Raw genomic sequence first — 65,210 nt, forward strand, 5'->3', positions numbered from 1 at the left:
CAGTCATATGGAATTCACATAGGACCGCATGTTTTTATTTTTTGGTAAGATACATAGGACCACATGATCAAAATAGAAGAAAGTGTAATGTACTTGGGAAAGGGAAGGGATGGGAGGCCAACAGGCCACCCGTATTTGCAATTTGTTTTCTCGTGACTAATATCTTCTTCTGAGTTAAAAAAGAAGATGTTGATGATAATCTTTCAATTTAGTAGTAACACACCGTGATACCAGGCCCACTGTTTATCTAATGGTCTTGTGGTTCTAGTAGTAATTATTCCAATCTAATTGTAATTAAGGCCAGGTCCCTAGGAATTATCAATATCGATGAAGAGCGATAAATTCTTCAGTACACCCTCTTCACGCTGCCTATCTTGCGTGCTACGCAAGCATAGGGCTGCGTGCAATGATCGCCTTACCCTTACTTGGGCAAGGTGCTCAGGCAAGGGTAAGGTAGTCATTGCGCGTGGCCCTGTGTCTGCACAGTTAACTATTAAGTAATAATCAAACCCATAACAACCAAGAATCTTTTTTCCGCCTACTATGGAACCCCAACAATATCCTCTCGAGTTCGGGTTCCCAGGCCTTGGCTTTCCCCCAAGTTTGGCTTGCCACAACCTTGGCTCTACTTGTTAGAGACTTGGGTGGAACCCATCCTTAAAAGCTAATAAAGAGGGTGCTCAAGTACTTATTAACCCACCCACATCATCATTCATATCCGATGTGGGATTATTTTTTTCGCCTACCGTTGTACCGCATGGAACCCCAACACATTTCACTCACCCCTTGTCAGGGTACAGAAGTGGTGTCTGGCACGATCAAGTGGCGTTCTTTCTCACAAACTACAAATAGACAAGATTGAAGATAAATAATTACCTCCTACTACATTGGGGGCATTCATTTAGTGGGCCGAAGGAGATTCTATTACTGAAAGATGCATTGGATCTTTAATAGCATTTGGAATGAAATTAGGGATGTATGCTCTTATTTCTTTCACTTTGTTTTTCAATTGCGTGAAGATACAAACAATGTAAGTAATAATTCATTTATTTTCTGGTTTTACTTTTAAATTGTAATAGAGCCAAGTCCAGCCCAGGGTTGAGATATCCCAGCCTATCTCCTCAGCCCCAGCCTAATTATCTCGGGCCAGGACGGGACTAGACTAATCATTAGGGACCACAGGCTGATCTAACGCGACATGGTGTGTAGCGTCCATCCGATGGCCTGCAACATATGGGTATACAATCCAACAACCCCCTTGTGTGTTGGGCAACGTGCCTGAGCATGTAGGGCGGTTAGATGGTGCGCTACACACCATGTCGTGCTACGGAGGACCTAAATCCGCCTGGTTGCACTCTTGATCGGAATTGGGCAGATCGATGGAATCCTCACCTGGCTATATATGTGCTATCCTGGAAGAAGGTTTTTGGCCTTTTGGGACATGAACCCGGTTGGCCCAGCCGCCTTTTGACCAGCCTAGGCTACATCTTGGGGGCCAGGCATCAGCCTATCCTCTAAGAACACTATGGTCTATTTATGTTTACTCTGAATTTAGCTTTGGGTAAGGTTTAGACATTGGAAGAAGGTATTTGACCTTGTTCTCACTATATCTCTGTTCTAATCTATTATAGCTGTGAGTGATGTAGTAAATTGCTAGACCAACAAACTTTTAATGAAGGTCCAAAACCACCTTTTCTTGGTCAGAACTCTATAATTCCCTTCTTACTAGTGCATCTTCCCTTTTGAGAGCTGGATATACCAGAAATAGACCGCTGAGCACTCTTTGAGTAGAAGGAGACGTATTGTGGTGTTCCTTCAGTATTCCTCCTATTAAGGGTGGAACTGTTCTGGTTCTTAATAGGTCCTAGGCATTGTTCCAATATATATCTAAAATTCCCAAATTCATTCCTAAAAAGAAATCTATTCCTTGGCATATAAATAAAGCTATGATCTAAATACTAATTAAACACAGAAATCTCCTTTCCTAACCTCATAAATAATCCAAATTTTCAAAATCCATATCACCAAATAAACACCATAATCGGTTCCTACTCAGTCATTCAGTTCCTATTTAGTTATTTGATTCTGGAACCGGTGGTGTCCCAATTATTAATTGGGTGACAGTTCCAGTTTACTTTGGTTTGATTCCAAGAGTCCCGAGGGATGTGATCCCAAATTGACACCCTTTATGTGGCAAAATTTTGAAAAAAGTAAAAAGAAATAAGGGTTAATTTCAGAGACACCCCCTGTATGTATATGAAATATCACGGACATATCAAACTTCGGAAAAATATCAACCTTCCCTCTAACGATAAGTACAGTTAGCACTCAAAATTGAAATGTCCATTTTAACCCCAAAGTAGTTCTTTAAATAAAAGGTAAAATACACGTACTCCCCCTTAGAATGCACCCAATATTCCTCGTACCCCCTAAGCGGCTCAATATTCCACGTAGCACCCTTGCTTAACATCCCAAATGCCATTTAAGTCCACACCAGGTATTAAATGCTATAAAATGATCAAGCTACCTTTTCTTCTATCTTTTCTAAAATTTGAAAAGACCTAATTACCTTGAGTTATTTGCTAAAATTTAAAAAAACTAAAATGCCCTCATCTTCCCCAAATCACCATCTTCTTTTACATACCCACCACCACCACCACCATCACCACCACCACCACCAAATCATCATCTTTAGATAACGAGCTGATGATACTGAATCAGTTTGACAAGGACGACGACACGTCCGAGTTTTATCTCCGCTCCCATGACTCGGCCAAATTGGTAAACGCAGTCTTTGACGATCCACCTTCAGCCCATGAAGCCAAGGCCTTCTCCCTCATTTCCCTACACCGCTCTCTCATCTCTGTTCCCTCCTCCGAGTCCATCAACGCTCTGACTCGCTTCTCAACCTCGGCAGCCACCACAATCCCATCCTCCTCCGCCACCTCCATTGGCATAGCTAACTTCATCTCCTCCAACAAAACCACCTTATTCACTTCCTGTTCTGCATAGAGCGGCCAAGCCAGCAATGGCACCCCAGCGCACACCGCTTCTAAAACCAAGTTCCACCCACAGTGAGTCACGAATCCACCCACCGATTCTCGACTCAACACCTCAACCTGCGGCGCCCACGACTTCACCGCCAGTCCCCTGTCTCTGGTCCGATCAAGAAACCCCTCCGGCATCACAGCGTTAAGATCGAAATCATCCGTGGCCGATAACAAAGACCGTCTGTCACTATTGGAGGACTTCGCACCACCCACAAGAACCTCTGGCCACTCCTCTCAAGCCCCGCGGCGATCTCTGCAATCTGTTTCGCCGGGAAAACGCCGCGGCTTACGAAGCTCAAGAACACAATGCTTCGACTCGGTTGCACGTCAAGCCACTTCAAGCAATCTGACTCACTAGATTGATCTATGGGTTGTACAACTAATGGTCCAATACAGAAAAAAGCCGGCATTTGTTCTCTGACCGCCTCGATTACTCTAGGCTCTAGTGCTTCAAAGCTGTTTGATATAATTCCCCTTGATTTGGTGAGATGGTTTGACAAGTCCAACATATCATCGTAGAACTCATTGTTCCGATCAAGTAAAACTTGCGGCATCTGTGCAGCACGAATTGGGGGCAAGCCTGGGATGTCGAGATTTGTGTTGCCAAGCTCCCTGAGGCTCTTGTCAGTCTGGTTATGAATCGTTGTAAGGTAAAGGAAGACGGAGAGACCAGAGGCACCGCTCGGCACGTAGTTGTAAAGAGGGATGTTTAGGTCGGCGGCAATAGGGAAGGCAGAGTTGCAGAAGAAATCGATCACAAGGGCTGCAATGGAGGAAGAGTTGGAGATGGTTTGGAGGGTGTGGAGGAGGTTTGGATTGTTGCGGTGGATGATTTGGAAGATGGTGGGGGATGAAGATTCAATTTTGGGAAGAGCAGGGAAGCGGTGGAAGACGATTGATGGGTCTGTTTGGGAGACATGATCGATGTAAGAATCTACAGCCGGGATGTTGAATGAGTCGCCTGACATGAGGAGGACTGTGACGGAGAAGCGGTGGCGTTGGTGGTGGTGTCGGTGGTGGTGGTGGTGGTGGGTATGCAAAAGAAGATGATGATTAGGGAAAGATGAGGGTACTTTAATCTTTTCAAATTTTAGCAAATAGGTCAGGGCAATTAGGTCTTTTCAAATTTTAGAAAAGATAGAAGAAAGGATAGTTTGATCATTTTATAACATTTAATACCTGATGTGGTAGGGGTGTCAATAATACCGGCTGGCCCGAACCGCCCGAACCCCCCGAGCGGCCCGAACCCGACCCCGATCTGCAGAAGGGCGGGTCGAGGTTGAGATTTTGGCTGACCCTCGGCGAGGGTCGGGTCGGGTCGGGTCGGGCTCAACATGGCGGGCCTAGCCGGCCCCCCCTGACCCACTGAATTCTTTATAAGCCTTTATATGGCTGAAAATACCAAAATACCCCTAAGAGTGATAAATAACCCTAATCCCATATGGCCATATTCCTTTTTGTTTTCACTTTTCACATTTTCGGTCTTCCCATTCTTCTTCTTCATCCACGAGAAGCGAGAAAGCCGCCGCTCGACGACTAGCCCCTTCTTCTTCCTCGGTTCCTCCTTCCCAAATTCGCATCAAGGAGTCAAGGACTCAAGGTATGTTCTAATATTCAGCACTTCATTCTTATTTGGGTCTTTCCCCATCCTCGCAAGCAGTCTTGCTAGTACTCAAAATCAATTTATTGTCTGAACTACTCAAAATCAATTTATTGTCTTCAATGAATCATGATTGAGAAAGAAAGTAGACCTGAAGATGTAGATTGTAAAACACTACGCCCTGATGAAGCAGAGGCTGAAACATTAGACACTTCAAGGCCCTCTTCTTCCAAATTAAGCAAAACCTCTGGACAGTGAACTTCTCATGTTCGACTCCCACATATCTGAATCATTACTTCTCTTTCTTCAATTTGACTCACGAAACACTTGGTAATGATCTTCGAACAATCCCATTACTTTGATTAGTATCGATGTGGATTTGATCTCCTTTCTTGTGAATACTTGATAGGATGTCCTGTTTTCTCTGTTTCAGCTTCTCAACTTGTTTTTGCAGCTCGGGTATGTATTTTAAAACCCGAGAAATCGTCGCGAATGCTTAGTTTCTCTGCAATTTTACCCAATTGAAAAATATACCATTAGAACTTTGGGAACTAAAGCATAACCAAAGGCAATTAGATTAAGAAAAGTTTTAATTTTTTTTTAAAGTACCGTTTGATCAGCCCACGGAAGTATTGATCTAAGAGAAGCATAGAGAGTGTTTAATTTCTTGCGGCGATCACGTTCGCTGGCATTATGATTCAGCTTCTTGATTAAGGATGGATCAATATTGGTAATGGCACTAGGCTTAGGTACCCTTTGTAAATGGGAAGGATGCAAGAACATTTGAAGTATTTATTTGGATCCCTTGCATAGCAGCTCACGAAATGGAAAGAGCTTTGAATGCATAAAAAATAAATGAAAACTCATCAACTTTCTTTTTGTGTCCCTTCTCTCTTCTAGCTAACTGCCTCTTCTTGTAATGTTATGAGCTTCCTTTCTATGTATAGGTTGAAGATTGAAGGTAAACCTCTCTTTGGAGGTTGCAAACATTGCCACTCCTATGAATGGGGCTTAAGCCAAACAATATGACTTATTCTAAGAAAATGAGTATTCTTTTGCGATAATATAATTTGGGTTTTGGTTTAATGATTTCACTTATGAACCAGACAAAAAACAAAAAAAAACAAAACTTATGTGTTCAGGAAAAGACTGTTTTGGGGCATAATATGTTGGTGTTTTAAAGTTTCAAAACATCTTCTCCCCCTTGTGCTCACTTATTTCGTGTCTTTAGTTCTCTTGTGCTACTTTTTGAATAGTCCCACATTGAAAACTTGAGAAAGTTTGATGGGGGTATATATGTAGGAATTAATCTTAATTGGACATAGGGTTTTGGAGGCCGGGAAGTCTCCCTCCTCTCTTGAGTTGGGTTTGGGGTACTTTTTAAATTGCAAACCGAGCTCGGTCAGGCCAAGGCCAAATCAAGGTCAAGTGTGGGCGTGGATTAGGGGTGTCAATGATACCCGGCTGTCCATGAATTCTGCTGGCCTTGAATTCTGCTGGCCTTCTTGGCTCATCTTTTTTTCTTCCAAAGGCCAGTAGCCATAGGTAGTTGGATACAAAGAAGAAGTAGAAGAAGAAAGGGCCAACATGATTGTTTAATCTGTTGTTGTATGGGTAATTGATAGGATTGAAACTTTTGTTTTAGGGGTAATTAAAGAGGTTAGAAGATGCTTTGGAACTCCTCTGGGAAGTAAGATGAGCCAATATGGAATTCATATTTATACCCTATGATTATCATATCTTGACTTGTAATGAAATGGGAAATATATTAAAATAAATGATAGTTTCTTTTATTTATTTTTTAAATTTAATAGTTGAAAATCTATACATTGAATGTAAGCAATCTGATAATTGGTTTTTCTTCTTGTTTAATAGTTGGTGAGGCCATGGACCCCACTCCCATAACCTCTGTTCGGAATATGTTGTCTCGAAAATTAACAATAAATAAATAAAATAAAAGGTGTTTCATTGCATAAGCGTATATATGTATATACAATGTGAATTGAATTAATAAACTTGTCTATTATATTATTTGAAACAAGTATCCCGTGCTTGATACGTAAATAATCCAAGTGTTCAAGTACGTTAGGTGGTTTCCTACAATTTCTTCAAGTAAACCAGGGTCTGTAGGATAGATTTCTTCTAACAGAAATCATAAATGATGGAGTTAAGGGAAGCAGCAAAAGGAGAAGTTAGAATGAAAGGGTACCCCGAATTTATCATCTTGGCTTAGGACTTCATTAAAATCACCAATAATCATAAAAGGGTAGGTTAGATTTACAAGAAACTATGATGAGATCACTTTTAATTTTTTTAAAGGATTTGTTTTGTTATACTCTTAGATGATAGATATAGAGTCAAAGTATCGAGACTTTGGCACCACTTTCTAGTGTTTAGTAGTAAATTTACACTAGTAAATTAATTTAACTTAGGGAAAATTACATCCCCTCCCCTGTACTTTGTCTTAATTACACGTTCTTCCCTTTGATGTATCAATGAGTGGGAGCAAGTCTCCTTCTTCTTCATTAATGTATCAATCGAGTGGGAGCTCATCACTCACACCATGTATCAATCATATAGAGCAAGTCTCCTTCTTCTTCACTATTTTCTTCAACTTATTGTTTCAAAGATCTTACACATGTCTGAATTTTTGAATTTGTACAGATCTCAATGGAGGAAAACTCAAATCCAAGGCAGCCAAACTCAAGTTCAAATCATCCAAATTCAAATCCAGTTGAATCAAGCTCTAAGGATCCTGTGACAAGCTCTACAAAGGCACAACCAAACTCTAATGCGTCCGAGGTATCTTCTAATCCCCTCACTATAGGGTCATCTAGTGTTTGGAATCACTTCACTAAAGTTATACCTCCTAGTGGTTCAAAAGCTACTAAGTGTACATGCAAGTATTGCCACAAGGAATTTGGTTGTGCAAGTGAACATGGTACTAGTTCACTAAAACGACATTTGGATAGATGTCTTACGTGTCCAAGTAGTGAAAAAATAAGAAGCAAAAACTTTTGGATTTTAAAGTTGACACGAGTGATGGTAAGAGTACAATCACTAGTATCTTAGCTTGGAAATTTGATTATGAATTGTGTAGAAAGGCGCTTGCTCGCATGATTATTATGGATGAATTACCATTTATATTTGTAGAGCGGGACGGGTTTAGAGATTTTTGTAAGGCTTTACAGCCTAGGTTTAATACTTTGACCCGTATCTCGTGGCACAAGATTGCTTGCAATTGTATCGGGGAGAAAAAGAAGTTGCAAGATTTGTTTAAGAGAAGCGCTCAACGGGTGTCCCTCACCACGAGATATGTGGACTTCTATCCAAAATCTTGGTTATTTGTGCCTCACGCACATTACATTGACCAAAATTGGAAATTGCAAAAGAAAATCATTAACTTTTGCGTAGTCCCATCACCACATCTTGGTGAAGCAATTAGTAATGCCCTTGAGCTGTGTTTGATTGATTGGGGTTGGATAAAGCGTGTAGTATTATGTGGACAATGCAAGCGATAATGATGTTGCAATTCGAAATTTAAAGAGAAGATTTAATAAGAAAAATGGGTTATTGTTGGGTGGTGAGTTTTTTCATATGAGATGTGCTGCCCATATTTTGAATTTGATTGTCAAGAAAGGTCTTGAGGATTGTGGAGATGTTGTAAGTAGAGTTCGTTTGTAGTGAAGTATGTAAGGAGTTCACCATCAAGGTCACTGCAGTTTAGATTGTGTTATAAGCAAGAAAAGATTGAGTGTAAGAAAGCTTTGAGTTTAGATGTTTCTACTCGTTGGAACTCTACATATCTTATGTTGCAAACTGCTTTGGAGTTTCAAAAGCTTTTGAATGTGTAGAAGATAGAGACCCAAACTTTACTATGGAGTGCAAGGATGGGGTCCCAACTACTCAAGATTGGGAGAGAGCTAAAGTTTTATGCAAGATGTTGGAGTTTTTTACAATGCAACTACAAGATTGTGCAGGTCTCTTTTACTACTTCAAATCTTTACTTCAAAGAGATTAGTGTGATTGAATCACGAGTTGAACAAGTGGTCAAGAAGTGAAGATGACATGATTCGGGATATGTCATTGGCAATGAAAGAAAAATTTGACAAATATTGGGGTGGTAGTGGCTGACAAAATGAATATTATGTTGGTTGTTGCTCGTGTTCTTGATCCACGATTTAAGTTGAGATATGTGAAATATTGCTATTCAAAATTATATTCTCAACATGAGGTGGAAGAGAAAATTGAGAGGATTAAAAATGTCATGGATCGTCTCTTGAGACATTACCAAATGCGGGGGTCGACAAGTAGTACAGGAGAGTTGATTCATCTACAACCTCTTTTGATGGTTCATCAATAGATGATGATGACAAGTGAATTTTCAGAAAGGGGTTTTCATAATGCATTAGAAGAGGAGGAGCGTTTCCATGTGACATCGACTTAGACAAATATTTGTTGGAAGGTATTGAGAAGGAGGATAAACTCAATTCTTTTGACATCTTGAATTGGTGGAAGGTCAATAGTACACGATTTGTGGTTCTAAATAAGATGGCAAGGGATGTTTTGGCGATTCTGTCTCAAGTGTTGCTTGAGTGTGCTTTTAGCACCGGTGGTAGGATTTTAGACCCATTCCGTAGCTCTTTGACACCTACGATGGTAGAGGCATTGGTATGTACACAAGATTGGCTACGACAGACCCGGTTTCAATTGATGTTGAAGAGAACTTAATTGACCTTGAGATGATCGAATCAGGTAACAACCTTTTAAATTCCCTTATATCATTTAATTACAATAATAATAATAACATTATGAATGATGATTAAGTTTATTGATTTGTTCATTTGTTAAATGTGTTTTTTTCAGCTACTAACAATGATTGTGGTGATGCAACTATAACTTTGACTTGATGGATGATAATGCATACTTATTTGGCGTGAATCGTAAGGACTTGTATCCAAACAATAGTTCTTATTAGCTAATATTTTCTTTGACATCTGTTTGTATTAATAGAGTTTTTCCCTCATTTTGGGCATTTTTTTTCCGGAATCCCATTCAAGCATATCATGGAGATGGATCATGGATCTTTTTGTGATTGATGGTTGATTGTGGCAGTATTTTTATTCATGGATGATTGTACATGAGTATTTTTATGGATGTTTGTAGCGTATTTATATGGATATTTGTGGTAGATTATTATGGATGATTGTGGTGAGTATTTTTATGATGTTTGTGGAAGTATTTTATTTATGGATGTTTGTGAGAGTATTTTTATTTATGGATGTTTATGGTAATATTTTTATTTATGGATTTTTATAGATGTTTATGAATTATTTTTATTTAAATTTACAAGTCCCTCTCTCCCTCCCTCTCCTTCCCATCTTATTCTTATTATTTGAATTTTTCGGTTTTTTTAGATATATTCTTTGATATATATCAATCGGGTCAAGACGGGGTTAAAACAGGGTCAAGACAGGTCAATCGGGGCCGACCCGACCCTGCCCGACCTATCGAGGTAGTCGGTCGGGCCGGGCCGGGCGAGAAAACCCCAGCGGGTCGGGTCGGGTTGAGGGTTTCTTGGCCCGCCAGGGTGGGTCGGGTCGGGGTCGTGGTTTAGACCTCTAGGGTCGGGTCGGGTTTTGGTAGGCCCGGCCCAACCCGACCCATTGACACCCTATGATGTGGACTTAAATGGCATTTGGAGTGTAAAACAAGGGTGGTACGTGAAATATTGAAGCCGCTTAGGGGTACGAGGAATATTTGGTGCATTCTAGGGATACTTGTACTTTACCCTTAAATAAATTAATTAAAGAATGAAATCCCATCCTCCCATCTTCTTCAACTTTCTTTCTTTTTTTTTTGGGTTTTTAACCATTACCACCCCCAAAACTTTAGTATCTACCATTACCCACCCAAAAACTTTGAAACAACTGTTACCACCCGTGCTGCATACTAATAACCAACTAGCCCCCACCGTTATAGACCTGTAACGGTGGGGGTTAGTCGTGAGGGTTTGCCGTTGTCACGATTTTATTAGGACCAAAATACCCTTAGTAGTGAAATAAACCATTGTCACAGATTTGTGAGGACTAAAATGCCCTTAGTAGTGAAATAAGCCCTAGTTCAAAGAATATCTTCACTTTCTCTTCACTTCATCCTCTTCGATTCAACTGTTGCAGCAAACCAAAGGAAGAAGAAGAACTTCGGCTCAGCCCTCTTCTCAGGCCACCATTTCTTCCACCGTATAGAGAGGTGCCACCGTTAAAGCTCTCGAAGCAGGACAGAAGGAAAAAATACAGTTTAGCGCAGAGAGAACCGAGAAAGGGTACAAAGGTATATTTTTCGGCTCAAACTCGCTAAGAACTAAGGTTTTTCGACTCAAATTTCTCTTCATTTTGAATTTTTTGAAAAGATTCTGTCAATTTATTGCTACCATGTCTCTGCATCATAAGCCGCGTCATAGGCAAAAGGAGGAGGAGGAGGAGGAGGAGGAGGAGGAGGGTAATGGGGATTGGGAGATGGGTATGGATAGGGAAACGATTTACTGTCAATTTGTTGTAGATAGAGATCCTAAGTCATACCTTGTTTGTCAACATCTTAACCTTCGATTCTCAACTAAAACCATTTGCCTAAAATGTAGTGTCTTCAGTGAAAGATTAAAGAGGGTTCAACTACATTAAGAGAAGCTGATGGTATATACAATATGCAAAGAATACAAATTTCTATTTCCTTCCCTCCCCCCCCCCCTCCCCCTCCCCCTCTTGCCCTCCTCCATTTCCAATGAACCGGATATATATCCACCTGACTGAACATTTAGAAAGCCGCATTTTCCTCTTCAGCCAGCTTCCCACAAATACAATGAACATTTACAAACATTAAATCAAAAAAAAAAAAAAAAAAATAGGGCAACAACGACAAAATTGAGAGCCAACAGACAACTAATACACATTGTACATTGGTGTGATTAGATTCAATTGTTAAGCTCCATTAAGCTTTGCTTGAAACTGGTTGAGATTGTATTCCTCGTTGTGTGATTGATCCCAAAGCTCCTCTAGTCCACCAAGTATAGCTTTCAACCCCTTCCCACCACCAACTGATTTTGGGTCTCCGTCAAAGCTACCGTCCGAGCTCTTTGAAACAGTAGCACCCTGATTGATCCAATAATGTCCAAAATTTTGGCAAGGTGAGAGTGAGAATTAGCAACATCTCAACTGTGGCTAAAGAATTCAATATCTAGTCTTCCTCACCAAGTGGGAGAGATTTGCATTTGTGCTTTAAATCCATAAAAGAATCATGGGTATATTCAGGTTTTAATTATGCCTCATCCGAAAAAACCAAAGTAACTTATTTTTCCGGTGCAGTTATGTAACAATTTTCTTCATTTATTAAAATGTAATATAAAATGTAGAGAGTGGTCAAGATTATATTTCTGCTGGTTTGGGCTGATGTGAATAGATCAAGCAACTGGTCTGTATTCATTGTCTCTAAATTGGTGTTCTCTGCATTAATAACTGCATTAGCAACTGAAACTTTGAACTTTTGGAGGCTCATAACTTTCTCTTCCAGAGTTCCATAGTAATTCTATCAAAGTGTTGGGGTTTGTCTTGTTTTAGGGATGGCTGTGGGGTATGCAATAGCTATAGTAACCTTCAATTAAAGCACAAGGATGGATGGTTTCCTTTTCATGTGGTTCCAAGGGGAACAAACCCAACAGAATCTTATGGGGCAGTCCTTGACTCTTTATAGGTGGACCATCTACATCACCTTCTGATTGCCTTCTCCCGTTATCTTACTTGCAAAACCTTTATCTTTTATTTTCCATGCATATGTGGCCCATAGAGGGCTTGGTTGGTTGGTTGCCTTTGAGATCTCATATTTTCCCTATTAATGTGTCATTCCCAAAGCATGAGCCATTCTTTCATGCATGTTCAATATAATCACTCATGAAAGTACTCCAATTTCTACAAGAAACCTTGCAGCATATCTTTCACTCATAATAGTTCATCAAATGGAAGTCCAACCATGTTACCTCATCTTTTTAATATTTTCTTTTTTGGTCCCCAGTTATTAAAAGATGTCACATTAATAAGCTTTACATCATGTGACTGATTTTTCTGTTAAGTTTTATATTAATACTTGGATGTAATTTGTCAAACTTGAATTTTAATGAATGTTCTTGACTAATGTGATGTTTCTCCCACTTTTCTATAAAATCCATAACCATGCAGCCAAACAGTCTATAATCTTCAAGATGACAACAACTAAAGTATAGTACCACTATCTTCAAGGGACATTTACAAATATTATTGATGTTGAACGATTATGGTTACCTAGATATGATATCTGACATATATAATTCACTTTTGAGTACTGTTCCCAAAGGGAGATCTATGGACTTCAATGTCAAATATGTGACAGTTGACAAGATGAAAGATATGGTAGTGAAGACAGATAAAGATGTGATGGAAATGGTAGACATACTTGGTACTCAAGTGGATTGTATCCACATGTATGTCTATAATGTCCAAGTTGGTAACAACACTGATACTGTTACCATCAATGGACACTATGTCAAGTTTTTGGGTGATATTGCAAAAAATAGACCAGAGATTGGAGCACCATATCCAGCTATTCCCCTTATTGATATGTCTACAAGTACTAGGCCAAAAGCTAATATAAGAAGGGGTGGCCTCAGTAATCCTCAAAGAGATGGTGGCAGAAATATTCAAAGGGATGGTGACATGAATGTTCAGAAGGGTGTGCTATTTTGATGCATAATAGCAGTTAGACTGCTGTTCTTGGGTCAACTAGTGCATCTCATAACCGAGTCACATTTGACAATAGGAGTTCTGCAGTTATGCATGATAGTGGGGTTGCTTTTACTGAAGTTGGTATGTCTAGTAGGTGTAGGAGTGCTAGTATTGTGAGATCTACTACAACTACTACTACCACTATAGATTTGGGAAGTAATGATGCAATCATTCCATCATCTGATCCAACCAATCCATCAGCTAGCAGGGTACTTGAGGGTGAGGTACAGGAAGTGAACAATGACACATCAGATTCTGATTATGTAGCTGGAGAATCTGATGATTTAAGTGATAGTTCAGAGAGTTGTGATGAAGACTATGAAGAATTTGGAAGTGATGTAGAAAAGGAAGAGAACAGTAAAGAGGGATCAAATGGTAAGGAAGAGGATTATGACACTCAGTTTGATATACTGAGGGATCCAAGCAATATGATCCATTTGACAGTTGGACAATTGTTCAGGAATGGACAGCACTTCAAAGAAGTTCTGAAGGATTATGAAGTGCAAGAATGTTTTAAGACATTGAAGATAAAAAATGAGGGCAAAAAGGTGAGTGCAATTTGTACAGGAAAATGGTGTCCATGGAAGATATATGCTTCACATTTAAAAGATGGCATTACATTTGCTATCAAGACATTTACTCCCACTCACATGTGTATGAAATTGGTTAGAAATGAGGGAGTAAGTGCACGTTGGATAGCAGGAAAGATTGGGTCCAAAATTATATTGGACCCAGATATGAGTCTGAAAACCATGGAACAACTGTTGAGTGATCAGTATTCATTGGACACCTGCAATATGCAATTGTATAGGGCTAAATGGATTGCCCTAGGGGAAGATAGTTCAAGTCATAAAAAAGCATTTAGGAGACTGGAAAGTTATGCAGACGGGATAATGAGAGCAAATGTTGGGAATCAAGTAGCGATAGAATATCAGAATGGATTCCAACATGGACTAGTAGAGAGTGAATTCTTCAGAGATGAATACAGAGTAGATCGTCAATTCAGGAGTTCATTTGTATGTTTTAATGCTTGTGTTCTAGGTTTTTTAAAGGGATGCAGGCCATTCTTGGGCCTTGATGGATGTCATTTGAAGGGAATATATGGGAAAGTTCTTGTATCTGCTGTTTCAATGGATGGAAACAATGGCATGTATCCAGTTGCTTATGGTGTGCTTGAGAATGAATCCACTGACAGTTGGTTATTCTTTCTCAGTTGCTTACGTGATGCCATAGGTCCAGTCACACTTACAGGACTTCCATATACATTTATGACAGATAAACAGAAGGTATGACTAATATCATTGACATTATATTTGTGATTTTATGACATGATGTTTAGGTTTTTGACTGGTGAATATTCTTTTCATATATAGAGTCTTATTGAAGCTATTGCAAAATTATTCCCTGAGGCACACCATAGGCATTGCTGCAGACACCTATACAATAACTTCAAGTCACGATGGGGTAGTGGCATTCAACTGAGGAGTTAGTTCTGGGCTGCATGCAAATTATATAATGCCTATGGATTCTAAAAGGCTATGAATGAAATGAAGGAAGATAATGAAGGGGCATATGATTGATTGATGAAGACACCAGTACCGATGTGGGCAAGACATGCTTTTGATCATAGAGCCAAAAGTGACCACATCACCAACAACTGTACTGAGTCATTCAATCACACAAGGACCCTTGAGGTCCAATGCCTAATTCGGTGATGATCTTAGAGTGAAGATGATGAAAAGGTTACATAAAGGTTGAGAGTGGTTTGAGGCAAGGTGTACCAACAATTTGTGAGAAATCGAGGCAAGTAGAGGAGAGTGTTTGAGATACAAGATGGATCTGGCCTAAGATATGTTGTTAACATGACTGAGTCAACTTGTGAGTGTGGGGTGTGGGTAGCAACGGGGTTACCTTGTAAACATGTTGGAGTTTGCATTCCAAATTATAGGGGAACTTTAGAGGACTATTGTGATCCAGCTTACACCACAGAAAGATATTTAATGACCTATCAAAAAATCATTTACCCAATGAGTGATCTTAGTACACTGCAAGAGACTGACTTGCTTCCTCCAATATTAAAGAGAGGGATTGATAGACCTAGTATGATTAGGAGAAGAGAACCAGATGAGGCAGCCCCATGCAATTCAAGGAAGAAGAGAAGGAGTATCAAATGTCAACTCTGTGGAGATACTGATCATAACAAGAGGACTTGCAAGTATAAAGACAAGAGACCATCCACTTCTTGCAGTGCTCCTAAGATATGGCATGATAACATACTCAATGTCATATTTAGTTTTACATGATAAAACTATGTAGAATGTAATGTTTTTGTTTTTGTCTTTTTTTAGAGAAAGAGAAACAACAGGGATGATGATGCTACCTCTACACAGAGGGTAACCAGGTCCTCACAGCAATCTACTACAACTTCAGACATTGTGTGTGCACAAGAGAAGGTGAAGGGAAAAATGGCTGCCAAGTCTGCAAAGGTTATAGCATTCAGAAGAGTAAACCCTCAACAATAATGGTATGAGTCCTACTAATTATCAATGGGGTGTAAAACTTGATTAATTTGATTTGTTTAAAACAAACATTTAACATTTACTTAAGTATAGTTGGTCACTTGGAATTTGTTTCATCACTTGTAGGTATGGTGAGGTGATCTTGAGCTGAGGAGCCAACTTCAATGAGATGCTGCAATCATGTCTTTCAAATTTACAATTATGTCTTGGGGTTGGGCTGGTATTAAGGTGCAGGGTCATAGGTTGTTTGTAACATTTTTAAGTACAATGGGTCTTTGTAATTTCATTGTGACTTTTTTAGAGAGACTATTTACATGTACTCCTACTGGGGTTCTTGACTTATTTGGGGCTTGACTGCTATCCTGCCCTTAGGACTTGATTTTTAGTAACTTTATTTGTGAATCTCTGTGTTTGAGGTTCTCTGTGCTGTTTTTTATTTGCTGTTCAAGGACAATCATGAATTGAGCTGTTGATTTTCAAGTTTTTTTAGAGAGACTATTTACTTGTTTTTTTAACCCTCTTGCAGAACATTTTTCTGCCTTTACACTTTTTTTTCTGTTAGATCTATTGTTTTGTCAAAACTAAAACAAGGGAAGCTGCACATATGACCAATATAGACTACAGCTCCTTCTGATAAGGAACCTTCAAAGCAAAAGGTCTTGCTTGTATATGGGTACTACCCATCTACATATGGACAGATTTGGATTAATTGCAAGAAGAAAAATCTGCCAGAAAATTTTCAGACAGATTTGAGGGAACTGCAGACATGAGATTTCACATCTTTGTGAAACAAATTTCATGCAACAATGCATTTTTCTAGGTTGCTGTTGCTGCAACAATGCATTTTCTAGGTTGATCCATCTTTGACCTGAAAATGTGTATTTACAGAACAAATTTCCTATTCTGTTGTTTTGTATTCATTCCACCTTATTTGTTTATACTCTTAAAAACTTGAAATTTACTTCCTACTTTAGTGGTAGTGATTCATCGCACTTTGTTCTTTTGCTTGATCAAAGTTGAGGCATATTCCCTCTTTTGCATTTCTTCTTCTTTTTTTTACCCAAAAAGATTGCAAGTGGAAAATTGTAAGTGCCCGATCAGATCAGGGTAGGTTATTGCTATCAATGTATAAAATTGCTACTTTGAATTGGGAGTTGAAAATAGACTCCTCTCTCTCTCTCTCTAAAAAAAGGCATGCTGATGCGCATACACCAGTTATAGCATCAATCAGTACTTTTCTTTTCATCATGCTGTTAAAGCCTTCAATACCTTCTATATTTGTAGTGAACATCGATATAATATTCACCAATTGTCCTCCATCCTTCTCAACCATATTTGTAGGATCTATAGTGGCAAAATTGCTTAAAGATTTTTTCTAGAGAGAAACAAATCCCAATACAAACCTATCTAATGAAACTAATTATAACAGCTATAAGAGTCCTCTGCTGGTATTCAATTCAAAAGCAGCCCCTCTTTAAATCATTAGCACAATGCACTTCCATCAGGGGCTGATCTTTTGATTCTCATGACATTAAAGTGGGCAAAATGGCTACAGGAAGAAGTTCACAAGATGCAACTTTACTACACAAGATGCTACTTTACTACATATTCTAATAACAGAGAACAGTTCACAAGATGCTACTTTACTACAATATTCAACCATAATTAACATCCATCATTACAACCCAAAACTAAAAAACACCCATGATTACAACCCAAGACTAACCAAAATAAACTTCAACAAAATGACTTTGATATTCCCAAACTTAAATCACTACGTTCCAAATACAGTACAATACAATCAGAACTATTACTACTTGATTTGTGATCTTCATTCTTGCTATAGTCTTCTCCACAGTATTCAATCTAATATTTAGACTACCAATCTCTTCACTTCTCTGCTGCTCTATTTCACCCTCATTGTTTGGTGCATCACTAGCATGCACAGATTGGCTTGTTTCACCAATGGGTACTGCCCATCTGAAGAATTTGCAACCACCATTGTCTCTGTTGAAACAAATATAATACAGCCTATCTGGGTTGTCCATTGACTCTGATATCCTCACAGCAGATCTCCTTCGGCAATAACATTCCATGTTTTGGAACCTCACCCACCTTGCACAGCTGCTATTCACACTCCCAGATGACATCTTACCTGCGGTAACATTTTTGTTTTGGATGTTCAGATGGGAAACACAACAATAAAGTTAGATAAAATTGTGGAAATCATCTATGAGATGATGCTTTTCATTTTAGTATTTAGCTTGAGAGATGGGTTCTACTATCTTGTATGTATACCATTCCTGCAACAGTGTGGGGGTTACTTCCATCCCTCATTTACATTTACTTCAGGTGTGATAAAATTATTGTTTGCTTTCTATTTGCGTAGAATGCAGCTTACCTTATGGAGTATCAGGGTTTAAGTGTAATTGATGTAGTTTTTGATTCCTTAGACAAGTCTGGTTACAATAACCAGACAATCCTAAAAGTAATGATCCAGTCCACCAATGCTTGCTCGAAGGTATTTAAGGAGAAAACTAGTTATGAACTTGTATACTAGGTTGATGAAACTATCCGTGATGCCCTTAACTCATCCATCGAAGGCATAAAGGGATTTGCCCATTCTGTGTCCCTCACCAAGGAGACCATCTTTCCAAAAAATTAGGCCTTTTTCTTCACTGGTGCTACTGAAATTGTAAAGAAGCTTCAGTCGTATAACATTTCAATCTATGTAAATTTGTTTACTAATGAGTTTGTATCTTAAGCATGGGACTTCTTCTCAGACTCAATGGTGGAGATAAATACATTTGTTAGCTCAACTAATATTGATGGAGTCGTCACTGAATTCCCAGTAAGTATGCATCCTAAAAATGCCTTCAATTTAAAGTGTGCCAGAATGTCTAATACTTTAAAAATCACTATGTTCATGGTAGGGTTTTGGAAGAGAAAAACCATTAAGAAGTGTCTTCAATTTCTCATTAATAAAAACAAGGACAAGGATACCGGGAGTAGAAGACTAATTAGATGGGCTGGTAAGGGTGTCAATAATGCCCGACTGGCCCGAACCCGCCCTGAGCCCGGACCGGACCCGACCCTGATCTACCAGCCCGAAGGGCGGGTCAGGGTTAAATTTTTGGCTGACCCTGGCAGGGTCGGGTCGGGTCGGGTCCGGGATAAGACCCCGAGCTTAGCCCGGCCCTGCCCGGACCCGACCCTGTATAAGTTATACCCATTTATAGGGATCCCACGATTCTCATCAACTAATACCTGATGAGAAGCATAGGGTTGCAGAGGCTCTCTATCTCACACATTCACACATCTTTCTCATCTTTTCCTAATTCATCAAAATATTCTTTGCTTGCTTGCGATTGCAGCAAACCCTACCCTATTATTTTTTTTTTTTGTTCCCCAAGATTTATCGCTCCTGGAGATCCGATAAACTCCCCCGGCCAGAGAGAGAGGCGAGGCAGCCATGGCAGAATCCCACAACGGAGGTAGTTTCTACAGGTGCTCAACAAGTCCAAAGCTGAAAGTGTCTCCTCCGTCTCAATCTGAGCTCTACAACCAGAGATGAGACCTGGGAATCTTAAAATTTGCCCTTCACTGGATGGATCTATCTCTAAAATCTTAAATCTGTCAAATCTCATCAGTTTATTGATTGCCTTGTGTCAGTTTATTCTTCTACATTGTTGGTCTTTCGTTGTGGATATTTATTCCATCTTGTCTTTATCGATGGGCCATTGATGGATTATCTGATAAGCTTCTTTTGTAGATACAGAATTTTATTTTTTCAGTTTCAGGGATAGAGAGATTCACACTCCTAATGAACCAAACCCCTTTCTCCTTGCTTAATTCTCTTTTAAGACTATTTTCTCAACCTCCTGGAGGCAACATTAGGGTCGGGTCGGGTCAGAGAAAACCCTGGCAGGGTCGGGTCAGGGTTTAGGGTTTCTTGGCCCTGCCAGGGTTGGGTCAGGGTCAGGGTTTAGGCAGGCCCGGCCTAACTTGATGCATTGACACCCCTATGGGCTGGGTAATTTCATTTACAGCAAACATCAAAAGGGTACAGCAAGACATTGTGATTTTATGCCCTAATCGAAGAGAGAAAATAAGGAGAAGAAGACGTGAATGTATTACCTTAACTTCGCCGAAAATTACAATGTCACCTGAGGCGATGGAGATAGTTAAACCAGAGAGGGCTAAATTGTGGCCTGAGAAGAGGGCTGAGATAAGTTCTTCTTCTTCCTTCGGTTTCACTTCTCTCTTCCCTTCTCAGAGAGCAATTAACTACATTTTTTCCTTTAACGATGGCACCTCTCTATACGGTGGAAGAAATGGTGGCCTGAGAAGAGGGCTGAGCCGAAGTTCTTCTTCTTCCTCTGGGTTGCTGCAACAATTGAATCGAAGAGGATGAAGTGAAGAGGATGAGGTGAAGAGAAAGTGAAGATATCCTTTGAACTAGGGTTTATTTCACTATTAAGGGCATTTTAGTCCTAACAAATCTGTGACAATGGTTTATTTCACTACTAAGGGTATTTTGATCCTAATAAAATTGTGACAACGGCAAACCCTCACGACTAACCCCCACCATTACAGGTCTGTAAAGGCGGGGGCCAGTTGGTTATTAGTATGCAGCACGGGGGGGTAACAGTTGTTTCAAAGTTTTTTTTGTGGGGGGGTAATGGTAGATAGTAAAGTTTTTGGGGTGGTAATGGTAAAAAACCCTTTCTTTTTTTTTTTTTTTAAATTCTTAAAATATTCCCGCTTACGGTAGAAAATCAGACAGCAACTCCGCCGTTACCTAACCCCCCGGCGGTAAAGTCAAATACGCGAGATCGGTGGTTCTTAGCATTTGTTTGTATTGTGTTCATTAGAGAGAGAGAGAGAGAGAGAGAGAGAGAGAGAGAGAGAGAGAGAGAGAGAGGGGGGGGAGTGGAGAACCCCTCGGAGTCTGGAGATGGCCTTCGGTATAGGTCTTTCAATTCCTAAAGAGAAAAGGAAAGATTTCCAGATTCATGGATCCTGGAAACCAATGACACCGTCGTCGTCGCTACTCCTCCTTTCTCCCCCTGCTGTCCCATTCTTCCCATCTTCCTTCAGCTGTTCCCAATGAAGAAGAGTGGAGCCAAAAAAGGGGCGATTTTGTCATTCTATATATGGTATCGACCACCAACGTATAGCGTAGTCCAAAAAAGTCTTATGTTATATGAAACAGAAAAAGGAAACAAACACAGAATACTCTGCCCATCTGCCATTGCCATCTGCCAGATGAAAACGAAAGCAAAGGTTGTAGATTGGCGATAGACGGAGAGGAACACAAACAGAATTTACCAATTTCATCACAACAAAAGGAAAACACAGAAAGAGTGGAGACTAGACTGTAGAACACATGCATATAGAGCAAATACTTTTTTCAGCCATTTCCTACTTTTTCTTGCTCCACCCACCAGAAACTTTGTTCTGTTCTTCCCATCGGCAAGAATTCAAAATTTAAAAATAAAAAATGAATAAGTGGAGAGAGAGAGAGAGAGAGTCCTTTCATCATATTTTGATTTTTAATACTATATTTGAATGAAAAACACCGACTAAAACAAGTAGTAATTTTGTAGAAAATTGCAAGAATCAAATTGATAAAAACAGTAGAAGTAATCCTTATCGGAAATCCTCTTGTGGGGAAATGTCTGTGTGTGTGTGTGTGTGTGTGAGAGAGAGAGAGAGAGAGAGAGAGAGAGAGAGATTACTAACCCTCTTGAGGGTTCAAGGCACCTAGTGAAGCCGAATAGGAGGAGTTTCTGCAATTCCGCTCCAAGTTCCTAACGGCGGCAGTGGGCGTGGCATTATGGTACGAAGAAATTAAACGTAGTGGGACAGCTCAAGGAGGTGATCTGATGAAGCTGAATCTCGCAAAAACAAAGGATTGTGTCGCATGTCGCGTTGGGCTGTGGAATGTGGATGTTGCGACTGAGAAGCGACGTTTGCAGCGAATTCACACATTTCTGCGAATCGTCCGGCATCATAGGCCCATCCGATGACGACACCAGAGCTGGTGCCAGAACCTGCAACACCAACTTAGCATGCGTCGCAAATAGCCATGCCACTAGAAAGGGACAATAACGGCTACTATCCAGAGACTCCCTCTGCAAATGGGGCAGTACCCTTAAGGGTATTATGGTAAGTTCACCCTGTGGTAAGGATAATTTCGTTATTATAAAAGAATTAACAACAACTTTTTTTTTTTTGGTTGGAAGAAAATTTATTGAGAAGAACGGGAAACACTCCTACTGACTGAATCAACAACCTCAGTCAAGCAGGGATCGGAGTTGGGCGGGCCAAACCATCCTTCCAGAAACGGACAGTGCCCTCCTGGCAAGGCAATCTGCTATGGAGTTAGCAGTCCTTGAAATATAAGAAAAATTACAATTTTCCAAATAAGAGGCAATATGCCTGATATCCTCCAGAATTGGCAGCACTCTAATGCCAGGGGCTCCAAGATATCTCCAAAAGTCATCGGGTTTGAGACTGCAATACAACAACTGCCCAAATGATCACGGATAAGAAACCCCACACTACTTAGCTCCGAACTTGGATCAAAGGAAGCATCGCAATTAAGCTTGTAGGAGCCTGGAGGGGGAGGGAACCAAGAACCTTGAGCCAAAGTTGGATCCACCCCCCTATAAGAAATATGAGACTCAGAAGCGCTACAGGCCTCCAAAAACGTCGAACAAGCTTTATGGACAGCCTGGATCACCTCCTCCCTTGACCAAACTTTTCCATTAAAGAGAAAATCGTTCCTAGAAGCCCACAGGTACCAAAGAACGTAGCAGCACCCTGCCGTTATTTCCTTGAAAACCCTCTTGCCCTGAGACGAGAGCCCTTTCCAATTAAGCAAGAATTGAAACAGCTTAAAGTTAGGATCAGGCGCAATTAAAGAGTTCAAGCTGCAACCGAACCAAATAGCACAAGCAAAGGTACAATGGAGGAGGATATGCTCGATGGTTTCATTGACAACAACTTAACTGCATAGACCTAACGAGTGGACCAAGTTGAAATAAAAACATGACATGAAGTAAGGGTAGTCTATGATATTTTTCCAAAGTTTGGCATGTCCGTGATATTTCATATACTTACAAGGGGTGTCCGTGAAATTAACCCAAGAAAAAAAAATACCAATTACTCACTTGATCGGATCAGGTCAAATGCCAAAAATGGTTCTAGAGTGCAGTTTCCCTTTGGATTTTTGTATTTATTAATTTTCGATTATTTTCTGAATATGCAAGTCTAATGTGAATGATACTGAGGTTTTTTTTTTTTCTTGCTCTTGGAATTGGTTAAGCAATTCGACTCTTCTACTTCTGTTTGCCCCTACTGCCGTGTGTGCCCCACACACAAGCAAAGCGGAATGTACCGCCTTATCCCTGTCCAAGCGGAATGTACCGTCTTATCCCTGCCCAAGCGGAATGTACCGCCTTATCCCTGCCCGAGCGCCTTACCTAAACGGGGGTAAGGCAGTACTTTCCACCGCACTTGTGTGGGGGTGCACGATAGTACCGAGCAAGCGGAAGTAGAGGAGTCGGATGTCAATTACTTAGAGGTGATGCAATAATTAATGTTGTGGGCCACTACTCAATTCAGATAGGTCCACTTTTCAATCTCAACTGTGAAGTTGGATGGCCATCATAACTTTCATGACCCAACCCAGCTATGAAATTAGAAGGCAATCATGTAAATAAGGCAGGCCATCACAACTTTGATATTGACTGTGAAGATGGAAGGACAACACAAGTTTGTATGAAGATACAAGGATCGAGCTCGTCTGTGGTTTGGGGTTGAGAGCGTTCTGTCGACCCTTTTATCGACATGAAATCCATGTGGTGGTCTGTGACTTGAGCGCAACACGATGGTCTCTCAACCCCAGGCTGCAAACGAGCTCAATCCGAAATTACAATCATATTTGATGCATTGTGCGGTAAGAAAAACGTGAACAGATACATTAATACATTTATTTACTTATTCCCCCCTTATTGTCCGGTATAAATTGTTGATTGCTTTATCGATTTAGGATCATCTCATGGATGCTTTGGAGCATCGATTTCAGATGCGGTTTCACATTGGAAATTAAGGAATTTTAATCCCATTCAACAATGAGAAGACCTATTATTTTAAGAAGAATTCAACCCTTTCGACAGAAATAAGGAAGAGAACAAAGAGTGCCATTATTTTCCTACCTCTAATGAAAAAACCAAAGTGTTCTAAAGAGGATTGTGATACGGTGTTTGCTGCTTCATCCTGGTATAGTATTGTAATGCAAATCATTTTGATCAAAATGATTATGAACCCAATAACTCTTGTTCTTAGATATAACATTTTGATCAAAACTTGTTATGAACCCCCCCCTATACTGTTTGTTCTTAAGACACCATTTTGATCAGAACTTGTTATGAACCAGGCCAATACTCTTGGATAAAAGAAGTTTTACATTTGTATTTATATCCAGGGCTTCAAAATCCAGCAATCTAGATCAATCTAACAAACTTAACAAATACTTGAAGAGAGAGCCTCCCCCAACCCCAAACCCCCAATTGAACATTGTAAAAAAATTTGGAAGCCAATCCACAACATTTGCATTAATAGGATAAAAAAAATAAAAGGGAGCCATTTCAAATAACATAAGCATAGAAAACAAAAATACAAAGTAGGAACAGAAATTAATCACATTAAAAATAAATCAGATACCCCATCAAAACAACTGTTGTCCACAAACAAACAAACCAAACCCCCTTCCACTCTCTCTCTCTCTCTCTCTCTCTACCAAGAAATTGGTGTGAACCAGATGGGCGGAGACAGAGAAGAAGATGAATGTGAATCATTTGAAAAAAAAGGTTCAATGCTGTTATCTTCAAAGTGAAACACACCCAAATCATGGCAAGTTGTTGGTTTATCTAAAATGGCTGAAGTATTGTGATAGAATTCATCTGTGAAATATATGGAGTTTCCTCCTCTAAATCCAGGGCAGTCGAAAAGTGTGGCCGCCGCCGCCGAGAGAGAGAAGCCTGTACTTGTGCCAATAAATAGCATTTGATCACCCAAGTCCTCCTCCTTAATCCAGCGCCGACGTTGTGGATCTAACTTAAATATCTTGAACATAACAGTTTTGGGGGATGTTAAACCAACTACAAATTCTGCACATCTTATAACCATCAGCAGCTCTCCACGACATTCCACCAAATAAACAGACTTCACCATCTCAGTGGTAAGTCTCTTAAGATCATCTTCTGCTGGAGGAGCAATGTTACAGCTTGTTCTTTTTGGGTGAAGAGGAGGATTACTACCTAATTCCACAAGCATAAGATCATATTCGGAAGTAATAGATTATAATGTCTTCAAGATATTCCCTCAAATGGGGATTTCTTCCAAAGATAGTCCATGCCCCATCCCCTGGTCTGGTCTACAGAAGGCTAAATTCCAGGTATAATAAATCGCTACGATCAAACAATCATCCAAATAATTAGAATTGTTGTTAGTCGTAGCAGCAGCAGCAGGAGGAGGCGGCGACAACATTAACATAGCCTTGCGAATGTAGTTTGGGCTCCGTTCAATCCAGTCAAAGAAAGGTCCCCCACCGAGAGAAGGAAGAGTAGATTGAGGTGGAAGTTCAATTCGAACCCTAGTAAATGGATTCAGAAGAAAATTGCATCCCTTATTACCCACCATTATCAACCATCCCCAGTTAGACCCACAACACCGAGCGCCATAGACTTCAGGAGGCAATTCTAACCTAAAAACTTTCCCATGGAAGACACTGAAAAACCCATGATGATGATGATGATGATCCTCTGACTCTGAGGACTCTGAGGAGGAAAGCATGAGGCATGGGAGTTGAGGTCGAAGGAGAAACTGCCGTATTTTCCTGGCAGCAATAGCAATCGATTGCCAGGACCTACAAACTGCGCTAAAACGATGAAAATCCACCAAGTCTAACTTGTTTACGATTTCCAGAATTATGATATCCTCTGGAAGTAGTAATAGTGCAATATTATTATTCTCGACATCATCATGGCAATTTTCAATAGACTTCTTCAACCGCTTTCTATTGGTATCGCAATCGTCCTCCGGAAGGAAAGCCATGCTATCTCAGCTTACTACTACTGCATATAACCCCCCACCCACGGCACAGATAGATATGGATACCACTACTGTCTGTCTGTGTACCTCCTGCTCCTGCTGCTCCTGCTCCAATTAAATGAAATCACTGGAGTAAATATACACCACCACCTACTACAGAATAATATATATTTGCAATTGAAAAGTGATTTATACAAGAAGTGAGGATGAAAACGTAAGAATCCAACGGTTACAAGATCACTCACTCACACAAGGAGTCTTCTTCAACCGAGAATTTCTCACAACAACAGCTTTCTCCTGAGTCATAGCTAACCACTCTTTCTGCTGATTTTATCTTTATCTCTTCTTCTTCTGTAACAATCAAGTTAGTTACGTGTAGAGGATGGATATATTTGAGTACCTGGAGTGGAGCGACGATTTCCCACTTATAAATTGATTCTAATTTTTTTTTTCTTTCATAGGAAGCAAGCCCTAATGCCGCTAGCTACTACAAGCACTATTGTTCATGATCTGGATTTTGCTTTCTGATGATCCTCAAGGGCAACACGCTCAGGGACTCTGAGATTTTAACACGGCTATAACCCACCTAATAGAAACCCGAAACGCATGAACACTCAAAACAGATCTTGCTCTCCTCGAGCCGTGACGGGAGTTGGAGGGTCTGGCGTATGGAAACCACGGATCTTTATCGCCCCCAGTACTAGGGGCGGTGCTGTGCGCATCGTGCGGTGCAACATCACCCATGTACGTACGGTGGGGTCTACTGTGCACACATGGGCGATGCTACACCGCACGATGCGCACAGCACCGCTCCAGTACTAGGGCGATAATTTTCCAGAAACCACCCCCAAAAACAAAGGACTTGGTCAGTTAACAGGTTGGGCCAAGGTGGGACCCACCTGTCAAATTACCAGCCCACCCCTGTATTTGCTATCATTTGTTTAACGGGAGCTAGAGTAGTGGACCCTCCAGCTTCTGCTACGACTGGAGAAAATCCATTTCCACCCTAACCAACTGATTCCTTATGAATCCTATTTTCGATGGAGTTTTTTTTTATGTTTTAAGTTTTTTGATATGTGGAAGCCCATTGCTATTCTAAAGTGTTAGGTTCAAACCTCTTGCTGCAGGTCTCCCTTCCGCCACATAGAATGGAGTAGGACCTATCTAAAAAAAAATAAAGATGGAGAAGTTGTCTAAGCGTAGGAATCAGGGGGAGAAATAACATCACTTGGAGGACCAAGACAGTGTTCCTAATAAAGGGAAGTGTTTCCTATGGGGAAGCGTGGCTCCGCACATTCTTAAAAAGGAAGGTTTTTTTACAAATGCCCCCTACAACTTTAGTAATTGCAAACTTTCTTTACTTTCAAAACAGCATAGCATTTTGATCCAATCTGTTAGTTTGGGATGACAGAAGTTATTTTCAGGGAATCCAATGACCAAAATGCCCTTATGATAAAAACCAACCAAAATTAAATAGGATAAGGCAGCATTGTAACATGTATTATTGTTGTATGCGTTTTATTATGTTGGATTTTTAAAAAGTACTAATATCTTCTTAACCCATTTAATTGTCATACATATCCTTATCTTAATCCGGACAGGAAACTGAACCAGCCACATACGACAGTCGATAGATAGTGTTCTTTCTCTGAAAAAAATTAAACAGGCAGACCTAACTACCTAAGAGCCCATCAATCTGGTAGAGTGGGCCTACTTATGCTAAGCATGTGAATAGTGTTGGTAGGCCACGAACTATCCAGCTTAGGTCTTGTTCGGATTGATAGGATCAAACTTACATTCCTTACGACCCCTAATGAACATTATAAAAATTAAGAAGCCGAACCATAACATTTGCATCAATAGGATAAAATAAAAGATAAATCATTTCAAATAAAATAAGCATAAAAAGTATAGAATATGAACAAAATTACATTAACCCCCATAATGTTAATCATAAGACAAGCTCTCTACCAAGAAACTGGAGTGAACCAAATGGGTGGAGACAATGAGGAATGTGAATAATTTGAGAAAAAAGGTTCAATGCTGTTATCTTCCAAGTGAAAGACACCCAAATCATGGCAATCCGTCGGTCCAAGTACCATGGATACAATATCGTGAGAGTAATCATCTGTGAAATATATGCAATTTCCTCTAAATCCAGGGTAGTCAAGTGCCGAGATAGAGAAACCGGTACTTGTGCCAATAAATAGTATTTGATCACCCAAGTCGTTCACCTTAATCCAACACAGACGTTGTGGATCCAACTTAAATATCTTGAACACAACAGTTTTGGGGGATACTGAACCAACACCCCATTTAATAACCATCAGCAACTCTCCAAGACATTCCACCAAATAAGCAGACTTTTTCAACTCAGTTGGAAAGTTATTCTGATCTTCTTCCTCTTCTGCTGGTAGGGGAGCAATGTTACAACTTGTTACTTTTTGATGAGGAAATAACTCCACAATCATAAGATCATATTTTAAATTAATGGAATACAATTTTCCATTATAGAAAATAAAGTCTTCAAAAGATGTCCTTAAAGGGAGATTTTCATTGGTGATGGCTGTCCATGCCCTATCCCCTGGTCTACAAAAGGCTAAATTGTAGCTACAATAAATAGCTACAACCAAACAATCATCGGTGTTAACCAGAGAGGATAAAACAACATTGTTAGTAGCAGCAGCAGCAGGAGGAGGCGACAACATTAACATAGCCTTGCGAATGTAGTTTGGGCTCTTTTGAACCGACTCATATATAAATCCCTGACCCAGAGCAGGAATAGTAGCTTGAGGTGGAAGTTCGATTTGAACCTTAGTGAATGGATTCAAAAGAAAATTGCATCCCTCAATATCCACCATTATCAACCATCCCCAGTTAGACCCACAACACCGAGCGCCATAGACTTCAGGAGGCAATTCTAATTTAAAAACTTTGCCATGTAAGAGACTGAAAAACCCATGCTCTGACTCTGACTCTGACTCTGACTCTGACTCTGAGGATGAAGATGAGGAAAGCATGAGCCATGGGAGTTGAGGTTGAGGGAGAAACTGCTGCCGTATTTTCTTGGCAGCAATGGCAATTGATTGCCAGGACCTGCAGACTGCACTAAAACGATGAAATCCCACCAAGTCTAACTTATTAACAATTAGAATCGTGATATCCTCTGGCAGTAATGCAACCGTATTAATAATATTCTTGACATCCACTGTAGTAGTATTGCTATTGCAATCGTCGGGAAGGGAAGCCATTCTAAATCACTGGTTTGAGTATCTGGAGATTTTATGATCCACTAGGGGAGGTATGTATCTCACTCTTCTCCAATTCTCCGATTCTCTGCCTTAATTGATTCGAACTCATACACTTTTCATTATCCTTTATATATATACAATGTACATAGCAGCTTCGTTTCCTTTCCCAACTACGAGTATGATTTAACCACTAGGAATGGAATGCACTATTTCCCACTTCTAAACTGAGTTTGATTTTACCAAAAAAAAAAACTGAGTCTGATTTATTTTTATGGGTCCAATTTTGGTTCAAGCCTTGATCGAGGACCACGGGCTGTCTTGGATGTATAAAAACCTAATTAACCCACAATCTGGCGTGGTTGCACCCTTGGCTCGGATTATTGGGCTGATATATAATTGGTCGAATCCTCACTTGGCTATGTACGTGCCACCCTGGAAGGAGGTTTTGGCCTTGTGGGACATGAACCCGGTTGGCCAGCCTGGGCTACATCTTGGGGCCAAGCTTCTGCCTGTACGTCTTCAAGCTAGCTAGAATTCTATATGTGGTCTATGTTTAGTCTGAGTTTAGTTTGGGCAATTAAGGTTTAATTTAGACATTGGGTTGCATAGTTCAGGGCTATACTTGTTCTCAACTTTGCTCTGTCTTAATTAATTACAATCATAGCTAGCTGCGGCTGAATTCTATGGCCTCTTTGAAGCCCAGCCCAGTTGGTATGACGATGGATTTGGATTATTTGTCACCTTCAACAAGGTCTTGCCTAATATATCTCAGTACTCATGGATCAAGGTATTACTATTATATCAAACGCCTCGGCTGATACATATCAATATTCACGATACTTCATACCGATATAATACTGATACAAATTTGGAGTATTTTGATATCCATATGATACTGATACAAATTGGGAGTATTGGCCAAAAAGTGAATCGACCCAATACCAATACGAGTCGAGATGGCTTGATCTGTGTCCTATTGTTATATGTATCGGTAGTGTGACCGATACAATAACCAATACCGACACATATAATCTTGATCGGGATAGCCATAATTGACGTTTGATAGCGGCCCATCCGGATCTCTGCGATACATGTTAGCTAAATGTGCGTGTATGTTTATGACAACCGAAAATAATTAAATGAATTTTGTTGAGTGTATCAATTTATGTAGTAACCTAAATAAATACAATAGAAGTATATAACATGATATGTGAATCATCATAAAACAGACTAAGAAGGGCACCACTTGCATTTGTTATTTTATGTATTCCGTTTAAGTTAAAACAACAAAAAAAAAAAAAGGATCGAGTATTCCTTAAGCCACGGTGAAGGAGAATCTCTTGACCACGACTTTTGGATGGATGGGAAAAGTTATCGTGCAACAGGAGAGGGTATTATCAACTTCTTCCAATAAGGGGGTATTTTTGGACCCTAGGATTGGTGGTTGAACAACGTGTCAATTATTAAAGGGTATGTCAGCTCTGGTTCCTAATAGGTTTTAGGCACTGTTTCAATATCTAAAATTCCACAAAATCCATTCCTAAGCTGTTAAGCAAGTCAATTACCTATACAGGTGATTACCCCTTCCTCCCCAAAAACACTAAAAAATTACCTATAGGTGTTGCAATGATTAATGTTATGGGCCACACTACTTATTTTTTATGGGCCCACTTTTCAATCTCAAGTGTGACGGTCAAAAGCCATCACTACTTTCATGAGCCAACCTAAGCCCAACAAAAGCCCCACAATTTTTACAAGCTTGGTTTTAGATTGGGCTATGCCTTTCTGAGCTCAGATGCTTGCATCCCTACACCCCAGAGATTGTTAATACCTTGAAATATCTTTGCCTTATTGCCTCAGTATAAATATCTTGTATGTGTATATCACAGAAAATTTGTAGGATCATTTTAATATTGGTATCATACGTGAATTTACTATTATTCTTCCAAAGCTTCCAAAAAAGTGTTATAATGGGAAAACGGACCAATGAAATGGAATAATTCACTTTCCTTTTGGTTCACAAATACTTTCCGAGGTTTTGATATTTTTCAAAATACTCTTCGAGATACCAATTTTTTAACTGTGAGCCCAGGTAGCAAGAAAGTTCAAATAGTGGCAAAAATTTGTTCATCAAAATAGAGATCCAGATGTTCTACGGCGCAGCTGCCCTAGCCTTGCCCCAGCGGGGGTAAAGTGGTCTTTGCGCATGCAACTGTGTCTGCACCGTAGAGGATCTGAATAGTCAAAATAGTGGTGCATACTATTGTGTTTTGAGATATTTCAACTGGATATACTAAATTTTTAGTATATAATGAAATATCCATGGTTTATAATTTGAACTTGAGCCTTGTAAGTGAAGCTAGCTGAATGTAGACCTCACAGTTTTAAAAGACCTCGTGTGGGAATGAGGATTCCAATCTTTATATGGATCACAGTCTTTCCATCACTCACTGATATGGGACTATATGTCTATCTTAGTTGCCCCTGGGGTTAGTTTTTAAGTACAACGGGTTGTACAAGACAAGATATGAGAGGGGTCTATGAATCAAGAATTGGTTCAGTGTTAGGAATCAAATACACAAGAAGGGAAAGTCATGGGAATCAAGTCCATTCATTAATATACTACTTACTTTTTTTCTCTATCTAAAAGGATAATCCCTTCCATATACTTGTTTAAAGTTTAATCTGAACAAATTGAAGTTTATTGAATCCTCTATGATAAAGTGTAAATCATATAAACTGTTTCTACCATTTAAAAAGAATTTTTTTTTTTAAAAAAAAAAAAAAAAAAAAAAGGGGGGTAGGCTTCAATCTTCGTTAATTATCTAACTTAGAAAGTTGGGGTCATCTTGATTTCTGAAATTCTTCATCTAGACCATTTCCTTGTAAGATTCTGAAAACAGTCTTAGCAGGAGACCTTTGGTAGTTTCAAGGTAAGTTGATCAGAAAAAGGTTTGGCCATTAGCATTTATTCACATTCTCCTGTTATGCAACTATCCTTTTTTAATTTAAAAATACTTCCAAGAAGAGATTCTACTTTTAAAAAGTAAGGATAGAAAACTAGCTAGTCTTATCTAGAAAATTTAATACGACTAACTGCAGCAACTACTAGAATTAGTGGTACTAACTACTAAGTAATACTCTTTTTCACACTGGTTTTTATCTATCTATCTATTTAGTGTTTCTAATTTTTCTTTGCGAAAAAGAGAGAGAGAGAGAGAGAGAGAGAGAGAGAAGACAAAAGAAACCGACCAAGACCTTATTTTCAGTGGATGATAAGATAGATTCATTGTATAGGAAAGGGCCAAGCCTCCAAGGGGTGGTGAGTGGTTGGTTCATTCTTTGTTTCATCTTCCATGTTTGTGTGCCATGGAGAGAGCATCTCTATCTATCTGGTGATGGTGATGGGTCCTACCTTAGCCTCTACTTTACTTTGTTTATCTACCGAAAGTTTAGTCCAACTCTCCAAACTGACAATACTTTGGAATTTATCTCCCCTCTTTCTTTCCCAAGTCCCATCTCTGCTTTAGTATTTATCACTCTCTCTCTCTCTTATTCCAAGTCTCCTAGGGATAAAAATCCTCAACCGCTTTTTCATTTGTAAATAGGTGTAACAATCTTCAATCGTTGGATCTTTGTTCACCACGTGCCACTCAATGCAGGCTACATTGCCAAATCTTGTACCACAGAGGATTTTTATCCGTCTCTCAACCATGGTTGTAGGTAGGATTGTAAACGGATCGAATTCGGCTCGAATAGTATTATATCCGCATCCACATCTAATTAGCTATCGGATGGATTCGGACGGTGCTAAATGGATACGGATCGGATATCTTATCTGTTTACATGTAAATACAGCTTTTCAGATAGCTATAGCCTATCCGTATCCGTATTCGTTTAGTTTTTGGATGGATTCGGATAGTGCTAAAAGGATACGGATACGGATACGGAAACGGATTTCGGCTATTCATTTACACCCCTAGTTGTAGGACATCGTCTTAGTGGCAAGATTATAAAACTCGGGTTTCAACTAGGTTTTGATCAGTCAAAAATCGAGTTCATCTCGGATTCGATCATATCTCGATAAAAACTTAGGATTTTCTCTAGGCTAACTCGAACCTTGGTTTCGAGGCTCAGAAATTATTTTTTTGCCTTGATTCTTATTGTGCTGCCTATTTTTGACATTTTAGACTCAATCCATGCATTAGTTTCACATAGTGAACACTAAAAATATACTTGTGATTTTGATCCAAGTTTGATACTGTATATTGTTCTTGGACATGTTATCGAATTAGCTTTGTCTGGAACATAATTATTTCAATATAAATCAGATTTAAACAATCTTGGACTTGTTGGAAAGCTATCATAAGATTGTTTAAATCTGATTTATATTGAAAGAATTATATACCGGTCAAACATAATTTAGTGTGCACGAATGCTGTCAAAATCGTTCTGAATGAAAATATTTTTTTGGTCATCAAAACAAATAGATATTTTACAGTACTTTTCGTTTTTAGCAATGTTTTACCATATTAAGATTTATGAAATATTTAGATTTGAGAGAAACCCCAGCATTAGAAAGTTCAAAATTGCACCTACCGTCGATAATCCAATTTTTATTCTTGACCTGAGGGGTTGATTTTTTTACTTTGAAATTTGATTTTTTTTAACTATTTTTGTTTGATTCAAATAGGGGGTATTTGCATATTTATGAATAATATCTTAAGTAAATGAAATACAAATACAATAACATTTACTTAAATGATATTAGACATAAATAAGTGTATTGGTCTTGGTTTCTGGTTTCGTTTCTGGTATAAATACTTGTTTGTCTTAGTTTCAACCCAAGTTTTCCCAAGTTTCGATGGGAATAAGTGTCGAAAGTACCGAAATATGGTCGAAACCAATCGAAACTGGTTGAAACAAGTCATTACCAACCAAAACCTAGGACTTTTTAAATTTACCCTTCAACTCGTCTCAGAAACCTACGAAACCGAGTTAACTCGGTGGTTTCGATAGGTTTCAATCGAATTTTTCTTCCATGCTTAGTGGTGAATGTGGTTGTGGTGGAGTCTTCTTTCTTACTGACTGCAATAGAGTTGACGGTTTCCTTCTCGCCCTTTGATTGGAGTTGACTGTCATCTTCTCACCGTCGGATTCCCAGATTTTCTATAGGCTGTATCCCACTCCCGGACGTTGGCTTGAGTGGGCTTGAGTGGGATTCCTTTCTATGCCCTCTTACATAATAAGTCGTGGGGTTTACATTAACACTCTCTTTGCTTAAACAAAATATGAGATTTTTATTGAATGAATCAGGCTTCTGCCCTCTTATTGTTGTGGTTTCCCACTCTCTGATGTTGCGGGAAACTTTACATGACTACTTATTATCCCAATTAAAAACTACCAATGGAAGGTGGAACGTTCATCTTAATAACATTTTTACCTAAATAAGTCAGGTATGTTAATGGTGTGTGTTGAAGAGTAAGATGCAGGTACGTAAAATGAATAATTGGTTCTACGGACGATGGCTCCCCCAGTATTCATTCCCTGTTCCCCCAAGGCGGGATAACAGTACACAACAAACATGTCCGTCACCTCAGTACTCCGTACTTGATATCTTTCATAATTTGCTTTAAGGGCTGTGGGGAAGAGGTTTGATTATTTTGGGACTCAAATGGACATGGGGTAATGACAATCATTTCAGTTTCTGAGGGGCACAGTCGAGTCGTCGGATGCCCTCGGACAGGCTCTCGAATCCTTCTTTTTCGATCATCACATTTAGAAGTGTATTTTTATTTTAATTTAAAATAAAAAGGTATTATTTCTACCCATAGATTTAAATCTCGGAACCCACACGAGAAAACCGACCCTAAGTTGACTCAGCTGATGAGATGCCAAATCAAAATGTAGTGTTGGGTCAAGAAATCTCCACAAGTTATCCTAATGTACTGTAGTTTACACAGAAGAGTAAAGAATACATCATAGAGCTGGTTTGTACCAGTGGGGGGATTTTCCGATGTCTAAGTCAAATATCTCTAAGCAACAATTGAGAATAATCCAGATGGCTTGTATGTTGTTATACGTAAGTATACATAGAGTTCGTGGCCAATTGAGGCGGTAAAGGAGAGAGTCCCAACATGGACCCTCCATCTTTCAACTAGAAGCAAGTTCCTCGGAGTTCTTCTTCCCTTAGGGATAATCTCTTTACATCGGTCTTCAATATCTGCTCAAATATCACTAATAATACAAGGGCTGGTCTTGGTCTTGTTCCTGAAAATACGAAAGTTTTTCTCCTTCCATACATGATCAATAGTAGCACAAAATGCAAGCTTCACAATACCACCAATCGAATGTCCTTTAAAATACTTAGCAATCCATCTAGCCTCCAAGATGACATTACTCCCAACCCTTCTTGAAGAAGAACAAAGTTTCAAGATAACTCCCCAAATATGTCTAGTAAATGGGCAGTCAAAAATTAGTTGATCTCTAGTCTCCAATCCCACCCAACAGAAACAACAAAAGGGGGACACCATCACATTTCTCTTACGAAGCTGGTCTTTGGTAGGTCAAGACCAATAGTCTACCCAATACACCATCTAGCGAATAAGTCCAGATCTTTAGGCTTGTCCATACCATTGGTAAGGTTCTAACGAAGTTGAATGCAACTCCAAAATGAGTATTTTGTGAGAGAAAATTTTCCCACATTACTAGTGTAAAATCATCCTCACATGGAATTTATTTTATTGTTTTACACTTTCTTACTTTGAATTGCATATAATTGATATTGTTCTTTACACCGTCATCGGTGTGGCATGAGAGATTCGTTTCACTGGTTTCATCGAAAATCCTCTCTTAATTTTTTTGTGGGATTGTTCTTTGTGGGAGAGCACAAGGGTTACACGCACATTAGTCAATGAGAGTGCCCACAACTCACAATGGCATTTTGGGGGCAGAATTTCCACCTATCATGGGGGCGAGATGGTTATTTTGCACCCACTCTATCATATAGAATATTTTCCCATATTTATGGAAAGGGTTTTGCTGCAAGGCTGTGTAGCCCCTACGCCAAGAAGGGCAAATGCGAATATACGCAAGGAAATCCAAGGGGAAAGACAAAGTGATCATTTCGCCGTCCTATGGGAGAAGGTATATAGGAATAATTGGACGTACATGCATGTAGGATAAAAATCCTCCCCAATTCCTTAAAAGTGGAGTGCAGTTCGTATAAGTGTGAATGGTTGGCTTTTTGACATCAACATCAAAACAACTGAGAGGTACGTAACAACAATAATAAACACTGCCAGCTACGGTTCGAATTATTGCCTATAACAAAAGGGGAAAATGCTTTATACATCACCATGGACTTAAATATCGGTATTCCGATACCGATTGATACTAGGGATGTAAACGGATCGGATACGGATCGGATGTGATCGGAGTTGGATATTCCCTGATCAAATTCGGATACCTCTAAACGGATTCGGATGCGGATCAGATTCAAATTTTTGACCATCTGTTTACATCTCTGCCTTGTGTAACCCGGACCTTCCTCCCCCTAGTGGATACAATTCACTCTCAATCCATATCTCTTAGATCATGATTCTCTTTTCATCATATTCTAGAACCTATTGAATCTTCAAAAACCGTCAAAATCATTATTTATTTAATTTTTTATTATTAAGTATTCGGATTTTTTTTTTGGACGGATTTTAATCGGAGTATTCGGATTATTTCCTGGATATCTCTAAACGAATACGGATGCCGCTAAACAGACACGGATGCAGATTCGGATTCGGATTTCGGTTATCCATTTACATCCCTAATTGATACCTAACCAATAACATCTCGTTGGAATAGTTCTTATCATGGATACATTTAGGGCACAATCATTGGATACACAACTCTATTGAACACTAACCTTGCAATTCTTGGAAAATTATCTCCTCCAATTTCCTGCCCAACCCAGTTCCCCCAATACCTGTAATAAATGGAGGTGGAACCCATCCAAACAGAGTATTGGGGCAAGGGTAGTGTTGCGTCAAGAAATCATCAGTGGGTCCTTCGGGTGCCACAACTTGCAAAAGGATCTTAGTGACAAGGGAGAACCGGTGTGGTTCCAACCTAGGACTCTCCGATACCTATGTTCTCTCTGAGCAATAGATGAATAGTTAGAATTCAATATGGGTTAATGGGATAGAGTGCCTTGGAATTTATAGTGAAGTATGACGGTGTGGAGAATCCCAGTTGGTAACGAGTAGTCCTCGTAATAGATAGGCGTTCCTTGTTGATAGGATTTATCACTTAGTCGGTTGTTCCCTCATGGGAGGTAGAATCCCAGTAGGGAAGATGTTCTCGGTAGGTAGACATGCATGCGCCCTTGTATGTTGGATAAGATCTTCGGTGCATCAGTCCAAATGAGATTATACCTCTTATAGATGGGACCTTCCACTGGTGAGGTGATGTATATCTCAGCGATGATGCTAGTGGCTTGCGTATAGTATTTGGTCTTGGACCTTGGATGACCTTATTGGTTCTTTGCCGTCTGGGCCAATCAAGTGAGACAGAAAGTGATCGGGCTTGGGGTGGTCTTTCCTCTTGGACCAGGACATGTGGCAGCTCACAATTGACCTGTATAATTTTGGTTTATCAAGTAGAGTAGCCATTGCGCCCCAGTACTACAAGCACAGGAGAATTAGGCCAGACAGAGATTTGGAGGGGACAAAGATCTACAAATCTTTTTCACTACACTAAGCATGGTTTAAGTACACACTATCGAATATTACAAAATATAAATAAATAAAATACACAATATTATCCTCTCAAGTACCCAGTGCACAACACTTGAGAATCCAACTATTATAATATGAGTACTGGTATCTTTTTATCTTCTCCGGTTCTCCCAATATCAACAAGATACAAATCTGTTCATATTGGTGACTGGTGATTCCATTACAGAGTCACTGCAAACCAATCTCTCTTCCTAATCCCTTTCTTAAAACCCACTCATCGCATTCCAAAGTGAACGAACTAGTGAATGTGAGTTTTGTCACCGGTTAGTGTGGACTTGTGGAGAAAAGATCCGTGAACAGTCAGTCATGGTCAGAGTCCTTCACTATGGCGTAGTTGCTGCCATTTTCTCGTGACTCGTGTAAGTTGAGACTGAGACTCGAGGCGTCCTCGTCTGATTCCCCTTTTATCCTCAAATCCTGCTTACTAATGTGAAGCAACTACTCATATAAGGCGTGACCGCGTGAGCACCCGACATCAAGAAGGATCTCAGTTTCGTCCAGGCTTTTTAATTTAAAAAAAAAAAAAAAAAATCTGTTCGGGATTTTGACCTCCGCATGAGTATCTTCCTCTTTTTCATATGAACAGACAGTTTTACCCTCTTATTTTAAGAAAGAAAAAGATAAACACTTGAAAATACTATCGTAGATCACATTCCGGGACAGAAAATTACTTTCCAATAAAAAATGAAAATGGGGTTACACAAATCTGATTCGTCTGATCCCAAAACTAAAAAACTAATTCTAGCCGATTCAGCTCCGTAGATTTCCTTCCACAAAAAAATTAGGGTAATCCATTTTATTGGAAAATTAAATCCATACAAAAAATAAGAACGAGAAAGCAATCAGAGGCCACAACTTTTAACCATATAAATTATATATTATAACTTTTGTCTATAAGAAAGATTAACTAACATATATGCAAGCAAGCTGCGGGCTATATTTTTTTCCCTTGCAGCCACTTCAGCCACGCTACAGTTTCGTTACACAAATTTTCCCACTTCCTATTTCCACCCCTTTCCCACCACTAACAAAAATAAAATTAGATGGAAACAATAAAAAAAGGTTTGAAGAAAGACACTGTCATCATACCTACATAATCAATCCAAACACACTCCCTCCCCTTTTTCTCTCCCTACCAAAAACACCACCCATTCACTTTCAAACCTTCTCTCTCTAAGTAACAATTTCAAAAAATATAAATAAAGCCTCTAAAAATGGCGCCACCAAAGATGGAAAGCAGACAACGTTTAAGCGGGAATTTTCAAAAAAGAAAAAGAAAAAGGGGGAAATGGCAAGTGAGATGATGATAGGGATCAGACTCTGAAATTCTTTCCCATGAAGGTTTGACCGAACTGCCAATTTGCAGGAGCGATGTTCCAGGAGGTGGAGGTCCGACGATCGCTGCCGGTGACCCGAAAAGAGAGAGCCTGACCCACCAAAACAGCATTGGATTGCCAGTTCTGCCCCCAGTTCCTGCTCATAGTCAACCACCCTGTCTTTGTTCCCTTCACGCTCACCTTCACTATGTCTCCTGCTCCCGCAACATTCGTGACCAACACCAAGTTGAAGTAACTGAAACCGTTGATCGTGAATCTTATCCCTCCCCTCTTCCTGCATGGCACCCTGCGTAATACACACCAGTTCCACTTTTATTAGTAAACGGACCCGTAATACCCGGCCCGTGATTATGGGGTCCTTACAAAAGAGACTAGGACTGTCTATATGACTGTCTAGAGAACCGTGTTTCTACGCAACTACGCGGGAGCGGCATGGGATGGTTTAAAGCTTTACACCTAATCTTTCCATACATTGATGAATGAGAAATAGAACGATGGGCCCCACTAGGCTATTACGCTTCAGATTTTCTACCATCAGAATATATTCATTATAATAATAAAGTTTTTTTGATGAAAAAAATAATAATAATAATAAAGTTACCAAACATGCGCGTCGGAAGTAGCGCAACCCGGATTTTCTGCCGAGTGTTTAATCGACATAGGCCGTTAAAATCCTCACCTGTTAAATGACCCAAACACCCTTGGATATCGTCCGTCCAAATAAGTCAGCACAATGACTTTAATACCCTTATTTTTGTTGTACTATATATATTCAAGTAAAAAACTAAGAATTCTTAGTTGTCGGAAAGGGGTATTTCAGTCATCCCGACTACTGAAGACCAAAAGAATAGTACAAACCCCACCGAAAGAAAACGCATAAAAATGGGAATTTCGGTTCCAAGTTCCAACTATCCCCGAAAGGCAGTTACAGAAGGGGACACCATGAGTCATTACGGAAGAAGAAAACGGGTTTTATAGTCAACTTGGGTCACATCCTGTGGACGTACAGTGGCAAAAAACAGCATCTGATAAAAAAGAATCAAACAAAAAGAGAAAGAAGTTAAAAAAAAACTTACCTCCGAAAGGAGACGGGAACGATTCCGGCACGGTATTCTGCTATCTTCAGAAACATGGGCATGGCGAGATCAAAGTGTGGACGAGGAGGGTTACACCAACCACCGTTGTCGCTTGGGAGGGCATAGTTAGGTGGGCAAAAGTTCGTTGCCGTAATCAGGATGGAAGGGCTGCCTGAGTGGCACCACGTAGGGTCATCAGCGCACTTAATCTCAAAGCACGCACCACAGCTTAGTCCGTTGTTGAAGAGTGCAGTGCTTAATGCCGCTGTGTTCACACCGTATCCTTGGCTGTAAAGATTACCGTAACCGCATGCTCCACCTGCTCACACAGTTAAGAAATAACTTAAGTAAGTCATTAAAGTGCCCTGTAATTGGTTTTGTTTTTTGTCCTTTTTCTTTCGAGGAAGAGGGGCGGTTAAGAAAAAAGGGGGCAAGATAAAGATCACTGGGCGGAGCTTCTGGAATTTCCTTCAGCCCTATGGTCTTTGGGAGGAAATGCAGCTTATCTACAAGTAAAAATAGCGGTTACCGGCAAGAAAACAGATTTAAGCCCGGAGTAATTCACTACTTCACTGAATTAGGACTCCATTTCCCCGAGAAGAAAAAAAAAATACACGGCCTGATATGGTTAAGAAGTGCCAGAAATAGCAACCCTAAGCGACGATGGAAAGCAAGATAATCAGGTATTTGAAAAAATGCCGGAAAACAGAGGTTACATAAATTTGAAGAGATCCCCAAGAAAATGTCTGCCTAACAAGTGACAAATAATGGCATATAAGAGATGGAAAGCGCGTAACTAGTAGTTGAAGAAGAATGCGAGAGGGACTGAAGTGTAATATAGTTCAGTACACAAGTGAGTAGAGTTTACACTAGTTTCTCCGTCACATACCCATAGTTCCAGAGGCGTCGCTACCGCCGTAGAAAGTAGCATGGGCATTCTGCCATGGCCCGCCGCCAAAAACGCCCGGGATGCGTGCATCGACGAGCGCCAAGTATGAGAGAAGTGAAACTACGCAAACCACGCTTGATAAACCCATTTCTCTTCCCCCAGTCACCACGCGCCCTTGAAGCAAGCAGCAAGGGGAAGAGATGCGGAGAATCTAAGACCGAAAGGGTTGAGATTTAAGAACTTGAGACGAATGAGGTGAAGCGGAAGAATGGCGGAAGGGGGCTACTTATGGTGGATGGAGTGAGGGTATAGCAGAGGCAGGGGTAGGAGAAGTAATTATGACGCTATAATTAATGCTTATGTGGCAGTTTTGTAATCGTGTGGAACAAATATCATTTTATTTGCCCCTAAAAATCAGAAAGAAAATATTAATAAAATATTATTTGATTTCAGATTTTAGTTTAATTCCATTTTTGGACCGTATTATCCCTTGGGGTTTATTTTTTGCAAACTTTTTCCTTGCTAATTTTAAAGAATAAGGTTAATAATAAAGGAAAGACGTTCTGAAACCGCTTTGCTTCCTTCTCAAGTTGTGCTGTCACTGGTGGCCGTGAATTGTCTGACTTTTCTTTAGCCTTTTCCCCCCCCCTCCCTTTCTGTGGTTTTCATTGTGGGGGTTAGGGGGTAATTAAAGTAGATTTTATTGGAATTTTGACGAATAGGGAGGGACAGGGGGGGAAATAAATTGGGACAAATCCTCCGCACAAGCGGCAGCTCTGGCGAAGTCTCCGAGCAGTAGCGGCAAAAGTTACCCGCCTAACGGGGAAGAAGAACAAATATAGCAGCAAATCAAAACGTAGGGAGTGGGACCCATTTGTCCGTATTCATCGCTCCACGTATCACGCCGGTCATTTACCGTACGTGGGACCCATCTCATGCCTCTACTCACTCACTCACTCACGCAGTCTGAATTTCTCTCCAACCAACTACTCTCTCGTGCGTTTGAACGGACCACCTCGTCCTCGAGTACTCGAGCAACAGAAAGCAGACGAACGGTAAAGATCAGAGAGCAGATTTCTATGTGGGGTCACAATCACACCAATGGTACAATTGTGTGGGTCCCACTTTAAGTATGTAACTGACACTTTACGCGTTATGGTACAATTCGCATATTTAAAACCTTTAAAGCCTAACCGGGACCCACTGCGATATGGTAACCCTTTATTTTCTTTAGCCTAACCTCGCATAAAATTACATACTTGGTAAATATTTTTTAATATTGACCTTTATTATTATTATTTATTTTTTATCTTTTACTGTTTTACGTTTACCTTTAGAAGAATTAGTGATTTCACTTTACAATCTTTCATGGCATAATAGTCTCTCTCTCTCTCTCTCTCCATCCATATGAGTCGAATAATTGATTCGTTGCCCCCAAAATCCAATCCAGAAGCGAACCCCCCATGTGCAGTAGAGTTATTACTTATGAGTTATGACTCATCCTTTCCCTCCCCTTCCCTCTAATCTTTCTATTCTTTAGTCTATCCCTTTCTCTGTTTGTTTTTGTTTTTGTTTTTTTGGTAAACACTCTTCCCTGTTTGTGATTGTGCATAATTAAATAAGATAGATAATCAACTCATTTTGTTTCAACTTAAATAAATTTTGGGAAAAAGTTCTCTGTCCGGGAGTATGGCCTACGTCAGCACTCTCATGAGTCTATCTCTCTCCTCCCCATATGAAAAGACACATCTACCCCCTTATTTTAAGGAAGAGAGAGATAGACACAAAAAACTGTTTCCCATAAATTTTTTTGTTCTTTTCTTCTACTACTTGTTTTGGTTTTCCTTTGGTTTTCTTTATTTTTAAAAAACATTAAAATCATTAACTTCAAAATTTTTCCTTTAATGCACTTCTACTGGATCCGGCTTCTCACTAGGGAGCCCATCGCCTACGAAGTGTCCAATGAGGTATCTAACGATTGGGCTGGCTGGATGTATGTCAAGCTCCACTCAGGCACATATCTTACCGCACGCTCAGCAATCCAACCGTTGGATGCATTCAGTTCTAGTTTTTCAGTTGTTTTTGGTTCAATTCAAGATACAATATGTACAGTTGAAACTGGTCATATTTTTCTTAATCTCAAAACCAAAACCGAACCAAATCTTTGGTTTCATTCATTTTGTGCACAGTCTTGTTAATTCAATTTAAGTTGAAAAACTTTGCCGCAACAAAAAATATGTTTGGACAGAAATTACAACCTCATGAAAATATAATCTCTCGATATCAAATTTGTTACCTTTTTACACTACTTTTTTTTTGGGTGAAAACCTTTTTACACTATTCAATAAATGATGTAGGCATAGAGGCAGTAGTGGAGGGCGTGGAAGCCCAGCTCAACCACCCAAAGATCCTTAGAAGATCTGAGAGAATAAGAGCCCAACGTGGCTAACTGGATGCTGATTTGGTGTTGATTGCAATCAAGGATTGATTGCAATCAAGGATTGATTGACTGATTTACAGTTGATTGCAATCAAGGATCCTTGCTTCGCTGATTTGGTGTGATTGCAATCAATGATTGATTGACTAATTTACAGTTGATTACAATCAAGGATCCTTGATTGGCTGAATTGGTGTGATTGCAATCAAGGATTGGTTGGCCGATTTACAGCTGATTGCCTTCTAATTCTATCCTTAATTAGTTTTTTTACCTAATATGCTATGTTTTTATTTAGTATGTTCTTATTTTGGAAAATCTCAATCTTAGGCTTGGAGATTGAGATTGGGCTTTGGGAATCCTATAAAAGGATCTACTGTAATAAGGAAAGGGAGAATTATTGAGTAATTAATACTTTTGGCCTCCATTGGAGTGTTTCCAAGGAACTTGCGAGTTCCATTTTTTGGTATGTTCAAGTGTTAATTTCCTCCCTTCCCTTGCTCGATCCTACCCTTGGCACAAGGCTGCTCCATTTTTGTTATCAAAGCCGACGCAAGGCATAGCGAGTATGGCTCCCAAGCGTAGAGAAGGTCACACTGGGAACAACGGAGACGTTACGTTAGGAAACAAGAATGCTCAACTGCGTCAACAACTTGCTACTTTGAGCATCGAGATAGAGCATTTGCATAATGCATCTCCACAGTCCAGCAGGTCGGGTGATGCAACAAACAGTCAATCCCCTTCTTTTGGTAGGCATACAGTTGGAAGGAGACCACTGCAACGGCCTGCTCAGGAAGAGCGAGAAGTCGACTGGTTTCATAAATTGAAGGGTGGCATTCCGAAGTTCACAGGAAACGAATCCCCTCATGAACTGGTAGACTGGTTAGCATTGGTAAATGAAGTATTCGATGCTCGATCGGTGCCAGAGAACCAGCAGGTCAACATCATCATCATGAGGATGAGAAGGAAGGCTATCACGTGGTGGCGCCGCGAGAAGCAGACCCGTCTTCATGATGGCCAACAACCGGTTACCAAATGGCATAAGATGGAGGAGCGCATACGCAAATACTACCTGCTCGGAACGTATCAACGTGAACTGTACCACCGTTACCAACACTTGAAGCAAGGTATGAAGACTATCGACTAGTACACTACTGAGTTTAATGAATTGCTAATTCGCAACAACATCAGTGACCTGGCGGAAATGCTAGTGAACAAAAATATATTGGGGGATTGCAACCCTTTATCCAAGAAGTGATCGAAGTTTTGGAGATTTTGGACTTGAGTGACGCCCACCAACGTGCTGTGAAGATTGAACGATCTTGATAGCGAGGACAACAATGCCCTTTCCCCATCACTCGCACCCAAAATGGAGTAAAACCAACTATCAAAGGCGGCCGATCACCTACACCCGTTGTTGGTTCGCCTCCCTCCAACCGTCCCATTCCAACAACCAATACGGACCAACGAACCATGACCAATGTTCGATGCTATGCATGCGGAGAACTTGGGCACCGCGTAGATTCTTGTCGCAGTGTCATGGGAAGACCCAGCAACAAGGGGCTTCTCATTGAAAATGATGTGGAAGCTGAAGAGGAAGGACTTATTGATGTTGATTTGGTCGAAAAACCAATGTATGATAGTTCCAATGCCGATGAGTTTGGACAAACACTATACGCCGACACTGGTGAATTTCTTATGATGCGTCTGGTCTTCCTTAGCCTACGTGTTGAGTTGGGAGATCACTGGCTGCGACACAATATCTTCCACTCCGCCTGCACCGTGTCCAAGAAAGTGTGCCAACTCATCATTGATTTGGGATGTTGCAAGAACGTAGTCTCTGAAGAAGCGGCTTGCAAATTGAAGCACGAAATGAAGGATTACCTCTCACCATACAAAATGACATGGCTTTAAAAAGGGACTAAGGTAACCGTATCCAAACGTTGTTTAGTTTCTCTATCCATCGCTGCCACTTATTTTGACACTGTTTGCTGTAATGTCCTGCCTATGGACGCCAGTCATATCATTCTTGGAAGACCTTGGTAGTTTGATAGACAAACCAAACATGACGGGTACCATAATACATACACCTTCACTCATAAGGGCAAGAAAATCACTTTAGCTCCTTCTAAAGAGCCCCTTCCTATTTCCAACCCATCCTCTACTGGTTTGCTCACATTTAGACACCTAAGAGGTGCTCTAGAAAATGTCGATGTTGTGTATATGTTGTTGAACAAGGTCAGGAATTCTGATCTTGCAGTGACAGAAGTTCCCACATTATTCCAAACCTTAGTGCATGAAGTTCAAGATATTTTTCCAGCTGATCTTCCACAGGGACTTCCACCGATTTGAGAAATCCAACACCAGATTGACTTGGTGCCTGGCGCCACTCTACCAAATCTCCCTCATTACAGGATGAGCCCTATAGAACATGAGAAACTGTAGCGACAAGTTATCGAGCTGATGGACAAGGGATTTGTTAGGGAAAGCCTGAGTCCGTGTGCTGTCCCTGTACTATTTGTGCCAAAGAAAAATGGAAAATGGCGGATGTGCATCGATAGCAGGGCCATTAATAAAATAACGGTAAAATACCGTTTCCCCATTCCAAGGCTGGACGACTTGTTAGATTAACTTGCCGGTGGGACGGTGTTTTCAAAGTTGGATCGAAAGAGTGGATATCACCAACTCCGAATCCGCCCGGGTGACGAATGGAAGACCGCGTTCAAAACATGCGATGGGCTGTTCGAATGGTTGGTAATGTCGTTTGGCCTATCCAACGTGCCTTCTACTTTCATGCGCTTCATGGCATATGTGCTTCGTCCCTCTTGGGAAGGTTTGCAGTAGTCTATTTTGATGACATTTTAATTTATAGTAAGACTACTGGCAAACATCTGCAGCATGTCCGAGTGATGTTCTATGTGTTGCGATAGGAATGTCTTTTTGTAGCTCCAGAAAAATGCTATTTTATGATGGCCAAAATCCTTTTCTTGGGAATCTATATTTCAAGGGAGAAGATAGCAGTTGACGATTCTAAAATTGAAGTGATCAAGAACTGGCCGACCCCCCGAAACATTCACGAAGTGCACAGCTTTCACGGGCTAGCGTCCTTTTATAGGCGATTTATCTCACATTTCAGCACTATCGCCGCTCCTCTCACCTCTTGTATGAAGAAAGGGGTCTCCGACTGGACGAGTGATGCTCAATCAAGCTTCGACCAGCTCAAGAGAAAGCTTAGCACGGCCCCAGTCCTTGCCTTGCCAGACTTCACCGTACTCTTTGAGGTTCACTGTGATGCCTCGGGCTTGGACATTGGCGCTGTCCTCAGCCAAGCAAGCTGACCTGTGGCATTATTTAGTGAACAAATCAGTGGTGCCCGGACTCGTTACAACACCTATGACCTGGACTTCTACGCTATGTTTTGCACTTTGGAACATTGGAGGCAATATCTTATACATCAAGAGTTTGTTCTCTATACAGACCATGAATCTCTTAAATACATCTCCAACCAACAGAAGTTGAGTTCGTGAAGTGCGAAATGGGCAGAATGTTTACAAGAATTTAATTTTATCCTCAAGCACAAAGTCGATTCCCAAAAGCAGGTGGCAGATGCTCTCAGCCGCATGCGCACACTATTATACACCATGCGCACCATGGTATTGGGCTTTGATTCATTTCGAGAATTATACGTTGATGACCCGTATTTCTCCCCTGTACTCACCGATGTGGGCAACCACTAAGCGTCCAAGTTTACCATTTGTGATGGTTTCTTGTTTCATGGGAATCGCTTGTGCATTCCTAACTGTTCGCTTCGCCAAAAAATTATCTCTGAGGTGCATAACAAAGGCCATTTTGGGCGAGATAAGACACTTCAACTGTTCTCGGCTAAGTACTATTGGCCACATTTGAAGCGAGACGTGCATCCGTTTGTAATGCGCTGTCGGATCTGTCAAGTAAGGGCCATGCCACCGATGCTGGTCTCTATTTGCCTTTACCCATTCCACAGGCCCCGTGGGAAGATATTTCCATGGATTTTGTTTTAGGCTTGCCCCATACACCAAGGGGCATGGACTCTGTAAAAGGATCTACTGTAATAAGGAAAGGCAGAATTGAGATTGGGCTTTGGGAATCCTATAAAAGGATCTACTGTAATAAGGAAAGGCAGAATTATTGAATAATTAATACTTTTGGCCTCCATTGGAGTGTTTCCAAGGAAATTGCGAGTTCCATTTTTCTGTGTGTTCAAGTGTTAATCTCCTCCCTTCCCCTGCTCGATCCTACCCTTGGCACAAGGCTACTCCAATAAAGAAACCAGTAAGTAATTTCACACTAATCAACTACGACACATGATTGTAGGGTTTAGTATGATTTAGGTTTGGTCAATTTTATAACGATTTACACTTTATTTGAGTCAATTTGGTTCAAATCAACTATTTTAACGTGTCCAACACAAGGTGTCTGAATTACAAAGAACCGACAATTAGGGAGTGAAAATTGACCAAGATGTCCTACACGCAATAGACACCGCCCTCTTGGCTAGAGAGTTAGCCATGATGCTAATTTCCTTGGAAACATGGTGAAATGTACATGATTTGAAATAAGTAGTTAAATGCTTGATATCATGAACAATGTTGGCCACTTCTATCTAACCATCAAAATGAGCAAGTAAGCAGAGGGATATGACATCCTTGCTATCCAACTAAATCATAATATTATCGATTGACCTCTAGTGGCATTTTGGATTGAAGAATATTTGGCTTTTGAAAGCTTTATATGTAAGCCATCCCTATATTATATTTGGAAAATTAGGTTATTCGACTCGACTCGACTCACTCATCTTTTTCAAAACTTGGTGACTCAGGTGAGTCAAAACCGATCATGACAAGTCATTTGTGTGTCTATTTTATAAATCTTTAGGGGTATCAAAACCAGTAAAATTGATCGACAAAAACCCGGATGGATCGGAACCGGTCCTTATCTGATTGATTTTGGACAGGGCGGTATGATGGGACCGGCCAACTAAAATCGAACCGCACCAAATCGACCAATATCCAAATCGAACCGAATAAAACAATATATTTTTTTTAAAATATGAGGTTATGTATAAGTGAATTGATTATCCATTGATTTGAGAAAATTTCTGATTATAAGGGGAGTTGTTATAAATCAATGAGTATGAGGTTATGAATAAGAAAATTTATATGTAATTATGCTTCCATTGATCTTCTTGTTTACTATACAAAAATTAGCTGGAAATTTAAATGAATGATTTGACAGTAAGGTTCATTTTGTGATTTTAATATTAGTTATCTTCCCCTTGCAATTCATCATTCCTCTTGTTCCGATAACAACATGAACACAACAAATCAATTTTCATATTCTTGGTTGTGTACTAGTTTAACTTGGGAACAAGAGTTAAAGTGTTTTTACCAAATCTTTCCTCACTTTAAGTTATGAATATAAAATTTCATTATGGTTTAAATCGAAAAACAAATCGATCTAAACCAGTATTAACCCAATACTAAAAAACCAAAATCGTACTGTACTGAAAACGAGGTATTCTTAACGGTTTGGTTTTGGTCTCACTCATTTTCAAATCGAAATCAATTCAGCCCGACTGAAAACCAGATTGAACTGACCATTTGACACCCTTATTATCTTCTATTTTCTCATTTTTTGAGTGAAGATGGATTGAAGCTATGGTTGCTTTACATATGAGAAGAAAGAAAGAGGCTAATATTGATCGAAGACAACTAATAAAAATTTCAGGGTTTTGTTTAGTAGTAGTCCAAAACTTATGGTCTATGAATAGTATGTGGCCCAATAATAATAATACTAAGGGAAATTTATGAAACACCCCGTGAAAATGGGTCGAAACTCGGATCACCCCCTGAAATTTGAAATTACTCAGATCACCCCCTCTACACTAACGGTGTTATTTTGTTGTTAGTTATTGACATAAAAAGACTATTTTACCCTTGTACTAAATCATTATAATCAAATTTACAATACTACCCTTTCCTTCGTCTTCAACCTAAAATACCCACTTTCACCCATTTCTTCCTCCTCTCCCCGTAATCCTCACTTTGCAACTCCGACCTCACCATTGCAATTTCGTCGGAGTTTTCTGCAACTCGGGGGATTTGTAATAAGCATTGAACTGGGTAACAAAAATCTGGTTGACGTTCTTCCCGTCGATTTGCTTTAGCAGCTTCAATCCTTGCAAAAAATGGATCTCAGATCGAAATTCGAGAATGGAACCATTGTAGATGGTTTGAGGAATTGCAACAATTTTGTCAAAAATCACAGAAATGTCGTCTCTGAGTTTGATCGACTAGAGCAAAAATCAGTTTTTCAGAGAGATACCATCAATTATCGAACTTCAGAATCTCAAATAGATCAAATAGATCAAGAAATTCTAAGAATGATAGAGAATCATACCTGGAATTGGGCAGATTTGTAGAAATTTCGATTGATCTCAGTGATCGTTCTCTTCGATTGTTAAATAACAAATAAAAAAAAAACAAAAAATTGCAAAAACAAATCTGAGATTGAGAAAAAGAGAGATTTCAGGGGAGGGATTTCAGAAGAAAAAAATCAGGGAAAGAGAATGAGAAAAATCAGAGAAGGTGAGAAATCTTAGTATTTTCAAATTGGTCGACGACCCATTAAGTATTTTCAAATCTTAAAACCCAACATGCAGTATTTTCAAATTGGTCGATTTAGGGCTAGAGAGAGTCGCCGGCAGAGTGGTCGACAACCACCTCTGTGTTTTTCTTGCAATCGGAACAGTACTCGAAGAGTTTCTAAAAGTTTGCTTCAAGGGTTGGGTTCGGTTCCACTAACCGAGAACCCTAAACAGAAAGAGAGATTCCTTAAATCTTAAAGCCCTAGGAGTTTTTTTCCCCAGAATCATTCTCTGCTGTGAGATTTTGCACCATAACCAAGCTTGAAACTGTATTCACCATCAGGTTATGGTTGCAAGAGTTGAATGTCCCTTTTCACATATTAATTGAGTTGATTGATGGTTGCATTCAAAAGAGCTTGAAATTTCGACAATTGTCTCAAAATCTCAGATCCAACTGTGCCTTGTTGAAGGAGTTTTATGCGATTGGAGTTCGTCTCCTTCCGCTGGCTTTGTTCCTGGTTGAAGGTTGAAGACAATCTTCATGGCTTTTGTTTAAAGCCTAGATTTCTGTTTTTCCCTTTTTTTTTCTCTCTCCCAGAACAAAGAAGCAAATCAGAAGAATTGGGGAAGAAGGAGGAGAGGGAATTCTTTATTTTATTTAAGAAAAAAAAAGAATAAATAGTAATTATACTCTCAAGGGTAGTTTAGGGTTTTCAAAAAATTTAACTAGCTGATTTCATTAGTTAACTAACGGTAGGGTTGAATCTGAGTATTGGGCTCTATTCCAAGGGGTGATCTGAGTATTTTCAAATTTCAGGGGGTGATCCGAGTTTCGACCCATTTTTAGGGGGTGTTTCGTAAATTTCCCTAATAATAATAATAAAACCCAGACTCAGTAAATTTCGCATGAATTGGATAAAAACATTAAGTTAATGAATACTTGGACTAACTAGAACTTAGTATGATCATTTCTTAAACTCGGGTGAATCTTCATGACTTCTAATCAGGTTTCATATTTTTTTTTTTTTTTTTTTTAAACTCAATTTAGGGGACTCAGCCCAAGTCAAAACCTGATTTTCCAACTATGCTCCATACATCTAGAACATTGGCTAGCTTCTTTTTTTTTTTTTTTTTTTTTTAAATTTATCCTCATTATTTGGAGAGATATAGAGAGTTGCATTGTACTCAAGTCTATTACATAGAGATAAAATTTTAACTTTTGTTTGTAATGACCTCCCTTTCATTTTTTTTAATAGGTTTGGTGGGGGGAGTGGGGGGGGGGGGGGAGAGAGGAGGGTTTGGGGGTAATACGTTTGTACTGCTCTATGAAGTACTAGATGCCATTTTCACCCTTCCAGACCCCCCCCCCCCTAAAAGCAAAAGTATAAATTGAAAAGGGGTTAAAAGCACTCGGCCAATTTACAAGGTTAAGATCACCCTTTCCTCCTTGGTCCTTATACAAACTCATTCTTTAACGTCTAATCAACTTTTTTTCCCACAAACCTATATGGTAAAGTAAATGTAGAAAGAAGGGACACTAATTGAATGGTTGATCACAGCTGGGCCGCTGCCCCTTCTATGATTTAGTCATTCTTGTAGTTTTCTAAATGTAAGCTTAGGGTCTTAGGCTTTGATCAATATTTTGAAATTCTTTCGGACCATTGTCTCATTATGGAGACCCGGGCAGCTAGTCAGTCTGATGGGTCCACTTATTTCTTTTTTTTTCTTTTTTTTATAGAAAAACAAAAGATATATTACTAAAATAAAAGTAGATATACAGTATGCTTGGATTGAGCATACTTAACAAGGATCATGGTTATAACTATACAAAAAGAGTCTCCTTGCTTATCAAACACTATTTCTTGGGTTATATCAGAGTTATACACTAAATCCTTAATACAATACAAAGGCCAAGAAGAATTATTTGGAGATGAAAGAATATCAGTGATGTGTGGATTGAAACCTTCAATTTAAAACATTAAGGGTGTGTTTGGTATGTATTTTTAGAATACATTTTAGGTTGATTTACATTTTTTTTATATATTAAAAATAGCTTTTTTAACGTTTAAAAGGAAAAAAAGGTATCATAGGAGTGCATACCCAATGATATGGGAATGCATACCGAAGCGCAGCCCAATTTCCTATTTTTGGATTGACGTAAAGTAGTGATTCGAGTAGAGTGGTTTGGTAGAACAGGTGAATGATAGGAAGATGTTATTAAGTGGGCCATAAAAAAAATTGTGAGGAGTAAGGAGAGGGGATTAGAAACTGATAGGGGCAGATCTACCACGTCATGAATATGAGTCAAGAGTCATCTCAGTCTCTTAACTGTCCTGCAAGAATATCACACCCACCACCTATTTGGACTATTGCCTGAGTGGAGCCAGCAATGGCAAAGGCACGTGAACTTGCCACCAAAACCTTCCCTTCCCTAATCCCTAGGCTTCTTCTCTTCTTCTTCTTCCTCAACTCTCCTTTCCTGTCTACTCTGCACGACTGTCCATGTTGCCCTTGGAATGTGATTCCTCCAATCACTCCTTGACCCTCCTTCTTCTACTTCCATTACTCCAAGTCTCAACCATAACACACCAAAGTTTTCTAAGGTTTCACATTCACTTTGGGATGACTTAGCTTGTTAAGGAGGGAATAGGGGTGGTGGTGGTGGTGGTTTGGGTTTCACTTTTCAAATCCACCCTTTCTTTGCTGTGGACTGTGGTGTGTGTGTCGCTCACAAAGCCCCTTTGACTTAGTGAGCATTAACATTAGTAGTAGTGAGTGTCTCTAGGGATCCAAAACTCACATGGGTTTGTCCACTTTTTTTTTGAACCTTCCCCTCCTAATCCACTTATTAATGCTTCATTCTCTTCAATTTCTGAGGGAGATAATGCATCCCACATTCTCAGTCCCACTTAACCACTTGAATCATGAGGTTGTCTTGAGCCTGGTGTCGTTGTTGGGTATTGTGGCTTTGTGGTGGGGTTGGGGATTAGATCTTGTCTCGAGACACCCCTCTTCTTCCTTTCTTTTACTATCCTTTTTTCTGTTTAAAAATTAAGAAATACTCTTCTTGGATTTCACACCACATTGTGAGTTGTTGGTTTGTACTATTAACTGCAAATTGAAAGATTGAAAGACAAGAGTAGGAAAACCTTCTCCTTTTTTTTAATTGAGAGAGAGAGAGAGAGAGAGACAGAGAGAGAGAGAGAGAGAGAGAGAGTATTATAGCCTATGGATTCCCACCCCAAAGGTACATGAATTGGCTAGGGGGTGACTTTGGATCTCTCTCTTTGTCTTTCTTTTGAGGCAAAAGAGGTCCAATGGATGGTACTTTGATTCCTCAATCGCCGTACTACTACAATTATTCGATGGGTAATATTTTACAAATCCATAATCGTGTCGCTGACGCATGGACCAAAATTCTTTTTCTTTTTCGTTAGATCTTAGGTGAGGTTTTTTTTTTATTCTTCTTCCTTATCAGACTTTATTAAATTTGAATTTAACGAAAAGTTAAATGACCGATTTTCTCCCACGCGTTCCTCGATTACGATGGGATAAAATTGGGATAATTATGTCAATAAGTACGTTTCTGTCATAATAATTCATAGCCTATACCACCTAATCAGGCTTGATTTTCGGATGGACGACGACGAAGGGAAGGAAAGGGAAAGGTTAGGGAACTAGGGAAGGGATTTGGGCCACTTGGGAAGGAATGGAAAGGGGCTTAGAAGACAAAATGCTTAAGCCTTAATAATGGCATGAAGGAAGAAAGCAACCAAACGCTCGCGATAGTATTTGAATCACATGGGTCTCACTTCACGGCTAAGGTAGTAGACGTTTAGAATATCTGTGACTATGGTTCTAGGGAAAATTATCTCTTTCAGTTTCTTGTCTGGCCCAATTCTTCAGTCCCTCAAATAAGGGGGGACCCCACCTAAACAGAGTGTTTGGATAGGGGTAGGGTGATCATTGTGCCTCTCTTACTAGGGGGATTGGAGAATTAAGTCAGACAGGGAACTGGAGGGGATAAAGATTCATGGTTCTAGGCATTGAATATCACGATATGGGTATTGATACGATTGTATCCATTGTTTAAAAAATCAAAATCGAAATTGAATCGGTTGATTCAAATGGAAATAAATCAATTCAATCTTAATTATGAATGTTTCAAAACAATCGATTTTAAGGTTTTTTTAGACTTAAACCACTGAGTCTTCAAAACTAAGGGGCCAATCCTATGGTTTCTAGGATAGACTCCAATCAATTCCAATTGGGAATTTAAGCGAAGTGGTTAGGGATCAATCGGTTCAATATAGTCAGTCTGTATCGGTTGCAAAATTAGTATCAAAATCAACAGTGACCAATACGGTAACCGATACAGTGTTTTGTAACCTTGTCGGTGACCGGTTGCCTAATATGGACCTCCTGGCTTATTAGCCCTTTTCCCTTCCCCCAATATTGATGGGATTGGAAAGGATCCACAGGTACAGCCGTACAGGTCCAGGTCAGATATCTAATTAACATCTTGATGTAGGTAGACCAGCATTATCCATATTTAAAAATGGTTGAAAGGATTAAAAGAAAAAGGAAAAAAAAAAAAATGGTAACCTCGAGAGTCTCATTTGGTTTCAGATTTGGATTTCTTATTTGAATAAGGTGGATTTTGAGGAGCCATGAAAGTCAAATTGGTTTTATTTTATTTGTATATTTTTAATTTTGGTCAGAGACTCGAACTCAAGACCTCCTCCTGGTAAGCATGGGCATATAGCGCACCACGGCTCATCAATTGAGCTAAACAGTTGTTGATAACCGTACGAAGTTTTAATAGTCCTTTAAAGAAGGTTCACATTCAAAACCACATAATACGAATTATTATCCTATGTTGTAACTGCACTACATCATGTAGGGGTTGCAGAGGCCATATGCACCATGTGGGGCTCGCTGTGCAACATAGCCTCTGGAGCGTCGCACAATGCAGTACAACACGGTGCTGTAATAGCAGAGGATAATGATCCACAGAATACAAAACATCAATCCTCAACACACCCATCAACTTACAAGCTTAAGAGAGTTTGTCACCGATGACAATGTTGGAGATTTGTGTATAACTCATCCACAACCTTGGTTCTGATATCATTTATTAAGAACTTGAATAGATTTTATCTTTAAAAACTAGTCGTTAAAAAGAAGGTGCCCGAATACCTATAACTCTTCACATCAGAACCCTCTCTTGTTTATTAATATGTTCATCAAAAAATAAAATAAAATCTTATCCAAATGATGCTTACCAATTTTCCAAAAATATTTTATTTTGGGAACAAATGAGAATTAATATAGTAAATATATTTTTATGGACAGACAGGGTAAGCCCATGAGAACCATGAAACCAACTTCAATTGGATGGCCAAAAAAACCTAAATCCTTCCTTAAACATGATCCTTGCCGAGTTAGCTAACCTCCTTGAGGTTTACGCTTTTAAATTTCTTTTTTCATAGGATCATTTGTACAACATTGCTTGGAACTTCTTTCTCTGTCTCTCTTGGTACACGACATCTTCCTTATATCATGGCAAGGCCAATATGGAGAAAAGGAAAGATCGAGAGACAGAAGCAAGAGTGTTGCCATGGAATGGATGAAGGAGGGAGAAAGAAGTATAATGGGGTGTTGGGTTTGGAAACACAAATAATTTGAGAAACAGCAGCTGGGAAGGAGAATGACCCAACCAACCTTCCTTCCCAAATGGGTCCCGCCCTCCCTTTTGGTGGGTCCAATCCATCCATCCATTCATCAGCCCATGGACTCTGATTCATAAGGCCCATTTTCCTCACAAGTGGGCCCTTTCATTCCCCCATTTAAAGAATCTAGTGGGAGACCACACCCATGAGTCCCGTCATGACCCAACCCATCCTGAATTTGCTCCATTGGTGGGCCAACCAACGCTGTCGGTTGTCCATCATAAATAATACACGGCCCATATCATGAACTCAATCAAAGACTTCGAATGGTCCAGATCATCTTCTTCTTCATAAGTTCATTGATATATGATCTCATCGATCAACGGCATTTGAACTTTTCTGCTGCCTCACATGCTCTCATTAATGGAGGCAGATCCTGATTTGACAGGACTGGCTCCGAAGCCGCCTGAAAACTGATATTTGATCCTCACTGGGTCAAGGTAAACCGGTCAAGATAAGGTTTTAGGCTACGAGAATGGAGATGGAGATTGGCTGCATTTAGTCATTTTATGCTTCCACCATCAAAAAAAGGTGTCGTCAACGTTCAACGTTGGGAAAAACAAAAACAAAAGGCAAAGTTAGAACTGGACTTGTTTGAACATGAAGTAAAACAGCAGTGTGGGAAACGCATCAATGAAGAGTGATGAAATGGTTTCATACAAAATAAGGGTGGAGAGAGGTTATTTCATGTGAGAGGAAAGAGATGGAGAGAAAAGATTGGACTTGTTCCTAAATAACAACAATAACAACCATAGCCTTATTCCAATTACATGGATCCGAAGAAGTTGTGACAACAATAGAATAAAAAGAAATGAAAAAAAAATAGAAAAAATAAAAAAATTCTAAAGTGAAAAGTTTAAGCAGTAGTCAAAGCAGCATCCCAAGAACATTATCCTATAGGGGTCGGTTACACGGGTTATTGTCCTCTAAATAATTCTATTCACGGTCATATTAGGGTTGAGTCCTACCACGTGCATATCCTTTCTTACCACTTCTCCAATAGTCATTTTAGGCCTGTCTTTACCTCTTTTAGCTCTTTCAAACTGAATTTGATCACTCTTCGTTATTAGTGCATCTTTGGGTTTCCGTTGTACATGACCATATCACCTCAAACAATTCTCACGAAATTTAACCTGGATTGGTGCAACTCCCAAATCAGTTCTAACGACCTCATCTCCGCTACACTCATCCTATCTATGTTACTTTTCTTAACGACCTAACATTCTACCCCATATATCATCGCTGATCTTATTACTATCTTATAGAATTTCTCCTTAAGCTTAATGGACATGTGTTTGGAGAACAAGGTGGAGAAAAGAATTCATTTACTAAAGGCTTAAATATGGATTAATGAAAGAGAGTGTCAGTGTAGATTCTATAAATCACTTTATATTGACATCAACGAGTTAACCTTCTAGTTTGGCTTTGACGGATGACCCTTGGGTTGGGCACTCATTTTCATGTCGTCCCTAAAAAGCCTCAAGTTACATTCCATTGATTCAAACTTGTGGTTTTAGGTATCGGTATCAAATCAACCATATTAAAATAGGGGAAAGTAAAATGGTTAAAAAAACGTAAGTATCAATATTTTGAGGGGCAAAATAGTTCTAAATCCCAACCGTTGGATTTTGAAATTCTATAGATTGTTTGTGACCAAACAAACCCTACATAACCCCATCAATTCTCTTGGGTGGACTGTGGACCCTGATCCTCTACTGTCGAGCTACCTGGTAGGACTGTGCTGTGCAGACACAATAAGGCGAGAAATGACCGCTTTATCGCTGTCCGATTGCCTTGTCCGAATGGAAGTAAGGTGGTTATTTCCCATCTTACTTTATCAGCAACAGTACGATCCTGTCGGGCAGCTCGAGAGTAGAGGATCCAAATTGGTGGACTGTACGCTTCAGGGATTTAATCTGGTGGTTAGCATTGAATTGCTTGATATCGACGGTCACACTTTTCACGATTTGGGCTATTGGAGATCTGATAGAAATTTACGGTCATGGTCATTCAGTCAATCAAAAATAATGAATAGGACCCACCCATGACCCATGGTTTGGTTGACCACGACCTTTGAATGTTCAAAAAAAAGTTATAAATATACTTACAATGCATATTAATTTGTATTAATTTGCACGTGCATGTGGTGGGTGGCGTGACAAAGAAACCAAACAATTTATTCTTTCCGGAGTGCAGTGTCTTGTAAGGTAAACAAAGTCATCAAGTCAATTAATACTACAATTAATTTCATTTATTTTTGAAGACCACGAGTAGATAAGGGAATAAGATCTAGGTATGCCTTCGTTCGAAAGTAAAACATCAGGTCTTTTAATAATTGTCATATGGCAGTTCAAGTGAGGTTGAAATTTTATATATAATTAGATTCAAAAATTCTTCGTATATTTTTTCAATAATCAAAGGATATATTTGATATGTATTTTAAAAATAGATTTTTGATTAGAATTCATTCTGAAACTCGATTCTTTTCTACTTTCTCGTTTCAACATTTTAGACTCAAAATCTATTCCGAAAATGCATACCAAACATTAATGTATGGCATCTCTTTTAGGTTGAGGTGGGGGTTGGGGGAGAAATAACTTTCTATTATTTGTTAGCACGTAATTTCTCCTTTCGTAGCCCTACCTTCGACTGACCAATATGAAATAAATGGATAAGGAATTTAGCCTATTAAGACAAAATTGCTGAGAGATAAGTTGGATAAAAATTTAACTGTTAAGAGAGACATTATTCTAGTTTTGTTGTCAGTAATGTGCATTTGCATGTGATAGAATGACTTTATTTTTTTGTTGTAAAGTGGATTGCATGTGATGATAGAATGACTTCCGGCCAAGAATAGAAAGATTATTCTGGAAGGTGAGGAAAGGCAGTTGGAGTGTATTCAGTTGCCTTGTTGATCAGATCTGTCCTACTACTCAATGTGATCAAACTATCCATCACGTGGTAGATCTGATGGGATATAAATTTTGTGGATAGTTAAACTTTAAGGTATACCCTAAAGACAAACTTGGTTATGGAGATTAAAAATCTTTTATGACACTCACTAACACTTTCTTTCCCCTCTATCTGTGTGACTCCCCAAAAAATTATCCCCTCCAATTTCCTATCCAGCCCAGTTCTGCAATGCCTCTAATAAAAGGGGTGTGGATCCCACCAGAGTACAGTGTTCGGGCAAGAGTACGGTGGTCATTGTGCTCCCCCTCTATTAGAGGCACTGAGGAACTGGGCTGGAAACTGGAGGGGATAAAGATCCGTGAGTCCTCTCCCCCCTATATACAAATAGTGAGACTCTCTGAAAAATTATCACGTCAAGTATTTGACGCGGTCAAGTGCACATCGTGCGGCTGGGCACCGCCCATGTGCGTACAGTGGGCCCCACCGTGCACACATGGGTTGTGCCCAGTCGCACGATGCGCACTTGACCAGGCCCACCGTGCGCACATGGGCGGTGCACAGCCGCACGATGCGTACTTGACCGCGTCAAGATAACGATCCGAGACACTCCATCCTATCTGCCCTTTGACTTGGCATTAAAGATGTACCAATACACATAATGCAGCGATGTGTAATCCATCCCCCTTAGTTTAAAACCATTAATATATTGTTGCAACATAAAAATGAGCCATGCTTTCTACTCAAAAAATAAAAAAAAATTGCCATGCCTAAAAGGCTAACCGGTCGCGCTCTAGGTGTGGCTCCAATGCCTAGACACATAACCACCTAATGACCTTCGAAATGATCATCTTGCCCATGGGATTTTCACTCTTTCATGGGGGTAAGGTGGTCATTTTCAAGACAGTTACTGTGTCTAGGCATTGGATCCATGCCTAGAGCGCGACCGATTAACGTTCTTAAACCCATAAAAATAAATGGATAAAGTGTTAAAAACTTGCTTCTGATTTGCAATTATCTTAAATTTTTCTTTTGTAATTTTAAGCATATTAACTAGTATAGTTTTATGATTCATCTTATCATGTCAATTAATTTAAACTACTGTTTTTAGGACTACTCATCGGTCTGACTCGCAAGTTTGGAGTTTTGCTTACTGTTCCCCTCATCATGTCAGCCCTAATATTTGTTCAAAAGCATCTCTATTCATACGAATTCAGACCATAGGCTTCCAATTATGGGCTTTTCAAGCTCTCAAATTAGGGGCCCATATAGAGATCCCCACTGGCCAGGTAAGGTGGGCTCAAGATCGTGGCCTTTGGCTTGGCATAAAACAATGAAAATTATAAGTATAATTTACGTACACTGTGGTATGTACAGTACTTTCTTGTCTTTTTACATAGCCCTAGGTGATTACATCTTTCACACATATTAATTGGGATAGGGGAAAGCACTAATGAGGTGCGATAAAATGGTATCGAACATTGGAGGACAGCGAAGTCATTTCATGTGAGTAGGAGAGAGATAAACACAGAGAAGAAATAAGTCCACAAATTATATATTGAAACATCATTTCTTAGGATGAAGAAAATTTATTTCCAACAACCATACTATTATTTACTTTTAATGCTAAATATTGGTTTGTTTGAGAGATTATTATGCATCAAATCCTACAATTAGATGGAAATTTATAAGGTATTTCATAGTGATTAAACTTATAATGATTCCATGTACCAAAATGGATTTTAAACAAAACAAGAAGGAGGTGATGAATATGTGATATGATGCATATATGGAAATCATTAAAACTTAAAAAAAACTGGTCCATATTGTTGTGAGAGTTATGAGAGGAGGGAGGGAGGGAGGGAGGGAGAGGAACAAGAAGTACTAAAAACATAAAGATGCTCCCTCTTTTTTAGTCTTCACTTGGGGTCTATATAACTCAGTTTTCAACTTTACGCAACATCGTTTACATGAAGGTCAGAAGTTTCCTGAGCAAGCAAGCAAGCAACCAACCAACCAAAAATATGGTATCATATCATGAATCTCTCTTTTTGTTTCCATGCACCACCACCCACGCCATATTGGCCCACTTTGCATTTCTCTCTCTCTCTCGGGGGCCCCAAGGAGATCTCTCTTTTATGAAAGATGGAAGTTTCTGGAGAGACAAAGAGCTCTTCTTTTAATGATATATACTTAGTGTCTTAGTGGGAGGGGAGAGGGAACCCTACTCTGTAAGGGCACCCATGCCACGTATTAACTAGATTGGTTTGGAGCACAACTACCAGAACCACCGACCATAACTACCAGTAGTAATAATATCTTAAAAGGGCGAAACAAACAAACAAACAAGCACAGTTAAATTAGTTCACAATTAGGAGAAGGATGCATGATGAGTCATTTAACAAGGCATTGAGACCTCAGGCCTAGCTAGAGCTAGCTAGCTCGTGCCAAACTCATCGATCTTCATTACTAATTGATAATTAAAAAATTTTACCATACGACACACAACATTGTATGATATGATGACACCAACGTCGTCAACTCATCTCATCATCACTTATTTCTACATAATGAGTGATATATATTATTCACACTACTTCAATAATAATAATAATAATAATAAGGGCAAGAGATCTTTCTACTTGGTCACATGGTCTCTACACAAGCGTCTGGGCTAATGGGTGAGCACATTTAGATATCTCTACTTGATCACATAGTCTCTACCCAAGGAGCAGAGGAGTCATCTCAAAGTACCCTGGGAGAGGGTGTAGCAAACATCACCAAGTAAAGATCTCTTGCCCTAATAATAATAAGGGTTTTTTACAATTATCATCCTAAAAACTTTCATATCTACTATTACCCCCTTCCAAAAACTTTCAAACAACTACTACTCTCCCTTGTTGCATATTAATAACTAAGTGACCCCTACCGTTACAGATCCGTAACGGAGGGAGTTAGTAGTGATATTGTGCCGTTGTCACGGAATTTGTAGGACGAACATGCCCTTCGTCCAAAGTGAAATTTTTTATAATTACCACCCCAAAAACTTCCATATCTACTATTACCCCCCCCTAAAACTTGTAAACAACTGCTACCCTCCCCTGTTGCATACTAATGACAAAGTGACCCCCACCGTTACAGACTCGTAACGGAGGGGGTTAGTAGTGATACTGTGCCGTTATCTCAGAATTTGTAGGACGAAAATGCCCTTCGTCCAAAGTGAAATAAAACAATCTTCAAATGGTTATTTTTTTGTTTTCCTCATCTCAACGACCTACCCTCCATAGGAATTAGGATGATTTACTACTATAACTACTCTTTTTCACAGAAACTGCGTTCCTTGAAGGAGAACCAGAACCCTTTATTTTCTCATCTTCTTCATCTTCTTGTCTCCCTATCCATATCCAACACTTCGCCACAGATACCTTTTCTTCTCTTGATTACCATTTTCGAAGCCAAATCTGTACAGAAAACCTTATCCCTGATGTGGTTATTGCCTTAGGTGAGAGAGAGTTTAGATTGAATCATATAGGTTAAGATGTTAATGGCTGAAAATGGTGAAGACAAACTCATCGTTGTGGCTCGCCACATTGCTAAGACTATTGGCCGGACCGAGACCATGGCTGATGACATTTTTCAGTTCTTCTCCTCCTTCGACGGTCGCTTCTCCAGAGAGAAGTTGTCTGAGAAGATCAACAGCGACAATCCTCGAAGTTATGCTGCCTTGGAGCAGACTCTGAAATATCTTGATCGTTAGATCTCTCAATATGTCTCGGCTGATCAGCCCATTTGGTCTGTTTTCGCCGATGCCTCAGCCTTCCTCGACACCATTGATGAATTAGTCTCCACATCCAGGGATTGGAATTCCTTAGTTGGCGAGAAATCCATTGCTGCTTGTTTGGCTCACGTTGATGAACTTCTTCAGCAGGCGATGTTTCGGCCGCCGACGAAGTTCTTCTTCCTCCGGTTTGCTGCAATAGGTGAAGTGAAGGTATAACCCTTTGAAGATTGTTTTATTTCACTTTGGACGAAGGGCATTTTCATCCTACAAATTCCGTGACAACGGCACGGTATCACTACTAACCCCCTCCGTTACGGGTCTGTAACGGTGGGGGTCACTTAGTCATTAGTATGCAACAGGGGAGGGTAGCAGTTGTTTACAAGTTTTAGGGGGGTAATAGTAGATATGAAAGTTTTTGGGGTGGTAATTGTACAAAATTTCACTTTGGACGAAGGGCATTTTTGTCCTACAAATTTCGTGACGACGGCACAGTATCACTACTAACCCCCTCCGTTACGGGTCTATAACGGTGGGGGTCACTTAGTTATTAGTATGCAACAGGGGAGGGTAGTAGTTGCTTGAAAGTTTTTTGGGGGGGGCAATAGTAGATATGAAAGTTTTTTGGGTGATAATTGTAAAAAACCATAATAATAATCTAACTAAGTCATGGGTTATTCGAGAGATTTCTTATACTCGGCGTGAATCGAGCCAGAAATCTGGATTTTCCAAAATTAAAAAAATCCTCCTGTCCATCGCATGTGCACGAACTCAGTTGTTCCAGCTCAATCTGCGTTGTTCAAATGGGAGCTCATCCACGTGACGAGCTCTAGTGCCGCGCTACAAGATCTATAGCGCACCCCCACGCTATAGAGGAACTGGATCCAAGGGTGAAGGTAAGATTTGATCCAAGACAATCCAAGGCCAAAATTAATCGATCAATATAGTGTATCTTCATACCTAATTCAATGCACATAACATAACTCATCCCTCTAATGTATGCAAATACATAAGCTTTAAGCCCATAGTCCGTAGTCCAGCCAAAATCCCTAACCCAAATAATAAGAACATTTTTAGGGCTAATCAAGTACCCTCTAGATTCTCAAAACCTCGTTTTATTGCTTATTAAGTTTTTGTAAAACCTCATATTTAGTAAGGGACCTTTAAAGTGTTAGATAATGCAACATTGGATGCAATTTAAAGGTGCACTGAATAGTGCACAACACTAGAGAAGATAAAGATCCGACCTTCAAATCTATCAATGCACAAAATTTCAACTATATCTAATTTTTCACATGACAAATATTTATGATAATAAACTGAGTAACTTGCATCAGAACATTGCTGACAGAGGTTGCACTGTACTGTTTGAAGCAGAAATTTGAGTGTCAAAATCGTTGCCCTTTGAAAAATAAAGAATAATAATTTTTTTCTATTCGAGAAACGTGGACTTGAAATCACCCAAATATTTCTTCCACCAGAATAGGGTTAATGAAGGCTGCCGACAGAAGTAATAAGCAGACAAGTAATATAAACGATGGCAACAACTCATGTTGAAGTCCGACGGCTTCCATCTTAATTTGGATTGAGAGATCAAAATCAAGAATCGTCAACCACACCCTTTGACATTACAAGTTGTGAAAGGGAATATGATCTTTGGATTTTTGAGAGATTAGAATTAAAAATCAATAGAGAAGTGATTTGATTTAGATTAATAAAAAAAACTAAAAAGACCAAGAAAAGACATAAACCGACTCCTAAAAGAAAAAAAGTTATGAGAAAAGATATGCATAGATATATGCATTAATTAAACGTCTAACCAACATACAAAGCGTAACACATTCCCGCCTACCTCATAATTCCTTCTTATTGTTTTTTTGCTTGTTTTGCGCAGACAATACTGACTAACCTTCAACAGATCATAGTCACATAACCTAGAATTAAAACATCTAAAAGTTTTTTATTTTTGGGTGAGACATACAAAGTTATTACAACCCATTGAAATGTAAGTAATAAACTAAAGGGCAAATTACACGTCACCCCTTGATTTTCAAACAAAACTCAAATCACATATTAGACCCCAATATGACAAAATAATCCCTACCGTTAGTTTTATGCTGTTAATAGATGATGTCAACCAATTAAAAAATTTAGATCCATAAACTATCTTGACATCCAAACATAGATTTTGAAAGGTAGTATTATAAATTTAATTCTAATGTTTTAGTGCAAAGGTAAAATAGTCTTTTCACACCAATAACTAACAGCAGACTAACACCACTACTGTA

The 65,210-nt window shown here is 39.6% G+C and overlaps 3 protein-coding genes, 1 long non-coding RNA gene and 1 pseudogene across 4 annotated transcripts; 1 reads left to right on the forward strand and 4 right to left on the reverse strand.

The window, feature by feature from the left end:
- Positions 1 to 2,750: 2,750 nt before the first annotated feature.
- On the reverse strand, positions 2,751 to 4,076 carry LOC122661093 (annotated as a pseudogene).
- A 17,756-nt stretch (positions 4,077 to 21,832) lies between these two features.
- On the reverse strand, positions 21,833 to 26,104 carry LOC122641014 (uncharacterized protein At1g65760-like). The gene is made up of 3 exons (XM_043834364.1): positions 25,471 to 26,104; positions 25,036 to 25,308; positions 21,833 to 22,035 (listed from the first exon to the last, which is right to left on the reverse strand). The coding sequence occupies exons 1-3, from the start codon at positions 26,102 to 26,104 to the stop codon at positions 21,833 to 21,835; spliced, it is 1,110 nt and encodes a 369-aa protein (XP_043690299.1).
- Positions 26,105 to 28,068: 1,964 nt separating this feature from the next.
- LOC122641110 (F-box protein KIB4-like) lies at positions 28,069 to 29,352 on the reverse strand. The gene has a single exon (XM_043834466.1). The coding sequence runs from the start codon at positions 29,350 to 29,352 to the stop codon at positions 28,069 to 28,071; it is 1,284 nt and encodes a 427-aa protein (XP_043690401.1).
- A 5,195-nt stretch (positions 29,353 to 34,547) lies between these two features.
- LOC122639260 (expansin-A6-like) lies at positions 34,548 to 41,639 on the reverse strand. The gene is made up of 4 exons (XM_043832080.1): positions 41,444 to 41,639; positions 40,555 to 40,873; positions 39,426 to 39,764; positions 34,548 to 34,575 (listed from the first exon to the last, which is right to left on the reverse strand). The coding sequence occupies exons 1-3, from the start codon at positions 41,589 to 41,591 to the stop codon at positions 39,455 to 39,457; spliced, it is 777 nt and encodes a 258-aa protein (XP_043688015.1). The 5' UTR covers positions 41,592 to 41,639; the 3' UTR covers positions 34,548 to 34,575; positions 39,426 to 39,454.
- On the forward strand, positions 39,701 to 60,691 carry LOC122639269. Its single transcript, XR_006329489.1, has 3 exons — positions 39,701 to 39,833; positions 52,807 to 52,812; positions 60,681 to 60,691. It is a non-coding gene; the product is annotated as an uncharacterized LOC122639269 (long non-coding RNA).
- Positions 60,692 to 65,210: the final 4,519 nt, after the last annotated feature.

This window comes from Telopea speciosissima, chromosome 1 (genome assembly GCF_018873765.1).
Source record: "Telopea speciosissima isolate NSW1024214 ecotype Mountain lineage chromosome 1, Tspe_v1, whole genome shotgun sequence".
NCBI classification, from domain to species: domain Eukaryota; kingdom Viridiplantae; phylum Streptophyta; class Magnoliopsida; order Proteales; family Proteaceae; genus Telopea; species Telopea speciosissima.

What these genes read in the sequence shown, in the direction of transcription:
- LOC122641014 (XM_043834364.1), bottom strand. Translation starts at nt 26,104, where the DNA reads ATGGCTTTCCTTCCGGAGGACGATTGCGATACCAATAGAAAGCGGTTG. An exon ending in TTCTAATTATTTGGATGATT is followed by an intron (nt 25,309 to 25,470) that starts GTTTGATCGTAG and finishes TTGTGGAATTAG; the next exon opens with GTAGTAATCCTCCTCTTCAC. An exon ending in AATGCTATTTATTGGCACAA is followed by an intron (nt 22,036 to 25,035) that starts GTACAGGCTTCT and finishes TTGGTGTTGCAG; the next exon opens with GTTCTGGCACCAGCTCTGGT.
- LOC122641110 (XM_043834466.1), bottom strand. Translation starts at nt 29,352, where the DNA reads ATGGCTTCCCTTCCCGACGATTGCAATAGCAATACTACTACAGTGGAT.
- LOC122639260 (XM_043832080.1), bottom strand. Translation starts at nt 41,591, where the DNA reads ATGGGTTTATCAAGCGTGGTTTGCGTAGTTTCACTTCTCTCATACTTG. An exon ending in CGACGCCTCTGGAACTATGG is followed by an intron (nt 40,874 to 41,443) that starts GTATGTGACGGA and finishes CTGTGTGAGCAG; the next exon opens with GTGGAGCATGCGGTTACGGT. An exon ending in GTTCCCGTCTCCTTTCGGAG is followed by an intron (nt 39,765 to 40,554) that starts GTAAGTTTTTTT and finishes TGTATTACGCAG; the next exon opens with GGTGCCATGCAGGAAGAGGG.